We start from the raw sequence: 72,089 nt of genomic DNA, 5'->3' as shown, positions 1-72,089 counted from the left end.
CCCCGGTTTTCTGGTTTTTTTTTTTTTCCAGGGGAGCTGTCAAAGTAACTTTTTTTTAAAATTCCCGCCGGAGTGTTTTTCGCCCCTCCCTTTGTTCCGCCCTCTGCCATGTGCTTTCCTAGGGTGTGTCCTTAGTGCGCATGCCCAGGTCACACCCTGGCGTGCGCATGCTCCGGCCACACCCTGTTAGTTTGGCTCAGTTCGGCGAGGAGAGAGGCGTGGCTGGTCGGGTGCTTATCGGCTCCAGGTAGGGCCCTTCTTTTTTATTCAAAGTGCGTCGCCTTTGTTATGTGTGCTCCTGGGCGTTGCCCCCAGGATGCCCTGTTGACTTGCTTGCCACTCCCCCGTGGGCCCGGGGCGGGGGGAGGGTGCTGGCGAACGCTTGTTACTGCCTCGTGGGCCCGGGGCGGGGGGAGTGAGTCCCGGGGGGGGGGAGGTCCACCCAAGTCACGGGCTTGGGGGGGCCCTTTCCCTTGGGGCACGGTAGGCAGGGGGGGGCCCGCGGGGGAGGGGTTTTGCAGGTGACGGCTTGCTAGCCTTGGTTTTGGCTTGTCGGGGTATGCCCGGTGAAAAGCCCGGGTCAGGTCAGGCACGTTAACGTTGTGCGCCGCCACCCATTCTGGGTGGGGGAAGTATTTCCACCTGACCAAATAATGTAAAGTTCCCCATTGCCTGCGAGAGTCGAGTATGTCCCTTACGTCAAAGTGATGTTGCCCGTCGATCATCACCGGTGAGGGCTGTGGCGTGCTTGGGTGCCATCGTGAGGTGGTTGCCGGTTTCAGGAGGCTGGTGTGGAACACCGGGTGGAGTCTCCGTAGGTTGTGTGGCAGGTCCAAGCGTATTGCCACCGGGTTCACTATTTGCGTGACTCGGAACGGCCCGATGTACTTAGGCCCCAGTTTTTTCGAGGGTTGGGGTGACTTTAGAAATTTGGTGGATAGGTAGACCATATCCCCCGCCTGGAACGTCGGTTGTTGGCGCCGGTGCTTGTCGGCCTGCTCTTTGTAGGTCGCCTGTGCATCCTTCAGCGCTGCCGTGATTATTGGCCACGATTCCGCAATCTTCCGTCCCCAGTCGCTAGCGTCCACCTGGGGTTCCGGGGGTTGTGGTAGCTCCGGTATGGGGACGAAGTCGCGCCCCGAGACTACCTCGAATGGAGTTTTCCCCGTGCTCGTGTGGACGGCGTTGTTGTATGCGACTTCGGCAAACGGGAGCAGTTCGGCCCAGTCGTCTTGATGATAGTTGGTGTATGAGCGTATGAATTGCTCTAGGGTGGCATTAAGGACCTCTGTGGCTCCGTCCGTCTGGGGGTGCCAGGCAGTGGATAGGGCCTGTTGGGTCCCCGTCAGCTTTAGGAAGGCCCGCCAGAATTTAGAGGTGAACTGTCTGCCCCTGTCGGTCACCACACGTGCGGGACATCCGTGTAACCTGTACACGTGGATGAGGAAGAGTTTGGCTAGTTGTTGTGCGGACGGGACCGACGTGCAGGGGATGAAGTGGGCCTGTTTCGAGAAGTAATCCTTCACCACCCAAATGGCCGTTTTCTTCTGGCTGGGTGGGAGGTCCACTATAAAATCCATAGAGATTTCCTCCCATGGGCGGGAGGGTTCTGCCACCTGTTGTAATAGCCCCGCGGGTTTGCCTGGTGCCCGTTTGGCCCTAGCACACGTTGGGCAGGACGCTACGTATGCTTTCACGTCTCGTCTGAGCGCGGGCCACCAGAATTGACGCCTTGTTAGGTGTAGGGTCTTGAGGAACCCAAGGTGTCCCGCTTGCTTGGCATCGTGTGACCTATGCAAGATCGCTTGGCATTGCGAGTCCGGGACATAGATTCTGCCTTCCCCCCATGCCAGGTCCTGTGCCATCGTTACCTTGTCGGGGTTTGCCAGGAACCAGGGGTCGGTTTTGAGGGCGGCGGCGAGGTCCGTGCGTATTCCCCCTGGTAGTTGCGGTTGGCTTCGTCTGGTCGCAGGTTGTCCCGCCGTCGGCTGCGCCGTAGAGTCGAGCTGCCTCCGAGCGCCGCTTCGGGTGGTCACGGCCATCTCCAGTTGCGAGGCGGATAGGACCGTCCCAATGGTGTCTGGGGTGGGTTCTTCGTCCTGGGGCAGTCGGGAGGGGGCGTCGGCCAGGAAGTTCTTTTTGCCCGGCATGAACTTCAGCTGGAAATTAAAGCGGCTGAAGAATTGGGCCCATCGGACCTGTTTTGGGCTAAGGCGTCTGGGCGTTCGGAGGGCCTCGAGGTTCCGGTGGTCGGTCCAGACCTCGAATGGTTGGGTGGCTCCCTCAAGTAGATGTCGCCATGTTTCTAGCGCCAATTTTACCGCGAAGGCTTCTTTCTCCCAGACGTGCCATCGCCTTTCTGTCTCGGAAAATTTCCTCGACAGGTAGGCGCATGGTTTCAGGAGTCCCGTGGGGTCCTTTTGGAGTAGGATGGCCCCCAGGGAGAAGTCTGAGGCGTCGGCTTGGACCACGAACGGCCGTTCTGGATCCGGGTGCGCGAGGATTGGCTCCGTGGTGAACAGCGCTTTCAGCTTGTTGAATGCGGTCTGGCACGCGGGAGTCCAATTCAATACTGTGCCCGGGTTCTTGGCGCGTCGGGTGTCCCCCACCCCTTTGGTTTTGAGGAGGTCCGTTAGGGGGAGGGCTATCTCTGCGAACCCCCGGGCGAATGACCTGTAAAAATTCGCGAAGCCGAGGAAGCTCTGGAGTTGGCGTCTGTTGCGGGGGTGTTCCCAGTTCAGCACTGCCTCGACTTTTGCGGGGTCCATTTCTATGCCGTCTCCGGAGATTCGGTACCCCAGGTAGTCTAGGCGCGCTTTATGAAATTCGCACTTTGTAGGTTTGGCATAGAGCTGTGCCCTTCTGAGCTTGTCGAGGACTTGCCTGACTAGGGTCACATGTTCTTTGTGCGTTTTAGTGTAGATAAGGACGTCGTCTATGTAGACAAGGACCCCTTTGAACAGGTGTTCATGCAGTACCTCATTGATGAGCTGCATAAACACCCCGGGGGCCCCCGCGAGTCCGAACGGCAGCACTTTGTACTGGAAGGCGCCTAGGGGGCAGTTGAACGCAGTCTTCCATTTGTCCCCCTCCCTGATTCGGATGCGGTAGTACGCCTCGCGAAGGTCCAATTTGGAAAAGACTTTGCCCGTGGACAGGTGGGCGAGCATGTCTTTCACCAGGGGTAAGGGGTATTTGTTGGACAGGGAAGCCACGTTTAGGCCCCGGTAGTCGGTGCAGAGCCGTAGGGTGCCGTCTTTCTTTTCCCGGAATAAGACGGGGGCTCCGACCGGTGAGCATGCTGGCTCTATGAATCCCCTCTCTAGGTTTTTATCGATGAACTCCCGGAGGGTTGCCATCTCCTTCGGGGTCATCGAGTAGATCTTCGGTCTAGGTAAGGGGACGTCGGGCAGCAGGTCGATCCGGCAATCCGTCTTGCGGTGGGGGGGTAGTTGGTCAGCTTCCGCCTCTCTGAAGACCTCGGAGAAGTCGGCGTATTGTTCCGGTAGGTCTGCTGTGGTAGCGGCGTTGTCCTGTGTAGTCGCCTCTGCTCGTCCCACAGTGGGGTTGGTTCTGCCCGCTGGAACTGGTGCCCGATACTTGCCGTCGCCAAATGTGAAGGTGTGGGTCTCCCAGGTGATGCGCGGGTTGTTTGTCGCGAGCCATGGCATTCCCAGGACTGCAATGGGCCGTCCGATGTGGGTGACGACGAACGATGTGCGTTCGGTGTGAGTGCCCATTTGCAGGGTGACCGGCTCGGTTTGCATCGTAGCTGGTTTCCCTCCCGCTGTAGAGCCGTCCAGCTGGTGGAATGCCAGCGGTGTGGGGAGGGGGAAGCAGCGGAGGTCGAGTTTGGCGACTAAGTCGGGGTGGATGAGGTTTTTTGAGCACCCCGAGTCTACTAGTGCCGCGGCCGTGGTGGCTCCGTTGCCGGCAGAGAGTTTAATTGCCGCCATTATCATGGAGCTTTCGCCGTTCCGTCGGGGTGGTCCGCGCTGCTGTCCCACCACCTGCCTCGCAACGCGTTTCAGGGCAGGCGGGGAGCTTTTCCCGCCGGCTGGTCTGGGTCTACGTTGTCCTCTTCCCCCCAGTAGGTGTCCCAGCCTTCCTCTGGTGTCGCTGTGGCTACGGTCATTCGGCGGTGAGGGGGCGGCACCAGGTTAGGTGGTTTGGGGCTAGCTTTCGGGGTGGGTTTAGGCGCACTGGTCGGCAGTCGGTTGGCGAAGCAATCCGCCGTCTTGTGCCCAAGTTTTCCACACCTCCCGCAGGGCTCCCGATTGAATTTCTTCTTTGGGTATGTGGGACCGGCCGTCCCCACGTGTGGTGCGGGTACCTTTTTGCAGCTGTAGTTCGCGTCTTCCGTAGTTGTCATGAGGAAGGTGCGGTGCGCGTGTTCGGCTTTCCCCGCGAGGTGGATCCACCCGTGTAGAGTTTCTGGGTCGTCGCGGTAGAGGGCCCATTGCAGTACGTCGCGGTTGAGCCCCCTTTTGAACATTTCCAGCAGGGTGGTCTCGGACCAGTCGCTGACCTTCCCCGCGAGGGCTTTGAACTCAAGGGCGTAGTCTGGGACAGTGCGTGTGCCCTGTTTAAGTCTTTGGAGTGCGCTCTTCGCCCTCACTTTGGCTAGTGGGTCTTCGAAGTAGCTTCTCATCTCCTTGATGAAAGCGGGGAAGTTGGCGAGGGCGGGGGAGCTGGACTCATACAGTTGGACGTACCAGTCCGCCGCCCGGTCTTGTAATTTGATCGCCACGGCAGCGATTTTGTCTGCTTCGGAGTCGTAGGAGTGTCCGTGCCTCCCCATGAACTCCCTGGCGTTCGTGATAAAGAACGACAGTTTCGCGGGGTTCCCATCAAAGAAGATGGGGAAGTCTTTTGGGGCCTGGGCGTTTTGTGCGGCCCTTCCTCTCGCTTCCTGGCCTGTGGTGTCGTCCGCCTGGGCCGTCTGTTGACCTTCATTTGGCCCGTGGGGGTTCGGCGCTTCGCTCGGGGTGCGGACCTGTGCGGGGACGTCGTTGGGCGGCGCGGGGGGCATGAGCGACTGAAGCATGGTCCGGAGTTCCTCCAGTTGGGTCTGCATGGCCGCGAGACCAGCTCGTGCTTCCTCGTCCACGATCCGCGCCGCCGCTGGGGCCGGTTCCATCGGTGTGTCGGCGGGGGTGGGTTGCCGGTGGGGTTCAGTCTCTCTCGGCCGTTGGTCCGCTTGCTCCGCCGTCTGCTGGGTGTCTCCATCGTCCTCCTCCGTGCTTACCGCCGTTGGGCTGTCGCTCCACGCCCGTTGCTGGGGTGCGATGTGGGGCGCGGGGTTCTCCGCTGGTTTCGGAAGGTATGTTGCTCCCTCCCGTGGTCGGGTTGCCTCCGTCGCCATCTCCCCTTGGGGTTGGAGCTGAGGCTCGGGTTCGGTCGGGTGGGCGTCCATGGCTCCGGGAGTCCGCGGTGCCTCTGGCCTCGGTCGGTCCTCCTCTGCTTCTTGCCGTGCGGTTCGCCCTCCTTGTCTGCGTCGCGCCGGCCTCATCTTCCTGGTCTTCTCGCTGTCTACTCCTCCCACGGCTCGTTGTCGTCTGGTGGGGCTCGGCGAGGCTGAGTTTATGACTCTCAGCTTTATGTCATGCGCTGCCTACCTCTGAATAATTCTCAGACACTGGTTCTGTGGAACAGGCTCTGATTTATTCACAGTGTAGGTACAGTATAGGAAAAAAGCTGAGAGTGACAGGAGCGCGCCGGTGCGGGGTTTAAATACCCCGCGCCGGTCAGCGCCCCCTCACTCGCGGTTACGTCACCCCCCTTTGTCCAACTCGTTGTCCTGCCGGTAGGTGAGGGGTTGCGAGGCCCCGCTGGCGTTCCGGGATCGCCCATCATCGGTTTCTCTATTCCTCTGGTGATTGCTGTCAGCTGGGTGATCTCCGTTGCGTTAGCGCTAACAGCTTGGGTGTGCCTCGCGATCCGTTTAGCCATTGTTTCTTGTCCTTCAGTCTTTGTGAGTTGATGGCTACTTATCTTGAGCCCCTTCCCCTGTTTCCTTGCTATTGTCATGTGTGCCATTGCGCTGATGTCTTCAGCTCAACGGCACTCATGACAGTAATAAAGTATTACTGCTCCTGAAGCCTTTTCTGGATCCCAGGTGCCCATTAAATAAAGCGAAAGGTGAAATCTTTTGCAAGATGGTCAAACTAGGATGAGGTTTCAGCACAATGATTTAAGATGTGAGCATTCTGGAATGAAATCTTACGCTATTTGGCAATCTCCCAAGAATCAGCAATTGTTTTAATTTGTAACTATCATTTTACTTTGCTGGGGGAGGGGTAGATGTGGATATACAGTACATACATATATACCCATCGTATTAGTCCAGTGTTCCTCAACCTTGGCAACTTCAAGCTGTGTGGACTTCAGCTCCCAGAATTGGAGCTGAATTCCCCATGCTGGCTGGGGAATTCTGGGAGTTGAAGTTCACACAGCTTGAAGTTGCCAAGGTTGAGGAACACTGGACTAGTCCCTTTCAGGATAAGGGCAGAAGAAGAGTAAGAAATCACCAGATGATGAGCCCATTGACCAGACTGACCTCCATTGCCCATCATGACTTTGACCCACTGAGACTTGAACTTGATGCTATTTAGTAAGACAGAGAAAGTAGAAATTAAGTTACAGCCTTAGTCATACCCATGTTTCCTACAGCATTCCCTGGTAATCGTACAGATGCTATTGGTCTGTTTTGCCAGATTTTTGGCCAGTATACCATAACTGCAACTAAAACTTCATTTTACCCTGAGCATGCTTAGGCTGTTCAGTGCAGGTTAGAATCTCTAATCTAGAGATTATCTTGCAAGACAATTCACTGATGTCCACAACCTACCATCTAGGTAGTTTATGCAGTGCATTTTCTCCCATGGTAATGATTTTCCCATTGATTGATTGATTGATTGAACTTCATTTGCGCTCAGGATCCCCACATTAGGTTGCTACTGGCTAAGTTAACTGGGCTATCAGTAACATGGGAACAGCCACGACTTCTTCATCCTTGGTCTAAGGATGGACTTCTACCACCAACTGAACAGGGTAAGAAGACTGCAGATCTACAGAAAGGAGTTCTGGGAGCCAAATTCTTTATTATCAATCAGTCACTACATTCTTCAGCTACATGGAAACAGGCTTCCCCTGCATTATCACTGATTGCCATATGCCAGGGGACATTCAAACATACACAATTAATCTGTAATCCCAATGCATGTGGTTTTTAACTGTAGCATTCCTGGAAAAAGGGCCTATAAATCCAAGCCATCCAGAGTCATGTTTGAGATGGGCAGTGGAAAAATGTGCTAAATAAATAAACAAATTAGCCCTCCCAACCTGGTACTTTCCAGATGTATTAGAATATACATCATTCCCATCCAGCAAGCCTGCAGTATACTAAACAGCAAGTTCATTTACCAAATACCAAATTATTCTGTACCCATAACAAGGTATGTGAAGGTGTGGAAGAACCTTAAAATTTTGCAAATGAAGTACAATCAATCAATCAATCAATCAATCAATGGGAAAATCATTATCATGGGAGAAAGCCTACTTTTTTGTAACTGAAGACTGGCTTCATACCTCATGCTAAGACAATGTTTCTCAACCTTGGCCACTTGAAGATGTGTGGACTTCAACTCCCAGTAAAGCTGGCTGGGGAATTCTGGGAGTTGAAGTCCACACATCTTCAAGTGGCCAAGGTTGAGAAACACTGCACTAAGGCATAATGTGGTTCATTTGGTTTAGCATTAGGTATTATGCGCATCCTACCATTGTGGTTTGTAAACTAAGATTTATGGTTTAGTGCAACGTATGATTGGAGCCAATTCTGGCTTAGCCAACATTCTATGCATTACTGAAATATGAGAATCCAGAAGTAGGTATGCTCAGTGGGTGAAGTGGTCATGGACTACTGGAAGAGGTACAGAGAAATGGAGAAGAGATGTAGAGCATCTTGGAAAAGAATGTAGCATTCCACCTTACAATGGGTCAATGTGGGTCATATTTGTATAAATAGCCTGTTGTTCTCCTGATGCCTTGGATATTACTCAGTGGGGTCAATGAGCTTAAAGTCCAAAACATCTACAATGTCCTAACAGTCAGGAACCACGCTGAGACAAGGAATAGGTCACTAGTGTTTTATTACTGCTACATTAGACAGAAAATCCTAACAAACTGAAGAAGCGTGGGAAAAACCCAGACAGATAAACCCCAAAGTCAAGGCAGGTCTGATCTGTGTCTCTCTGAATGGCTGCTTAACTCCTCAGTACTATGCATGCGTTTTCCCGCCTGGATAGGGGCCTCCTCCTGCTCACCATCAGTACTCATGACATACAAGATGCCAGATTGTCTATCATGGATATTCTGAATTACTGGTCTTCACTCAAGCAACCCTATATACATTTGATAGATAAATAAATAAACAAACCCTCCTCTTGCTTTTTTGTGTTTGAATCATGAGGCATCTTGAAGAGGTACCTTTCTGCCCACACAGTTCTTCTGACCCAAGAACCTGCAGGCTGCATATAGCCCTCCAGGTTTGAAGGTGTTTCAGTGCCAAAAGGGGTTCCTTAACCTTCTCTGTGTGAGAGTTAACACCTGCTTTTGGACTGCAACCCTTGATGTGTCATGTAAGGTGGGGTGTGGTTCTTGAACCAACCGAAATTACATGCCAAGAAACTGATAATCAAAAAGGGATGTGGCCTTCAGAACCAGGGAGCTCATATCTTGTAGAAAAACATCTGTGGCTACTCCCCTCTTCTCCCCTGTATCTGCAGTCAACATGGAAAGGCTGCAGTTGGCAGATATAAAATTCATGAGAACACAGGCAATTATTTCCCTACACTACCTACATTAACCTTCCCCAATTTTTAGGTGCCCTCTAAAAATTTAGGACTTCAGCTCCCAGAAACCCTAAACAGCAAGGCCATGCTAACTAGGCATTCTGGGAGTTGAAGTCCATTCACATCTGGAGTCAGTAGTTGGGGAATGTTGTTCTACAAGTTTAAGCTAACTTTCTTTTTTTGGTGCCTTTGAGTCAGTTTTGACTCTTGGAGACTGCCTGGACTAGTCCCTGAAGATTTTTTGGCAACATTTGCAGAAGTGGTTTGCCACTGCCTTCTTCCTAGGGCTGAGAGAGAGGTACTAGCTCAAGCTCCCCAACTAGTTTCTGTGTTACCAATTGAAGTGAATATAGGTTTGCACTGAAGATGTGGCCTAGTCTGGCAATGAAACATCTGCAAGAAAACAACAAGGCTCAGAGAGCACCAAGGACTCCATAGTTTCTGTGTCTAAGCCTGGACTAGAACTCACAGTCTCCTGGTTTCTAGGCCAGTGCCCTAACCACTACACCAACCTAGCTCTCAAACTAACATTAGGTCTCATTATTACTACCAATGTTTCTTTTCCCATGTACTCATCTGTACTTTAGTATAGGTTTTTCAGGACCTAAGCTAAGCTGTCCCTTAACTATTTAAATTATCTAATTACCAACAATTAGAAAGTGATCATATTTTTGAGCAGCCAGAGGTGCTACTCCATAGATGGGTAGAATATTTGGAACCAGAAAATTCCCATTCCCAAGCTTTGGTTGACTTTACACAAACACTAAGTCATAGATCGCTCCACTGTAATGTGCAAACCATGGTTTATGACTTACAGGTTTAGAGGAACCTAGCCACCCTGAGTCATACATTGAATGGGGGGGGGGCGGCTTCATGAATTAACTAAACAAATAGCTAATTGTTTAATAAACCATGATAAAGTGAAGTGCATCACTAATTGAATTGTAAACAAATAGCTAATTGTTTAATAAACCATGATTTAGTGAAGTGCATCACTAATTGAATTGTACATCATATATACAGAGTAATACTGGACATCAAAGCATGCTCTTACAGCTTGGTCAGCCATTCTTCCAAGGATGGAATCAAAGAGCTTTTCCATTAAGAAGCATATAATATCCTTGCAGCTAGCTCATTATATTTTGAAGGAATATATAATTTAGTAAAAACCATCGTTTAGTGTGATGCATCAACCTAGTACGACATCTCACCCCTACTCTCACCAATACACATGCAATATTCCGAAATGGTAGTGATTTTTATGCTTCTCTCATTGGGGTGGGGACATGTGAAGGATCCTTGCCACAATGGGACAAAACAGGCCCATGTGGTGGGAGAAGGAGAACATATGCAAGTCAAGGGGACAGCAACCTCTTCTTGGTGACCTTCTGTATGTTCCCCACCCTACCAGCAGGCTGCGGGACCCCTGGCAGTGGTTTTCAAAGCAGCAGCTTCAACTGTATTACCCACAGGCCTGCAAACTGGAAAGACAAGTTGTTGAAGGGACTGGGTCAACACAGGAACACAAAAGGTGGCATAATCACTCTGCTAAATGCAGCCTCTCCCTGTTCCATGAACAACAGGAAAGAGAAGACTGAAGTTGAATACTTCCACAGGGAAATTCAGGGCAAAATCTATACAGTAGGAAGTTGCTCAAGGTGTGTTCACATATAACATGATCAATGAATCTAATGCATAGAGCTTCAGATTAGGTGTCTGGTAGCCTGTAATGGTCAGGCATACCCAAATATAGCTTCTTAACCTCAGTGAATCCAGATTGTTCTTCAACTGACTGACTCTAGTTTAGCTCCAGGAGCACAGTGATAATTCCAGATATGTCAATGCAAATTATTTTCACCATCAAGTTGCTTTTTGCTTACTCCCACTTCTTTGACTGGCAACATCTGTCTGTCTGTCTGTCTGTCTGTCTGTCTGTCTGTCTGTCTGTCTGTCTGTCTATCTATCTATCTATCTATCTATCTATCTATCTATCTATCTATCTATCTCCTATCTATCTATCTCCTATCTATCTATCTATCTATCTATCTATCTATCTATCTATCTATCTATCTCCATTCTATCTATCTATCTATCTATCTATCTATCTATCTATCTATCTCCATTCTATCTATCTATCTATCTATCTATCTATCTATCTATCTATCTATCATCTATCTATCTATCTTTAAAAGGCTTGTGCTTTACTAATGCTTTTTCTTTTTCTTCCCATCTTGGCATATAGTTTCTCTTTACTTTCCCTCTTTTCCAAAGTTGGCAGCAGAACTGTCATCATTATTCCTTCCTTCAGTGGGAAGAAAGTGACAAGGTATGATGCCTGCTATTATATGGGCCTGTATGTGTGTCTGTTAGGCATTGGACTTGTACCCAATTGGCCAGCCTTAACTGTAGCTGGCTAGTTCTGTAGCTACAGACAGAGCTATCATGATAGTACAACATGACGGATTGGATTGTGGAAAGTGAGATTGTCAGATGTCCTTCATTTATAGTGACTTCCAGAGCACCACTGTCCCCTAAAATAAAACAGAGCATTCCTCCACAATCCCCTTTTGGAACTACGTTGCCCATTCCACAGTCAGAATTTACTGGTTCTTTATTAACAGATACCTACAAAAGGCCCCGTTTCATTTGCCAAATGGTAGGATCATCATTCTCAAGGTACATACTTTTGCAGCAAGGTGTATGAACTCTGCTTCTCTAGTTTTCATGCATGGTACAAGAAACAGGTGATTACATTTCTAAAACATACTGCTTTTAAAAGCAAGGGTTAGAGGACGTCAGTGTCAGTGCAAAAAGAGAACAACTGTTTCCTCTCCTCAGTCCTTGGCGGTTGATATATCCTGCTAGCATTATCCCGATTCTGCTATCTTGGGTGTTTTTGTAACTGGCTAATAAAAATGGGGTCCAGGATGGTGAATATTTTAAGGGTGATGATTGGTTGAGGAGCTTCCTTCATGCTAGTGTCACCTGGGATGGTCACAAGAACACACCTCAAAAATAAGGAAGGTGGAGTACTGTGAATATGATGCATCATGATATTGTGATGCTCTAGCAACCTAAGGAAGAAGGTTGATTATATTTATGGCTGGGACTAACCATGGGACTAAGTCATCATTGATTTGAATGTTGTCTGAACCTAACTATCTAGTAATGGAGGCGGTTCTCCAAAAATTGTCCTTTGGAAGGGAACACATAGCAATTATAATAAAAATTATACACAGATCTGATGGTAATTATACTGGCCATTCCCTTTCTTTGCCTTGAAACCAACATGATATGTGATTGCATATTTCTTGCATTTGACTGAATAGTACAATGGTCCGTCCTTGATGTGGAACATTTGCTGGCCACTTGAAGATCTACCATGGCTGATGAACAAGCACGCAAGGAACTCTTTAGAAGATTCTGGAATGTAAGGGAACAATCTTCAGCCCTACCCGGAAGGAGAAACAGCTGGTCTACAATTGGTGGTCTGGGCCACAAGCCAGGTGAATTATCTTCCTTTTCTTTCTTTGCTTAAGGAATCATTTCAATGGTTTCATAAGATAATTTTAGACTCTATAGTGTCTCAGCATACACATATTTTGGCTAGGTTCACACTGTATTAAGCCAAATAATAATTTGTTGGTTGGTTGGCTTATTGTGTTTTGTGATACTGTGGTTGGTAAACCAGAGTCGCTGACTTAGTATAATTTGTGAACCCAGCCAATGGTGGCTTAATGGACAAACCATGGTTAAGTCATGATGGCTTACAGTGATGTGTGAAACAGGCTTTAAACAACAATGTAGATTATTATTTTACTTATCTGAACATGTGGAAAGGCAGCCGTGTTGTTCCTGCTCATTCTGCTGAGTGCAATCCTGGACTTGTGCTCCAAAGATTTCTGCTGATGGGACCACTGACTTCTACTTTGAAAGAAAGATGGAAATATCTTGGTGCAACTTGGTCTAATAAACCTTTCATTCTGCTTGTTAACTCTGAATTTGTTACATAACACTTGTCCATACACAAAGATGAGAGGCAACAAGATGCTAAGCCATAAGAGGGTTGGCTTGGTTTTGGCTTAGCGTGTGATGTGAACCCAACCATTGTAGCCTATTTAGCAGGAGACATTAAATTGCAGATTTTACTGAACTCAGAAGAAGAGTTGCATGATCATGTTCCATTCTGGGGGTATTGCAGGAGAGATGGCTGATGGTTGATCAGGAAAGATGAAAATGGACCATGCCCATCTCCTCTAGGGAGTGTACCTCTGTGAATCCAACTGGATCTGCAAGATAAGGAGGGCAGTTCCTATTTCCCAGAAAAAAATATCCTCCCACTGGGGTGCTTCAAACCAGCCGCATCTCTTTATCAGACCTAATACATGGCCTGCTTTAAGAACTAGCTACTCACATGTCTCCTGCCCATTTAGAAAGTAGCTTAAGATAACTTCAGCTTTATTTTTCTAATCAACTGAGAAGAAGCTGCCATTTGGGGCTGTGGGAAGCTACAAGCCCAGCGCTACACTGCTTGGGACAGAATGTTGAACAAAGGAGAGGGAAGAGGGGCTTCCACTGAGTTGGTTGGACATGTATTTTCTAGTAAAAGTGTCTAGAATTACAACCTTGCTCCTAAGAGACATTTTGTTTCCCATAACATGCCTTTCCTGATGGGATGGGTAGATGTAACCAGGGAGAGGTGGCCCCTCAAATAACCTGGTCCCAGGCCACATAGGGTTTATAGGTCAACACCAGCACCTTGAATTGAACCTGGAAGCAGACTGGCAACCAATGCAGCTTTAACATGCACTGACATAATTGCTTGTGCTGCTGCATTCTGTACCAGCTGCAACTTTTGGATTCTCTTCAAGGGCGGCCCCATGTCAATCCAACAATCCTGCAGGAAGAATTTATTCATCCTCTTCCGCCACTGCAGTTTGATTACAACTGAAGACCAAACTCACATGGATCTGGAGATCTATGACAGTTCTCCTGACAAGGGATGGGAATACAGGAATTCCACAGTTTCTTTTTATCGTGTTTTCATAATCTAAACCACTCTGCCCAGATCGTTTGTATTTCTGAGTCTACAGGTGTGTTAAGGAGGAAAGGAATGCAATTATCCGTATAATCTTATCCATATCAACTTATAGGAAGAATCTAGGCAACTTGTTTCAGAGTCAGCTAGCATGCCGAGAGCAAGGAATTGTAAGAATTTAGTCGCCCTTTGACATCTGGAAAGAATTAGGTCACTTCTCCTGCTATATGGTGTGTTCTGACTCCACGCAACCACTGGCTTCACACTGCATACTCTCTTCAGCAATATTGTCCCAAAGTGCGAGTCTTCAGAAAGCCAGCAGGCATGCCCTCCAGCTGGCTGGGAGGGTTCAAAGATGGATGCCAAGTGAAGCACCCTCACTGCACTCTTTCAGCCCTACACTGTGGTTTTTAGGGGGAAATAGTTTAAAGCCCGCTCCCCATCTTCCCACAGTGGAGGAGAAGCAGCAAAGCCAACCCTTGGATCATTTGTTGAGGATGGGGGCTTGGTAATGGTGCTCTGATAGTGGGGCTGTAGGTATCCTTCCAGGATTCAGAAAGTGGGATGAGGCAGGAGTTGGACCAGTGTGAATCCACTGCCCCCACCCTGCATCTCCAAAGGAAGACTCAGAAGCCAATCCATAGCTGATTGGCCTGACTTTTCAAGGCTCATGCAAGTCTCATGACTTCATCACGACACAGAGAAGATATATATAGAACTGATACAAATTGCACAGATCAGTGGAAGAGCCTAAGTCCTTTGTGGTCCCACCCTAATTATATAAATTTTCTCTCCAGTGAAGAGGAAGGAAGACAGGAATATTAGCTTAGGCCAAGTAGTACAAAAAACATTTTACCAGGGAAAGGATTCTGCAGGTGATGTTAGATAACTTGTGTGACCACATTCCAGAGAGCAGTAGCAATTGCATGTCCTTTTTGAGAAATTAACACATTTCTCTGGCACCCAGTATTGGCCTTGCTCCAGCTCTACTTACATTTAAGTGTGGGCAGCTGGAAAGACAGTATAGTATCAAGCTTACATTGTAGGAAGAGAACTGTGTAAATCCGAAGTCTGAGAGCACCTTTTTCAACTAACAAATTTAACTGAAAGGCCTAAGCTTCGTGGCACTGTGTACATTGGATGAAGTGAGCTGCAGTTCATGAAAGCTTATGCCTTTTAATAAAATTTGCTAGCTGGATAAAGTGCCACCAGACTTCTTCTAAGACAGTGCTTGCAGTGTTGAACCAAAACTGGAGATACCCAGCTTGAAGTTCAAGTTGACTGTCAGAAATGAATTGGGAGAAATTGGGCCAGTCACACTCCTGCTCAGCCCACCCTTCCAGGGTGTTGTTCTGGAGGTAAAATGAAAGGAGATCATTATAGTTATCCTTGACTTTATGGGGAAAAGGTAGGATATAAATCTAGCAAAAGACAGATGGAGAAGAAAATGATTTGAGGGATTTGAGAAGCATGTCGCTATATACTGTAAACGTATCTGCAGTAATTGCACATCCAGGATGCGTGTTAATAGAAATGCTCGTCTATAAAGGGGGAGTCATTGTGTGTATAATAGTGTGCATAAAAGAACATACAGTAGTTTAGCAGCAGGGTGGTTTGGTAACACCCTAACCATGGACAACAAGGTGTTCAACAGCCCACCCACCCCCATAGTGCCTAAAAATTAACTGTAGGTTCAAATTAAAATAATTGCTGAATTTCAGGTGGGCAAATCTCATAAAAGTTCATGCCAAAACACAAGCTGGCATAAGATTGCTAAAATTTACACCCTGGGACAATTCAACAAGAACTGAAATATATATGAAATAACCCCAGTGGTCATTCAACCGTTGGTCATAACGTATTTGCATTTTTGTTAAACGAGCCAACCCTGGCCATGTGACCCCGCCCCAAAAGAACACCACCAAATGCCTCCCACTCAGAATCTTACAGACAATTCAGAATCAAACACACAGAGTGAAATGAGTTCCCTTTCTTGACAGCAAGTCAAGATTCCATGCATCTAAAAAGGATTAATTGCCACTTCATGGGGCAATTGCTTTTTATTCATTCTACTTTTTAGAATGTTCTTTCTGAAGATTTTTTTTATACCTCTGCAAAGATTAGTCTTCCCACTAACATGCAATTATGCAGATTCTTCTCTCCTATGCATGCATGACATACTTTTGGCTATAGTAGGATCCATCTCAGTTTTAGCAATTAGTACCTTGTTTGTATGTATGCGCATAGCTGATATACTGTCCTTTGTAGTATTTATCCCAGAACTGCTTCTAATGAACGACAACTGCTGAACTTAATGAATCAAATGCAGGCAAAGAGCTACAGGGCCAGAACTAACAACTGCAAGCCACAAAGCCTAATTAACTCCATATCCAGCCTCTGTCTGCATCCAGAAGTCATTTAAGCCTCTCCTCAGTGCTAATGTTGTTATCCTGTGGAATGTGGTCCCACAAGTGCCATAAACACCTACTGGATATTCCCCACATGCTGTCATTAACAACACCCCTTCTGCCATCTCGAGTTCCAGCACTGAAGATTGTGAAAGTGTTTTATTTTACGTTTTTAACTCATCAGTTGCACATCTGCAGTGCCAAAGAGCGTTGGTCTAACCATGTGTAGTTATGATAAGATGTTGCACTAGGGTGCTGGAGATTTTGCCCAGACAATTTCTCTTCCTTCCCCAGCTGTTTTCCAGTCCCCCTACAAACAATTGAACAGCATCTGAGACTGCTAAGCATACTCAATTCTAATTAGGCTAGGTGAGAAGTTGCCCTTATTATTATTTTTTTCAGTTGGGTTATAGGTGGTGGCAGTAGTGGTGGCTCTTTTTCCTTACATTTTTCCACTTAGTCTTTTTCCTCCTCCCTCTCTTGAAGGTGCCCCTTCAAATCCAAATTAACGAGGGCATCTTTCTTGGGTGTAAGGGCTTTCTGTATTAAAAGCTAGCCCTTAGGAGCGCTGAATTTGCCGGCAAGATATGTGACCTTTGTAAAAAAATGTGAAAGAATAACCAGGCTTCCCTTGCTTACGACTGAATGAATCTTCATTTTGATTTCATTCTTCAAAGGCTGGTTAGGCTGCCCATTACACAAAATGATTTACTGAAATTGCAGCCTTGGAAGGAGAGGGAGATTCAGGCCCATAGCACACAAAGAATAGATTAACTTCCTTCTCTATCCCCCATCTGCCCTGCCCCAATCCTTATGAATACTCCCCTCTATATAGTAAAGTAGATGTCGTATTTCAGCTGAAATTACACTAAGGCTTTCTAAATTTACATTACTAACCTGATTATATGGAATGATGATATGTATAATTTGTGGGGGGGCAAAAAGTAGTTCGTCTTCTGAAGTCATTTTACTTAGTCCTAGGCCTAAGGTGGAGAAGCGATGGCAATAACAAGATCCTTGTTTGTTTAAACTATAGTTGCTATTTAAAATCCCCTCTTTACTGCCCTCACCATGAGAGAATGGAGAAGTGATAAGCTGAAAACCCTGCTTTGCAATAGCACCCTAATTCGCCTGGCACTTCACTGATGTTTATTCATTGGTGCCACTGAACAACTTTCTAAAACTTTTGTAAGGCATTTGAACTGTGCATTTGATCTAATAATGCTGGACTTAGTTTTGTCACATTTTAGTATTCTTGTCTTTAACCTTACATTTTTTATTGTAAGGTATTGTGAAAGTTTCTTCTTTAATGTAGTGCCCACAGTGCAGGACTTTGGAATAGAAATCCTCAAACTCTGTACAAGATCTTCCACATTCTGTACCTGCTCATTGACTAAGCCCTAGTGGAGAATGTCATCTTGAATGCACCTAACCATACGCAAACATATCCTGGATACATCTTTTTTTCTGTCATGTTCTCATGATGTTGCCTTTGCCTCATTTGCAGCCCATAAATGAGATAATCTTTATATGGTCCTTAGCTGGACTGGTGGTGGTTGTTGTTGATTTGTTCAGTCGCTTCTGACTCTTTGTGACTTCATGGACCAGCCCATGCCAGAGCTTCCTGTCAGTCGTGGCCACCCTCAGCTCCCCCAAGGTCGAGTCTGTCACCTCTAGGATATCATCCATCCACCTTGCCCTTGGTTGGCCCCTCGTCCTTTTGCTTTCCACTCTCCCTAGCATCAGCATCTTCTCCGGGGTGTCCTGTCTTCTCATTATGTGGCCAAAGTATTTCAGTTTTGCCTTCAATATCATTCCCTCAAGTGAGCAGTCTGGCTTTAGTTCCTGGAGTATGGACTGGTTTGATCTTCTTGCAGTCCAAGGCACTCTCAGAATTTTCCTCCAACACCACAGTTCAAAAGCATCGATCTTCCTTCGCTCAGCCTTCCTTATGGTCCAGCTCTCGCAGCCATATGTTACTACGGGGAACACCATTGCTTTAACTATGCGGGCCTTTGTTGTCAGTGTGATGTCTCTGCTCTTAACTATTTTATCGAGATTTGTCATTGCTCTTCTCCCAAGGATTAAACGTCTTCTGATTTCCTGACTGCAGTCAGCATCTGCAGTAATCTTTGCACCTAGAAATACAAAGTCTTTCACTGCCTCTACGTTTTCTCCCTCTATTTGCCAGTTATCAATCAAGCTGGTTGCCATAAACTTCGTTTGGTGGTAGTAATACTTTATTCTGCATAAATGTTCATGCACAAGACTCTGAACAGAACAGCGAGTAACAATATTTTGCTCCATCAACAATGTTCTGGATTGTTACCTTTGTGTCTGCCTTAAATAAATACAAGGCAACACATCTAAACTCTTGCAGAATTCTAGTGTTACTTCAGGACTGGGTTTCTTGAGTGGGGGGAAAAACGAATTTTGAGATATCAGTCGGGCCTAGATTCTGGCAACAGCTATTCAAGGGGGTGGTTGGCCCCGTGAGGGTGCCAGGATAAGATCTTATTTCCCATTTTGAATTGTATAGTTTATATTTGATATTTATATTTGTATTTATATGCTTTTATATTTATTTTTATTCTCTGTAGGCCGCCCCGAGTTGTGTACGAGATGGGCGGCAGAGAAATTTAATAAATAAATAAAATAAATAAAATAGTCACACAGTTGTTCACAGGAAGGGACGCGGTGGCGCTGCGGGTTAAACCGCTGAGCTGCCGATCGGAAGGTCGGCGGTTCGAAACCACGCGGCGGGGTGAGCTCCCGTTGCTCATCCCAGCTCCTGCTCACCTAGCAGTTCGAAAACATGCAAATGTGAGTAGATCAATAGGTACCGCTTCGGCGGGAAGGTAACGGCGTTCCGAGTCGTCATGCTGGCCACATAACCCGGAAGTGTCTATGACAACGCCGGCTCCAAGGCTTAGAAACGGAGATGAGCACCGCCCCCTAGAGTCGGACACGACTGGACTTTACGTCAAGGGAAACCTGTTCACAGAGTTCCAAAGTAATATCAGCCAAAGTTCTTATCAGTAACCAATACTTAAAGGCAGCATAATCTAAATCAGGCAATTTATTAAATGAATTATTATTTTTTCAAATCTTTTTCATTGATCATGTATTTAAAAAATAACATTCCCTGCTTTGGGATTCGTTTTTAAGGTTGAAAATTTTTAGTCCAAACTGTTGTTCAGAGAATGAGCAAGATGTCTTTCTACAATCTGTGGCCAGAAAGTAATACAGAGTTACCATCTGGCATTAAACCCAGTTTTAGAAAATACCTAACTGCTGTACTGTTCTTTCTTTTTAAAGGGCAGCATATAAATTCACAAATAAATAAATAGCATAATGGAAAGGAACAGGCTGAGCCAACCTTCAGATATATGTTGAACTATCTTTCCCATCATTCCTGAGCTGCAAGGTCAAAGAGATTTGTGGTCCAACACAGCTCAAGGTCATTAACATAAATTGCATTCAGTTAAAAACTAAATAAATTGCATTTGGTTGAAAACTAACTTGGGATCTGTTAAAAGCACAAACAGATGGAGGTCTTTTGGAGCTGTGCTGAAATATCTTGCTGGGTAGCAGCCATGCAGTCTTGGTTTTTTTGTGTGCAAATCGGATCTTGATCATTCAGCAAGTCATGCTGAGTTGCCTCTTGGCTTACCTTGGGCGGAGCATGAGTTGAACGCTAACTTCACTTCTTCTCTGGCAGCACACCACGCTGGAGAAGTGTAGATAGTTGGTGAGAGAGAACATTTTCTCAATCAATTTCTCCTAACTATAATTTGCTTGCAAAAGTAAAATTTAGAATCCAGACAATTTGAACTGGTTGCTCTTTTCAGGACTTCCTCCCCCAAATCAGTAATAGTGATGCCTTTCAGATTATCTTGACTCCCATTTCCATTAGCCCCAGTTGGCATAACAGTAAGTGGGACTTCTAGGGGCCCGATGGTACTGTACTGGGGAAGATATTATTATTATTATTATTATTATTATTATTATTATTATTATTATGGTTGATTGCACAGTCAGCCAGATGTTTAGACTGGATTTGGCATCTCTATCCACCTGAGTCCTTCCCAAGGACTTGGGATAGACAGATGTTGTTTAATAATATTAAAGGTATCGTTGCAAGATGTAAGCTGTTCCAAGTAAAGCTGCCTTTTGCAACTGACTGATAGTGATGATGATGATTATTTTGCTATAAGAATTTAATTAAGTTTAGAGTTAACATTAAGTTCCAGAAATTTATTTACAATATTAGTAAAGGAATTTTGAAGGACATTTTTAGGGCTCCAGGCAGGTGAAAATATGTAAAATAGAATGAAAGTACAAATAAATGAATTCGCACCTGTCCTGAAAGTAAGTCTGACTTAAGGGCCACAGTCTTGCTGCTGGCAATTGCCGTTAGACAATACGGCAGATGGGGATGAGCAAGTGTTCTCCTGCACTCATTTGGGTATTGGAACCTAGGGTCAGGTTTCAGTGGCCCCTTCTAACTTGGAGGTCTATACCAACAAGCCTTAAGTCTTTACTACATTTGGGTTCCTTGAAGCAAGTTCTGCAGTGACACAATCTCCATCCAATGAATCTGGAAGTCAGAAGTGATGGAGAGGGCTTTTTTCACTGCTGGAACAAGATGATGGAACTGTCTAACATGAGATTTCTCCAATTCTTCTTTTAAGATGATTATTTCTCCTTGCAAGAATCTTTTGAAATCTGGCCACTTTCCAAATGTTGTTGGAATCCATACGATGTCTGATCGTACTGGCTGAAGACTGGCCAGAGTTGGAGCAGGACATATGGGAGGGTTACAGGTGCCCCCCCCCCTTGTTAAAGTAGCCTTGCCAAGTGGGCACCATCCAGACATGTTCCCACCACTCTTGGCCAAGGTGGGTGGTGATTAAACTGACTGGGAAGTGATGGTGCTCCCAGAATTGTATTGGTTGTAGCTGCTAGCTTTTAATTGGATTCACACATCACAATCCATAGTTTGTTGAACGAACAACCACTGACTGAGTTCACACAACATGCAAAGGTATAAAACACAAAGAACAATTTGAACGTTTTAGTCCCAACCAAACAAGCCACATTATGGTATGTAAAAACCATAAATTACTGTATTCCAAAATGCTTTGGGGTCAGAAGATGGACCCAGACTGCTTTTGTAATTTTTATTGTATCGATTCCATTCCTCTGCATGCTGCCTTGAGTGGTGAAAAGCGAAAGCAGTAGAGAAATGTCGCCATACATACATAAATGGCCAGATCCTAAACAATAAGTCGTTCGGTCTTGGCTCGGTCCTTTATGAAAATCCAGCCTCTGATCTGTCAGCCATGGTTCACCGTGCCAGGCGTGATGCCAAAGCTACCCAGTTGTGGTTTGCTCAACAAATCACGATTCCACTTCCTTGACGCCGGCCTGCGACCGGGATCTCTGCGATATTATTTTAATGCTTCCATTCAATCATTCGGTTGAACCGAACCCTCTATTCGCTTTGGACCCAAACGCCTATTTCGCAAGGCGCTTTGAATACCCACGGTGGAAAAGCAGCGGACCTACTCCAGGGGTTCTCAAGCTTGGCAGCTGCAAGCTGGGTGGACTTCAACTGCCAGAATTCCCCAGCTGGCTGGGGAATTCTGGGAGTTGAAGTCCACCCAGCTTGCAGCTGCCAAGCTCGAGAAACTGCGGATCACGATCGCGAAATCGCCCAGGGAAGTTCCTAGCCCTGTAATCCAACCGGGCGTTGCAGGCCGGCAAGGCGCATGCATGCCTCAACTCCGCCCCGCCTCATTTTTCCAACGCATGAACTGACATCTCTCTCGTGCTTCTTTGACCCCAAGTCCGATGCCACCGCGTCCCCCTCGCTCGCTCGCTCTCCGGCCAGCTGCCGCTGCCGCCTTTCCCTCCCCGGCTGGCGTTTGCGCCTCGCCGCCTAGCCCGCGGGCGGCTGGAAAAGCGGGCGAGGCGCAGGCCCGGATCCCGCCTGGCGGACGCAAGCACAGCCCTCCGCCTTCCCGGGGATTTGCTGGCAGGACTGTAAGTCACCTCCACCTCCCAGCTTGAGCGCCCCGAGCGGCTGCCAAGCCGCCGCGCGGCGCAGGAGGAGGCGCGCCCGTGCCAATGGCGCACCCGGCGCTGCGCTTTTGCGCCCTGCCATTGGCCGGCCGCTGGCGAGCAGGGAGGGCGTGTCGGGGGCGGGGGGAGCGCTACTTTCCGAAGTGAACTTTCTCCGCCCGTCTCCGCCCTCCCACCCCGGTCTCTCCCCTCCCGCAGCGGCCGCTCTCCTTGTTTGCGCGCGGATGGAACTGAGCTGCGGCGTCGCGGGGAGGAACGGCGGCGGCGGCACCAGCAGCACCAGCAGCAGCGGCCCAGCGGCGGTGGCGGGGACAGCAACGCCGGGCAGCCCCGCGTCGTCCGCCACGGCGGGGCTCCTGATGGACGTCGAGGGTTCCTGCGAGGAGGACTACGAGAGCCTGCCCACTAGCGCCTCCCTCTCCACGCACATGACGGCCGGGGCGGTGGCCGGCATCCTGGAGCACACGGTCATGTATCCCGTGGACTCCGTCAAGGTGGGTCGGTGGGCTAGCGGAGGGGAGGGCCGGCAGTCCCCGTCTTCGTGCAGGAGAGCCTCCCTTTCTCCCAGACCCTGCTGGATTACAAGTCCCATCCCTCCAGCCGGAGAAGGCGACCTTACCCAGCGCAGCTGCGTTTGTCTTGGGAGAGACCCCCGTTCCTGTGCATTCCCTTCTTTGCCTCCCAGTTCTTGCACCGGTCCTGGGCTTCCCCTTTTGCATTCCTACCAGGGTGCAAGAACTAAGTTTAATAGTGTGGTTCCTATAAAATAGAACTTTAAAAAATCTGGGTCTGGGCACCGGCTTTCTTCTCTTCAAACGATTGTGAAACCACCATGGCAACTTGTTTTCTGACAACCCCTCTTTGGGTAATTAATTGCTGATCTGCTCCAGGCCTGGTCCCCGAGGAGAGACCTGCGGGGCCATGTCCCTTGCATTTGTTACTGTCAGCAAACCAGCTTCCGCCCTGGGTGTCTGCTCACAGGTGCCTCTTTCCTTGGAAAAGGTACCTAAATTGGCACTGTACCTTGGAATGCTGTGCTAGTCACACTTACGGTTAATTATGGGCTTGGGATTTGGGGTGTTTCCAGATGTGGCAAACACTCTGCAGCCGTTCAGCTTCATCGGCCGGATTTTGTGTCACATGATGCTGGCCTTTCTTGGAGCCCTTCATCTGGAAATGCACTTCGGAGATGCTGACTGGTCGCACAGCAGATCCTTGACAAGTGCATGGAAGGGGTGCATCAGCTTCAGCCTAATTAATTGGGCATTATTAATCCCTTGAATTAAGAATTAACCTCATCAGAAGGCTAGCAAATACTCCTGCTTTAACCTGCAGCTGTAGTAGATTTGTCAAGAGCTGGGATAATACCTAGAACACCTCATATAGATGCAGCTACTGCACATGTTGAACTGGGTCCAAAATCTGATCATAGATTCCTGACCCTCCTCCTCCTCTTAGTTGAAGGCGATTTCCTTTCTGGTGGCACAAATTGCTGACTCATCTTTCCTACCTTGTCATTTCCACAGGGCTGTGGCCGCATACAGATGTAAACACACGCAGGCTATTTCTAAATAGACCGTTTTACCCATCTGGCATCCAGTCTTTCTTCAAAATGTTGCTGAAGGTTGTGGGCCGCATTCTCCTGTTTCTAGACCCATACACTTAAGCGTGTGTGTTTTGGGCATTGTCAGGATAGACTTGAGCAGGTTGATTCATTGGGGTTTATTCCCAAGGAAGCATTTATGGCTCTACCTCCCACCAAGGTATTTTCTTTTTGAATAAAATGCAGATGGGCTGAAAACACAACTTCAAATTGCCGGGTGGTGAATTCTGTAAACTGCAGTCCCAACTCATCTGCAGGGCATCGGGTTGGGGAAGGGTGATCTGATGCAGTCAGATATCTTTTAGGACTTACGGCCCAAACACTTGAAAAGACACCCCACCGAGTAAGCAAGTGACTTTACTGCTACTGTTTGCAACCAGCCAACTCCAGCTGAGCAAAACTGGGTAAATTTCAGTATTGCTTAACCTAGGCTGAGTTGCTTAGCATCAAAGAAAAGGAAGCCCATATTTCCCAAAAATCCATTCTTTTTTCACTGAGTTGAATTTTTGCAACAGTGGCGGTTAGGTGTTTACATATCATAACTCCTCCAGCAAAATCTAGCATGAGAAACAGCCTGGCTTCTGCCACAGAATTGCCTTGTATTGATGGGCAATGGCTTTGAGTCTGATAATGCTGTGGGTGTGGGTCTGGTACTACAACTTTCACTCAGAAAAATGTGGCAATGCGCTGCTAAGTTGCATCAGGGAATGCCCTGAGCTTTGCAGCTGGATTTCACCTGCAGCTCAGGACAAGGATAGGAGGAGGAAATAGGTGTCTCTCTTATTTTTTTTCTTTCCCTCGACTGTGCTATGCGAGTACATGGTGAGTCCAGTGGTGTGAATTTCAACTCTGGCTTCAAGAATTCCTTCGTCGCATCACCTAATTCTGGAGTAGCTGTTAGAGCACATTGTTACTGGGGTTGTCTTCAGCAGGGTGAATTTCCTACGCCAGTGTTTCTCAACCTTGGCAACTTTAAGATGTGTGGACTTCAACTCCCAGAATTCCCCAGCCAGCCTTGGGGAATTGAAGTCCACACATCTTAAAGTCGCCAAGGTTGAGAAACACTGCCCTGCACATTAGCCACTGTGCTACAAGACATATGGATGTGTCTGAAACGGTTGCACCCTCCATATGAAAACAGGTTACATGGCTCTGGTGTGGTTGAATTCTGCACCCACAACTCTTTCCTTAGAAGCCTATCCAGATTCTTCCTGCTATTGATCCAAACTGGGGACATATTTCCAAGTGTTGGGCTCAGCTGCAAAAGTTTAGGACCCTTTAAAGGTATTTTAATCCCTGGGGTCTCCTCTTTGGCATGTTTTAGTGACATGGCACCAAATACCTGTTGTAGTTTGCTCCTAAGTAAGTAAGGGGGCTTCTTTCAGTAATTCTGAGCTCTGCTGTCCCTTCTCGATTAGGAGAAGCAGGTGGCATATTGAATGTACAAGCTTGCTTTGGAGGTCAGAGTCCTTTTGTATCCTTCCTGCAGTTTCTCCTGTTAACAGGAAGAGCCTGTTTCTCTCTTCAAGTATCAGGTTAATAACGAAGCTTGTTCAACTCGGTAGTGAAGCTGTTGGAACCCTGTTTGCAAGGTGGAATTAAGCCCGTGCAACTCCTTTGTGGTGAGAGGGACATAATGGCGAAAAAGCGAGGATTCTGCTTTGCTGTTAAAATTGCTGGCACCATTACCGTCTGTTCAGGGTGACAAGTTGAACAGGAAGTGGGAGAGCCCTGGAGTGCAACCACGAACTTGGGGCAGCAGTGTGAGTAAGAAAAAGTGACTGTGTACATAAGCTGTACTATTGAGCGTGTGTTGGGGGTCTTTTTTCCCCACCATTGAGTGGCTGAAGTCTTGTCCCTCTATGAGCTAAGTCATGCTTTATTGGTTTAGGATCATGTGTACTGTGTGAACTCACCTAGTTGTGGCTTATTGTCAGCCTTGTGAGGACATCCAAACAAGCAGGACACCCAGAAGTACTACTCTAATGTTATTGTAAGGTTACATTAAAAGAATCTTGCAAGTCTGAAAGCCAGTCTCTCCCCTCTCGTCTTTACTGTCCAAGAAACTAGGGAGGATCCCTTCAGAGATGTTTGCCATGTCTCCATGGCTTCTTTGGGCTCAGCTGCCCTGACCATTGTCTATTCTGTAACTCGTCCTGCTGTCTCCCAAGGTCATTCCCACAGACCATTACATTAATAAGCTATTAATGAACAACCCATGGTTTGCATTGTGCAAACCAGGTTGCTGCATTAGGTAAAAGGATTTCATATTAGCTGTCACAGGCAAATCTGAAAAAACAATGATCGTGCATGAGATTTGATGTCGGCATAACCTGGGAACTAGCTTAACTTACTACCTGGCCCTTTGCTGAGAGTTTGAAATTTTGCTCCTACTTTTGATTCCTTCCCAGGCCAGCATAATTTTAACTATGACTGGTTTGAAACCAGCTAACTCTAGATTATGGGTACAAGATGGGCTTATTCTGGAAAACCATTGGTAGGATTAACTACACTTTAGGGGTCAGAGGTTGTGGTAGACTAGTAAATCCAGAATGGTGAATGAAAGTCTCCCTTCTCGTGGCTGTGCAGATGAAGAAAGGTAGAGCAATGTGTGTAAGCGTGTGGGGTGGCTAGGATTTTTGCTCTCACAATAAATCATGGTGCCAACTAATTGTAGCCAATGATGGTATATGTCCTAAGGGGAGATGAGATAGGCAAATGATCCAAAATACTGTATAAAACTGGGCAACTTCCAAAGATTGACAGTATTTTTTATTCAATTTGTCCCCCCCATCTCCTCCCATCGGGGGACTCTGGGCGGTTTACAATAATCAATTAAAACAACCTCGCAATAAAATTGAATATACAAATACAAAATTATTCTAATAAATAAATATAAATAAGAGTAAAAAAGTAAAAAGTCCAAGCAGCAGGAGAAGGTAAAACAGTCCATGCGTGGGAGGAGTGGTCTATAGCAGCCATCCCCATGTAGCTCTATTCCCCTCTCCGCCCCAAGTGAGGCGGCAGAGCCAGGTCTTCCCTTTCTCCCTTGCTAACAAATTTAAATGGTTTTCTTGAAAACTAAATCCTTTGCTGAGAAGAAGCACTGCCAAGCGGCTCATGAAACAACATAAACCATTTTAAGCATACCCTTTAATTTTTCCAATATGGTGATTAGGCAGGCTTAACACATCAGAGATCTCTAAAACATAGTAAAGCAAGTTGAGGTTGGGGAAATTCTCTACTTGCATGACAGATTCCAGCTGCGTCCTTGCATAGGTATTTGCAAATGTTTGATGGCAGTTTGAGTGGATGTTTGGTAGGTAGGAAAAAAAATTGTCAGTGGAGCTGGAGCAAAAAAAATAATTGTGTAACATTAACTTTGTTACAGTGTGAAACAGTTGCAAATTTAGTTATTCAGTTTTATAATAAATAAAATTGTAAAAACAACTGTTTAACTCCGATTGCAAAACAATAATATTTAAAATTGCAACAAATTCTAACAAGCTTAAGTCAGGTTTCTGTAAACAGCTCTGGCCTTTATCTGTGGCCATCTAGAATCAATCCAAGAAAACAGTTTTTAAATAATAAACACAAGCTAATTGTCTAAAATTGATGTATCTACTAATCTGGAACACAGGAATATATCTGTCAAGAGTGGAGACATTCTTTTGAAAAAAAAAACAGTGTTGGACATGATTTTATTTGCCTTATTTTCTATATATCATTTTAAGAATATGAGGTATATTGGAATAAAGTTGGTTTACATGTTTTCTTTCCAATGTGCTGGTCTTACATCTTGTGGCTATTTAAGGAGAATGTTTTGTTTGTTCTTTCAGGTTGGACAATAATAAAATGAAAGCAAACTAATAGCTCCCTCCTTTAAAATGTTAGCATGGCCATCTTCATTTGACTGGCCTTCCAGCTGCAGTTGATGTGTTTGGGCGTTCTTTACATGCTAGTTTATATTTTTCTTCTCTTTCCTTCTCTGGACATTGCTTGTTGTACTTTTATTTACATATTTATTTATTTAAAATAAATATGTATATTTATTAATAATTGTATTAATAATTGTATTAATAATTGTATTAATAATTTATTTATAATTGTATTTATAATTGTATTATATTGCCACCCATCTCATCTAAGTGACTCTGGGCAGCTTACATAATTAAAGCAACAAGAACAATTAGAAATAAAAAGAAAATAAAGCTATTAAAACAGTTAATTAAAACAATAAAACGCGGTGGCGCTGCGGGTTAAACCACTGAGCTGCTGATCGGAAGGTCGGCGGTTCGAAACCGCGCGGCGGGGTGAGCTCCCGTTGCTCGTCCCAGCTCCTGCACACCAAGCAGTTCGAAAACATGCAAATGTGAGTAGATTAATTGGTACCGCTTCGGCGGGAAGGTAACGGCGTTCCGTGAGTCATGCCGGCCACATGACCACGGACGGGTCCTTAGGGACAACGCCGGCTCCAAGGCTTAGAAACGGAGATGAGCACCGCCCCCTAGAGTCGGACACGACTGGACTTTACGTCAAGGGAAACCTTTACCTTTACCTATAATAAATTACTAACAGTGCAACCAGTCAGCTGGTTTGATACCAAGACTGGACCCTGAGGCATGATGACAAAATCATGTCTTAAGGGCCTTCCGAATGGCCAGGGTTGGAGCTGATCTAAGCTTGGGGCAGGGGGATGATGTTCCAATGGGTGGGTGCCACAGCAGAAAAGTCTCTCCTCCTGGGTCCCGTTAGATGACATCACTTAATGGACAGCACTCTTAACATGCCTCTCCTGCCAGATCTGATGGGATGGGTAGATGTAACCTGATACAGGTAGTCCTCGCTTAGTTTTTTTTAAAATAAATTTTATTAAAAGTTTTAAAAAAGATAAAAACTAACAAACACTGATACAGAATAAAGAAAACAAAGCAAGACAAAGACAAAGACAAAAGTGCAGGGGAAAAAAGAGATAAAAAGGAATAGAAGCTTCCAATTTCCTTTGCCGCAAATTCAAGTATAATTACAAAGTTATCTCTTACTCTGTGGGTACAAAGAAAAGTTCACTTTTTTCTGTTATCTATTTTTTCTTCTAATCATCAAAACCACAAATTGTAAGTGCATTTTTTTCGGTTTCATGCAAAAAGTCTGTAAGGGGTTTCTAGTCAGTCATAAATGTAGATACTGTCTTTTCTCTAATCAAGGAGGTCAGTTTTCCCCTGGCTGGGGAATTCTGGGAGTTGAAGTCCACACATTTTAAAGTAGCCAAGGTTGAGAAACACTGGCTTAGAGCAATGTAAGAAGCCCACCAAACTTGTGGTCCACTCAGCTTGCTAAGCCATAACATGCATTTCCACCATGTCTTACTGTGATGTGATCCCCATGTTGGCTGGGGAATTCTGGGAGTTGAAGTCCACACAACTTAAAGTTGCCAAGGTTGAGAAACACTGGGCTAAATTCTGATCAAAAGACTATGAGAGGTGACAGTGACAAAAATTTAGGAAGTGTAGTGAAGTTTTGACCTGATCACAGGTATACAGACTAGATTTCTCCTCTTCAGTAGGTCATTGAGAAAGGCATGTGAAATGTGAAAAGTATACTGTTTTTTGATTTAGAAAAACGTGTGGTAAACTGAATTGGTTTGTACGGTAGTCTAAAATGTTTTCACATGGATATGGATAAAATGTTTTCACATGGATAATACTCCATATTAGCACGTTTGCTTGCTAAGTGTGGTAAGAATTATATCTGATGGATGTAAAGAATGTATGAGAATACTGTAAATGGAACGTTTAGCAAATGGTTCCTGTTGAATAAGGAATAAGACCAGGCTGTGTGCTATCCCTATAGCTGTTTAAGTATTTTTGCATAAATTTATAGGAATGCTTGTGGTGACGTTAGAAATGTTGATTGGGGAAGGGAGTCTGTGCACATTTTTGTATGCAAATAATTCCCTGTTGTTGAATGTTTTGTGGGAAATGTTAGTTAGATTGTATGATACAGTGAGCAGTATGAATTTGAAAACTAACATATCAAAGACCAAGGTGGTTGTGCTTGACAGGGACACGAAATGAATGGATTAAGTTAAATGGCAGAAACTGGAGGCAAGTGGATGAATTTGTATACTTGTTCTGGTTTGGTTTAGTTTAGATGGGAAAAAAAGATGGAGAACTTTTAAGGCATGCCAGTGCTGGTAGAAAGGTTGTGAGAAGTAAGTGGTCTGTTGTCAGGAATTAATACTTGTTGAAATAAGTGAAAATGGTTTTAGCTCATGTTACTTTGCTTTTTCTTTAATTAATTTGACATACTGATTTTTCCTCCTGTGCACTTTGTATAATATTGCTTATTCCAAAAGGAAATACCTTGAGGCATCCGTATGTATTTTAAAATTTTACCGTATATGCCAGTGTATATGTTGCTCATACTTAAATGAATCTGGGAGGGTTACAAGAGATACTTCTCTCTTGGCACCTGAACCCCCAAATCTGTGAGAGATGAAGTGCTATGTTGGTGTGTCTGGCTGAGTACCTTCTGTGCCTGTCCTCAGCTTGGGATGTGGTTTGGCCCTACAATGATCTAGAGGTTTTCTGGAGAGTAGCTGGGTAGAAATATTTTCAGATAATTAAATGTGGTTGGGCATGTTTGCAAGATGAGACAAGTAGAAATGGTTGGGCAGTGTACAATAGCATGCTTGCTTACTCCTGTGTGTTAATGTTTGAATAGAACTACACTATTGGCATGAATTGCTGAGGGATCAGCCCGTTGAGGTAGGACAGGTCAGGAAACAGACAATGCAAGGACTACTGGAACTCTACTTTATTAATGCAGTTTATGATAACACAACCTTGAAACCCTGTCAGAATTCCCCTTTGAACTCTCTTATAAGCAACAGAATCAAGGTGGGGCAGAAAAATTACAAAACAGGGCAGGGTTATCTTGAGGTTCTTTCTCACCTGCTCTTCTTTCCCGGGGTTAAGTTAACATTTAATTAACTGTTCTAGCTTTCCTGCTTCAAGGCTATCTCCATACTCCTTTATGAGAGGTAAGAACGCTTGGTTCTCCAGATGTTGCTGAAGTACAACCCCTAGCCACCTTAGGCAGTATGACCAATATTGAGTGATACTGGGAGGGAGTTCAGGAAATATTTGTTCCTGCACACGTTACTTTTACATAAGGATACGTTGAATCAACCTTTCTTCTCTGTCCTCCTCTCTACCCGTAAGAAGCTGTGTCTTTTGTTTTATTCAGCCAGAGGTCCTTGATTTGAGATGGTGAACTGGGGCCTTGTCTCTCCTGTTTTTATCACTGATAACCTACCCTGCCATTTAGTTAAAATGATAAAGCTGCTTGCGTGGTTTTAAAATCAGTTTCCACCACAGAATTGTTCTGTGATCAAATAAGTGTAATTGGCAATTTGTATTTTCTATATGGTACATCTTCTAAACAACATTTTAACACAATATTCTGTAGGCATTTGGTATGCATGTATATATCTTCAGTGTACCATCACCCTTGACCTCTGCCTTTTCTGTAATGTTTGTACATAACACTTTCTACCTGAACGTACTTTCTAGCTGAAATTTCTGATCTTTGTGCTTTTTGCTTTGGCAACTGATTTGCTTATATTGTAAAAAACAACAACAGTATACTAGATCAGCTTTCTCCAACTTAGTTCATTCTGGGTGAGTAGGGCTTCAGTTCCCATTATCCCCAGCCAGCATGGTGAAGTATTGGAGTTGAAGTAGAACTTATTTGGATGATACCTAGTGTGGGAAGGTTCAATTAATGGAATTTGCTCAGAGGCAATGACAATTATAGCTCAGTGTTGAAACAGTATTGTTCCTTCTAAGGAGCTTGGAGATATATATTAAATTAACTCCCATTTTAACTTTATGGTTAACCCACAAAGCTGATTAGGCTGGATCTACACAGACAATGCTCAGCTATAATGGGATGTGTTTGGTTTTGATTTCGGAGCCCAGCCACTGTGTTTTGTAAGCCATGGTTTACAGCTTAGCATGTCAATGATCCAACTTTTATGACTCATTAAAAAAAAATATCCAAAGCATGGATCCAGTCATAGTTATTTTATAATAACTATTATAATATTTATGATAACTGCAATATTTTGTAACAACTATTGGCATTTCAGCCTGGTTTTAGGTCTGAGGCTAGATGACCAACCTCCAGGGTGCACGTCAATGATTTTTACTAAACCTTGCAATGTTCTTACTCAGACTGGGTATAGACTAATATTTTGAGAACAGTGTATTTAAAGTGAATTTCCAGCTTCTAAGCTCATGCTCCATACATTTTTGTTTACCAGAATTCGAAATTGCTACTCTGTCCAACAGGCATCCATGGGTTTTCTTTTAAGATCTTAAAATGTCAGCTATCCAACTTTGGAAACATTCTTTTTTTAACAATAGCAAACTATTTTGTTGCTGTTCAACCCTTGGTTAGCAGAGTCCTGTGGAATTAATTGCAAATCGCCCCAAGTAGACCAGTGTACCTACCCATCTTGGCATCTCCTGAAAAGCTAAGCAGGGTCAGATCTAGTGTTGGGATAAGAAACCACCAGATGAATTCTAGTGCTGAAGACCAGACTAGAAAGTTTTGAAAAAAGCTTCAAGGAATGATGAACCAGTTCTGTCTTAGAACTAAAGTAAATGGACGGGACATTGAGCTGGACTTGGAGATTTTACTTTATTAAGATCCCTTGTGATTTATTGTACCCAACTCCAAGTAGACCAGGAATTCTAATAAATGATTAGTTTGTTTGGCATTGGGAGTAGCCCAGATTTCCTGTGCTATCAGTGTTAGCATGCCGTGCATCTGTGACTTAGGCAAGAGATGTGCTAATCTAAGCATGGTGCCTGAAGGCTTGGCTTAAATGACACCCTTGCACCTGGAATGCACCTGGTGAGTTTTGCTTTGTTTCCTTGGTTATGCTTAAAGTGGAGCTTAATGTATTCCTTGGCTATTTAATAGAGACCACTAAAACACACACAGTGTGAAATTTACCAGTGCCGTCTCTGCTGCAGGATGCACGTGGTTGTCTGTTATATCACCAAAGCGGGGAAGTGTTCTTTGGTTTCAAGCCTTGCTCATTTTCCAGCAAAGTTTGCTTCACCATGACTTGCTAAAGAGTCTGGATGCTTTAATACAGCAGAGTTGTTCAAAGGCGACTTAAAATGCTTTTTCACAATGTGGAGAGGTCAAATGTGTACAGATTGCATAAATTATTAGCATTTTTATTTCAGTGGAAACAGGGTCCTTATGTTGAATATTGCAGAAAAAGAGCTGGTCATATGCAGTAAATATTGATTATAGTGTTTGGAATCTCCTCCTGAAAGACAGTTGGGAAAACTATATTCTATATAATAATGCTTTTTAGATAGTTTTCCTAAGATTGAAGTAGTAATTGTCTATGCCAGCCTTTCTCAACCTTTTGACCCTGGAGGAGCCCTTGAAATATTTTTCAGGTCTTGGGAAACCCCTGCACATTTAGGCTCAAAGATAGGCCAGAAGTTACAGAATTATTATATTTGTTTCATGGAGAGGCCTGTATGTATCCATTAACAGTGTTCTTAAACTAAACATAAAGAATGAAACTTACCTCTTTAATGTGAAGTTGCCTGAATTTGAAATAATTTTTTAAATAAATTGTGATCTCTCAGGGAATCCCTTGTGACTTCTCGTGGAACACTGGTTGAGAAAACCTGGTCTATACTATGAATCAGGAAATCTCTGCAGCCTATCTTTATTTTGCTATAAATTTGTTAAACCAGCTCTCCTCCTACATTAAGAGAGTAATGCTGGTGTATATTACATCACAGTATATAATGTGTGTCAGGAATCATCAACCATTTAGGAGTGGTGGGCACATTTGGAATTTTGAGAACTTACTTATGATGAAAAATGGCTTTGTTTTGCAGTATGCTAACTTCCCAATTTTTAAAAATATTATATATATATATATATATATATATATATATAGAGAGAGAGAGAGAGAGAGAGATGTGAAAAGCCTGGTGGGGCAGGAACTCTGATAGGCACTGGAGGAGGTATCTGAAGAGTGTTTTAATACCCCTGGGAATGGTTCAGAAGACTCTTGGTATATGGCCAGGGCTTTGAACACTTGGGCATGCAATGCACATGCTTAGTGATGTGTCCTGAACACACTCTGGATGCATCTGCTAAAGTATTGCTTTTTTTGAAACTCTGTTCTGTGATTGGGGTCATTGTTTTAGATGAGGTGAGCTCCTGGTCAGTTTTCCCCCAAAGTAAAGTACACACCATTACCATTTTCCCTTGGCAATGCAGAACTATGGGGTAGAATTTGGTATATTCCTTCTATTTCTGATTTCCAAGTATGGATGCTGATACTTAGGCAGCCTGATCAATAGCATCCATGCCTAAAGAGATATCAGCAGAGCTCCAGATTTGCTAAAGCTCTCAAAATTGGGGGAAATGAGAAATAACATGGTGAATCTTCAGCACCTGGCTGACTTTAAGTTCTTAAGGTAAGTAGGGTTGGCCTAGCTTAGTACTTGGATGGGGGTCCACAGCGAATCCCAGAACTATAAAGCTGGACAGATAAGAAGGCATTGACAAAACATCTCTGTATTGTTGCCTAGAATCTACATGTGTCTGTAGAGTTACCATTCAGCTTGAAGGAGACTTTTTATCCTAAAGGAGTGATTAATTGGTTGGTTTGAATATAGAACATGCTATTGTACTTTGACCCCTGTTGGCCAGGTTCACACTTCATGCTAAGCCACAGTTAAGTAGGATGTATGCAGGACTTCCATACAAGGTGGATCCTGGCTGCTATTTTTTAAAGAAATCTATAGGCTTTGGGGAAAAAAAATGAAACACCGCATATTTGTAAACCTGATATTCTTTCATTTATTCTCTGTGATTCATTGGTAATACTGTGCAAACAGTGGAATACAAGCCTGATCCTTGTTATGAAACACAAAGTTTGAACTGGATAGCTTGGCTTGAAACTTCCCAAGGGTATGGAGAGGTCTTCCCTATCTTCAGGATCCAGGATGAGAAAGGAAAGTAGCAGATCCTGTCTCATCTCTCTGTTGTCTTCCCTCCCCCTCCCTTTCTGAAATTAAATAAACTGTAAGAGGAAAAAGTCCTGAGTTGCATCAGAAGCCTGCCTTGGCAGTCACCAGCTTCCCAGTAAAAATGCTTTAAAATCAGTGTAGCGAAGAAGGGCATTCATTTGAGGCCACAACAGCTGTAATTGAGGGTGGTGTTGTATAACTAGAATACCTGAAGTGGAATTTAACATCCACTGCCTTTGTGTCTGTCTCTATCACTTGGTATGATGGATTCTTTTTCCCATCTCGATGTATCCAGCCTTTGGGGGAAATCCAACTTGGTTGCGCTCTTCAGTTGAATCTTTTTTCCCCTCCCTTTGAAGATTAGGCAAACATGTCTCCACTCTACCACCACTCCAGGATGGATGGTTGAGGTCTACAAAGAAAAGCCAAGAAGGAATAAAAAGTGCAAACCAACAGCTACAGCACTCTCAATAGTTTTTATTAAAAGATTTTACATGCATAGTAAGAAATGCATTCAAAGGGAAAAAAAATAGTAAAGTAAATGTGAAAAAGAAAAAAGAAAAGAGAAGAAGAAACAAAGAAGAAAGGAGAAAGAAAAAAGAGAAAGAAAATAAAAGAACAGAAGACATGGAAAATAGATCTTAGACAGACAGACAGACAGGGATTCTGATCTTCCTCTCAGCAGTTATGCATATGATCCTAATCAAACCTCTCCAAGATTACATCATAATTCCCTTCTTTCTATAGTCTATTTTTTCAAATCATAAAAACCATAAGTCACAAAATCAGTTTCTTTTTTATGCAAAAAGCCCATAAGGGTTTCCTGTCATAACAGCTACAGCACTCTAGACGTGCACCAATTCAAAATACATTCAGTAGCATTCAGAAGTATCATTCGGCAGAGGGAGTAATGAGGGTGGGAGCAGATTGGATTTATTTCATTAAGGAGAACATTCACTTTTGGTTGCATGAGTTGCCAGCGGCTTGCACAATTTGTGGCGTGTGTGTGTATGTGAGTGGATGCAGAATTGCTGAGTATGTGCACTGACTAATGTTTTCTGGCAAGCCTCTTAGGAATGACTGTGTGCATTTCCCATCACTGTTTGCGGGGAAACATTTGGGACTAGGAATTCAAAGCAAAGCCCAGCTATAGGATTACTCCAAACTCATTGTCAGTTCTGGGTTTTTGCTTCTGATTGTTGGCTGTGGTGGGGTTGTTTTGTTTCCCTGATTTGACTTCCTATCATGGAGTGTTTCGTGAAGTCTCCCACTTTTGAGTCTTTTTGAGGTGCGTGTGTGGGGCAGCATCTTGTGTCCTGGCCATCAAGAGAAAGTGAGAAAGATGATGTGGTCTGAAATAAAGCAGCGGATAAAATCCAGACAAGTATGAAATCAGATGGTAGTAGAGCTCCCAGCTTGATCTTTATTTAGAAGACCGAGAAGCAAATGAAAAAGAGATGAGCGGTAAATAGTCTTGGTTGGGTTGAGGGTTGCAGCTAAGCCTCTTGACCTCCCATGATGACAAGATGTCAGCAGAAGGATTGTATTTCCCATTTTTCCAGAGTTGGAGTGGGAGACCTTTCAGAGGCAAACTGTTTCCACGCACAACTGTAAAATCGTTGCAAAATTGCACAACCAGAATTTAGCCAGTGTGCTAAATTTAGATACTGGAGGAACCACAAATGAGGTGTTGGGGCACCTGTGGTCAGCAGGTTACCCATCTGTGTAACAGTTTGCTTTGGGCAGCGGAGAAGAAAATTTCTTTGCCCCCCCCCCCAAATATTGCATGTCTGTATGGGACTGAAAGCACCTGTCGTCTTTCCATGTAAATGTTTTGGGGAGATGGGGCACCCTTTTTTTTTCCAGGGGCACTCTTGTTCTATGGTTCTATCAACACTGCAATATGTTGGTGTAAAAATTAATATAACTTTCGGAATCCTCTTCTGAATTTTTCCCCCCTTTATTTGGAATTACTCTCTTGGGGTAATCAGAGGTGTGTGATTTCCATTTGTCTTTGGCTCCGCCAAATGTTAGGCAGCCCGCATTTTCAAACCATATGACTTTTCTTGTAGGAAGGTGTAAAAATGATCTCGATTCTCCTTACCTGCTCACCAGTTTTGGACTTCTCCACCTGTTGGAGGCTTCTCTGATTTAACGCTTGAGATGAGGTGTGTTGTCTTTTTTGGGAACAATACCATCATAGCCACCCATCATAGCTGGGTTTTAGTTATAAAAGCAGGAGCCATTTTAGAGAGAAACATGGTGGGGGAAGAGGGAAGATGAAACATCCTGCATCGCTAGGCCATTATGTACTCTTTAATATAGGTGCTGCTATCAAGAAGAGCGTGAGTCTGGGGTTGTCATCCCCAGGTGGTACCAACATGGTTATGAGTAGGCATCATAGATGGAGCGGAGATGTTATGAATAAACCCAGAGCGGTGGATAGCAGCTATTTAGGGCAGTTCTTCTCTGAAATGGCAGTACTGTTCAGATAAAAATGGCAACAAAACAAATATAGTTGGTAAAGTCACAAGAAAAGTGATATAAAATAATTGCTCCATGAGAAAAATAATCTAACAAGTAGTATTGCTCTTCTGAATACCCTCTAAAGTATGTTTTTTAAACCTTGGCAACTTGAAGATGTGTGGACTTCAACTCCCAGGATCCCCCAGCCAGCAATGCTGGCTGGGGGATTCTGGGAGTTGAAGTCCACACATCTTCAAGTTGTGAAGGCTGACAAACCCTGCTTTGAAGGGAAGGGCCTTCAGCAGACAGATTGACCCTTTAGCTGTACGTCCTGACACTGTCCATCAGCAGTTCTCAGTCTTTCAAATCTTAAGTCCCAACAATCACTCTGTTCACGAACTGGGGTCCCTCGATGATTAAAATAAAATGCCCACTTTTTAGAACAAGGACATTTATATGATTATGGGCATTTTCACTGCAGTCCATAGCAGACTGCAATTAGGTCAGAACGTTGACCCACCGCAGTGACACCATCTTGCAAATGCTGCTAGTGTGTATTTATAACCCAAAATCTGATGCAAATATATAAGTCATGGCCTTTGCATGACAATGTCATGTCATTCCACACACACACACACACCCCTCCCAGCAGTTTTGTTACATTTTTCATTTATGGTAAGCTTTAAAGCATAAATTAACATTTCAGTGGCTTTCTCTGTGTCCCACTTAGTCTACTTCTGAATCCCACTTGTGGTATGCATCACATCAGTTAAGAATCACTGCTTTATAGGTCAGAATCCAGACCATAAGCTTGTTACTCCAGAGTCTGTAATGTTGGCTTAAATATACATGGTACCTAATTGTTTTTTCTTTAATCTTCCTGCAAGATACACCTCAGCCATGATGTCTTGCAGCCTGATTTTTAAAAGTTTTGTGTGGGTGGTGTCTGCAGTGTTTCAAATTTGAACCCTCTTGCATATAAAACACCCCTTGTTTTCATTTTGAAACAGCGGTGTCAAGCGTGAAACACATGTCTTGCATTTGAAATGGCCTGGATCATTTTGGGAGAGTTTCAAGCTCAAAATGGATCTTATAGAGCTGTTCCAACTTTGAAATAAGTGATGAGAGTTGGCAGATAATAATAGTGCAAAAGATTTTTTTTTAAATGCAGATTGACTTCTTTCGGATGGAAATTATCCTTTGCACATTTGCACAACGAAACATTCCAATCGAATTTTTTCTGGATATCTCCCATCAATACTTTGTGAGTATTTTTTCTACCTTGTTAATATCAGAAATCTCTCAGTTTTGTCAAATGCTCTTTTGAGATTTTTTGAGCCCTAAATCAGCTATTAATTCCACACGGTGTTTAGTTCGGAACAGAACAATTTAATTTATTCAATTTAGGCACTGCCCGACTCCACACTGACTCTGGGCAGTGTACAATAGAACCAAACAAAATAGAAAACACAGTACTGTATCATAATTATAAAAAAGGAATGCTAGAAGAAAGTCCAATAGACTTTGCCAGGATTCTATAAATCTACTCACCAGTTGTGTTTCTTAAAACATGAGCAACAGATTTTAGTGCATTATAGCATCACTGTATTTTATTGACAAACTGCTACGTGATTTTTGTTGATGTAAATTAAGAAATAGGTGTGTTGCTTATGTTTAAACACAGAACTAATTTGTGGCCTTTAGACACTGCATTTATCTCTCTATGAGGGTAGCAATGTGAGGGTTTTTGCTTCATTTTAAACAGTGAATTCATATTCATGAAGAGATGTTTATCTCTTGGTTGAACAAGATCTTCTTGCTTTGCCTTAACCTTTGAAATGTCCCTTTGAGGTAGCAGCAAACAAAAAGCAAAAGCAAAACTCGAAACCCCAGTTGAAAACTCCCCAGCCAGATGAATAGAATCTACAGTTGTGTAAAAAATGGGATTAAGAGCATGTAACTTGAATAGGCTGAGTGGTCTATTTGCATAAACTGGCACCTTGGAATCAGCTTTCATAAGTACCCCCAGTTATATATGTTTTGCTTATGTAATGTGGATTGTTGATTTTGCCTTGGTTAAATAATCTTTCTCGTTGGGCTTAATGCCAGATGAGCTATTTGAAAACTGGATGGCCTCTACCCAGAGACATTTTTGAACTTATCCAATGTCTTTTGAAAATATAAAAAAGCCTTGGCCCCTAGAATTTATTGTGGTGTTATCTGGACATAGTATAGAATTGCAGAGCAGCTGTTTTGAATTGTATGGCTACCACTTCTGATGTGTCCAGTGAATAACTTCCTGCTAAGGAGTTTATAGCTAATGTGCTAGAACTAAATATGTGAGGAAGCCATTGGATGCCTTGGAGCAAGAGTAGGGAGTGTAGTGTGCGTGTGGATGTTCAGAGGACCTGCCATTTATTTTAGCAAAGGTGAACAAATCTATGGACCTCTGGATATTGCTAAACGACAACTTTCAGTAACTCTAGCCAGCATGGCCACTGGGAGGTATAGTTCAGTAATATCTGGAGGGTTGCAGGATCTTCACAGGAACCAAGAATTCTTCTCCAAACAAAACAGGATCATACACACAACAAAAGACTATGGCTTCTGACTAGCTTGTGCAGAGGGAAACAAACTAAAGTTCCTGGATAGTAAATAGCCCATTTTTTATCGTTGCTTCATCCACTGTAACTTTCACCCCTTTTCTGCAAAAAAGGTTATCAAGAAGGGCTTAAAAACCTAACATACACACACACACACAATGCCATTTTTCTGGAGGGTCAGATACTGCTAATATGTGCAGATGTTAAGATGTTGGTGGAGAGGTTGTAGATAACTGCTTAAGCTTGGCTGCAAAGCTTATCATCACTGGGCAGATGCAGAGCAGACAGCAACAACCAAGTGTGTTATGTGAGATGATTGGGTTTTCCTCATCCACCCACAATTTGAGAAGCAGGTTATTTTGCTGAGGCTTAGGTACTACATTCTTTATTCCCCTTGCTGTTTCCCTCAAAGCCAATTCATTAGCTAACACCGCCATGCAAAGGTGACTCTGTTTCCAGGGGCAGACTGTTGCAGGGATGAAAATGAAGAGGAAATGGATCAGGGTGTTTTTGAAATATTTGAGCACCACGCTTAGTTTAGTCACAAGGAGCTTTACGTAAGAAAGAAAAAAAAACTCTTCTGTTTGTTTACGCTGTTAGGAAAAACTATTGTGTCTGACTTCAGCAAAGGATCGTTACCTTGTCGTGGTGCTGGAGCTTGAGCACCTCAATGATGCCATGAGCTAAACCGTGAAGGGCCACCCAAAACGGGAAGGTCATGACAGAGAGGTCAGACTAAATGCGATCCCTGGGGAAGGTAATGGCAACCCACCTCAGTATTCTTGCCGTGAAAACTAAATGGATCAGTACAACCAGAGATATGTCGGTATACCATCGGAAGATGAGACCCCCAGGTCGGAAGATGGTCAAAATGCTACTGGGGAGGAACAGAGGATGAGCTCAACTAGCCCCAGACGTGATGACGCAGCTAGCTCAAAGCCGAAAGGACGGCTAGCGGCCGACGGTGCTGGTGGTGAACGGCGAATCCGATGTTCTAAGGATCAACACACCATCGGAACCTGGAATGTAAGATCTATGAGCCAGGGCAAATTGGATGTGGTTATTGGTGAGATGTCAAGATTAAAGATAGACATTCTGGGCGTCAGTGAACTGAAATGGACTGGAATGGGCCACTTCACATCAAATGACCACCAGATCTACTACTGCGGACAAGAGGACCACAGAAGAAATGGAGTAGCCTTCATAATTAATAGTAAAGTGGCTAAAGCAGTGCTTGGATACAACCCAAAAAACGACAGAATGATCTCAATTCGAATTCAGGGCAAGCCATCTAACATCACAGTGATCCAAATATACGCCCCAACCACAAATGCTGAAGAAGCTGAAGTAGAGCAGTTCTATGAGGATCTGCAGCACCTACTGGACAACACGCCTAAAAGAGATGTTATTTTCATCACAGGAGACTGGAATGCTAAGGTGGGCAGTCAAATGACACCTCGAATTACAGGTAAGTATGGCCTGGGAGAACAAAACGAAGCAGGACACAGGCTGATAGAATTTTGCCAAGACAATTCACTCTGCATAACAAACACTCTCTTCCAACAACCTAAGAGACGGCTTTATACATGGACTTCACCAGATGGACAACACCGAAATCAGATTGATTACATCCTTTGCAGCCAAAGGTGGCGGACATCTGTACAGTCGGTAAAAACAAGGCCTGGAGCTGACTGTAGTTCAGATCACGAACTTCTTCTTGCACAATTTAGGATCAGACTAAAGAGATTAGGGAAGACCCACAGATCAGCTAGATATGAGCTCACTAATATTCCTAAGGAATATGCAGTGGAGGTGAAGAATAGATTTAAGGGACTGGACTTAGTAGATAGGGTCCCGGAAGAACTCTGGACAGAAGTTGGCATCATTGTTCAGGAGGCGGCAACAAAATACATCCCAAAGAAAGAGAAAAGCAAGAAGGCAAAATGGCTGTCTGCTGAGACACTAGAAGTAGCCCAAGAAAGAAGGAAAGCAAAAGGCAACAGTGATAGGGGGAGATATGCCCAATTAAATGCAAAATTCCAGAGGTTAGCCAGAAGAGATAAGGAATTATTTTTAAACAAGCAATGCGCGGAAGTGGAAGAAGACAATAGAATAGGAAGGACAAGAGACCTCTTCCAGAAAATTAGAAACATTGGAGGTAAATTCCAGGCAAAAATGGGTATGATCAAAAACAAAGATGGCAAGGACCTAACAGAAGAAGAAGAGATCAAGAAAAGGTGGCAAGAATATACAGAAGACCTGTATAGGAAGGATAACAATATCGGGGATAGCTTTGACGGTGTGGTCAGTGAGCTAGAGCCAGACATCCTGAAGAGTGAGGTTGAGTGGGCCTTAAGAAGCATTGCTAATAACAAGGCAACAGGAGACGACGGCATCCCAGCTGAACTGTTCAAAATCTTGCAAGATGATGCTGTCAAGGTAATGCATGCTATATGCCAGCAAATTTGGAAAACACAAGAATGGCCATCAGACTGGAAAAAATCAACTTATATCCCCATACCAAAAAAGGGAAACACTAAAGAATGTTCAAACTATCGAACAGTGGCACTCATTTCACATGCCAGTAAGGTAATGCTCAAGATCCTGCAAGGTAGACTTCAGCACTTCATGGAGCGAGAATTGCCAGATGTACAAGCTGGGTTTAGAAAAGGCAGAGCAACTAGAGACCAAATTGCCAATATCCGCTGGATAATGGAAAAAGCCAGGGAGTTTCAGAAAAACATCTATTTCTGTTTTATTGACTATTCTAAAGCCTTTGACTGTGTGGACCATAACAAATTGTGGCAAGTTCTTAGTGGTATGGGGATACCAAGTCATCTTGTCTGCCTCCTGAAGAATCTGTATAACGACCAAGTAGCAACAGTAAGAACAGACCACGGAACAACAGACTGGTTTAAGATTGGGAAAGGAGTACGGCAGGGCTGTATACTCTCACCCTTCCTATTCAACTTGTATGCAGAACACATCATGCGACAAGCTGGTCTTGAGGAATCCAAGGCTGGAGTTAAAATCTCTGGAAGAAACATTAACAATCTCAGATATGCAGATGATACCACTTTGATGGCTGAAAGTGAAGAGGAACTGAGGAGCCTTATGATGAAGGTGAAAGAAGAAAGTGCAAAAGCTGGTTTGCAGCTAAACCTCAAAAAAACCAAGATTATGGCAACCAGCTTGATTGATAACTGGCAAATAGAGGGAGAAAATGTAGAAGCAGTGAAAGACTTTGTATTCCTAGGTGCAAAGATTACTGCAGATGCTGACTGCAGTCAGGAAATCAGAAGACGCTTAATCCTTGGAAGAAGAGCAATGACAAATCTCGATAAAATAGTTAAGAGCAGAGACATCACACTGACAACAAAGGCCCGCATAGTTAAAGCAATGGTGTTCCCTATAGTAACATATGGCTGCGAGAGCTGGACCATAAGGAAGGCTGAGCGAAGGAAGATCGATGCTTTTGAACTGTGGTGTTGGAGGAAAATTCTGAGAGTGCCTTGGACTGCAAGAAGATCCAACCAGTCCATCCTCCAGGAAATAAAGCCAGACTGCTCACTTGAGGGAATGATATTAAAGGCAAAACTGAAATACTTTGGCCACATAATGAGAAGACAGGACACCCTGGAGAAGATGCTGATGCTAGGGAGAGTGGAAGGCAAAAGGAAGAGGGGCCGACCAAGGGCAAGATGGATGGATGATATTCTAGAGGTGACAGACTCGTCCCTGGGGGAGCTGGGGGTGTTGACGACCGACAGGAAGGTCTGGCATGGGCTGGTCCATGAAGTCACGAAGAGTCGGAAGCGACTAAACGAATAAACAACAACAACAATTGTGTCTGAACAGAGGTGTAAAGTTCTACTAGCATCAAGAGCTAATAAAGAAATTTTTCCTCCCTCCTTCCCTCCCTCCCTTCCGCATAGTGGTGGACCTACCCACACACAATGCTACTACTAAGATTACACATCTCCAGCATTTTGTTTTATTTTATTACAAGTCATATATTGCAATCTGGAACAAAGTTATTCACAAGGAGGGAGAGAAGGGGGGTTTAAAAGAAAAAGGAAAAAGAATGGCTAGCTGTCTGCTGCTAAAAAGTGGATGGGTGGGTCATATGTTAATCCTGAGATTAGTAACTGCCATCTTCCAATCTGTTGGATGGCCACTCCCATAATTCTCAGTACTGGTTATAGCCATGCTTGCTTGGAATTTTGAGAGCAAGCAAAAAGGTGCCTCTGGAGGGCTTTAGGTGGCAACTGCTTATGAGGTTGACCTTGCTGTAATCCAGCATCCTGTCCTGTCCTGTCCTGACAGAAGTCCTGGATTAGACCTTTACAAGTTGGCATAGTGTTAAATGGAGATAGATAATATTAGTTAAATTTTGAAAGCCACCATTTGGAAGTTCTTGGTTTCACATTCTAGCTCAGACATGACTTTGATTAATTAGGGCAACTGGTTGGTCTCTGTAAGGGGAATAGAAGGCATACCTGAATTATATATGAAATACTGCATTAATGACATATTTAGTTTTACCAGCAAACATCTTCAGTTCTCTCTTCCTCATCTTTACTATCCCATTTTTGTGATCCAGTAATACCAAGCCATGTCCTCCTTCATAGGATCAGAAAGCTCCTGCTGGGCTTCTGGTAAAGTGGTGCTCATCCAACATCAGTATCAATTCTTACTGAGCAAGTAGATTGCCCCTTAACTTTTTACATTCCAGGATGCTCCCAAATCATAAGGACTAGAAATTTAAGGAAGTGAGGTTTATCTTAAGTGTGTCTATTAAGTTATTTACAGGGTTGCTCATCTTTCATTATAATAAATTATACAGGAAATCTTTAAAAACTAGACTGTATACCACCCTTAATAGAGTTCTTTAATTTGCTTTACAGTAATGATTTAAATCTTACATTATCTCCCACTCAATTGTAGGTTTGTGTGTGTGTGTGTTTGTGTGTGTTTGATGGGATTTGCCAAGCCAAGAATTTTGGCAGCTGGCAAATTGGTATTTATTCGCTGTAATTCCTCCACTGCATTTTCTGAGGATTTAGCTCCGACAAAATGATTTTTGGGATTAGATTTGCATGTTTTTTAGGCTTTTGAAATAGATGGTTACGTTGAAGTGGGATTTGCTAGACTTGGGTAAGTGAGAAGCCTGGGATTTATGCCTGGCTGGTTCACTTAGCAAAGCATTATGAGACACGAGGAAGAACTTTTCTTTCACGAGCAGAGAGCTTGAAATTGCAGAGGGAGGATGCCTGGCTCTTAGGGTGTGTGGGCTGTAAACCGGAGGGCACTCCATCCACAGAGAGGCTGAAGGAATTCCACTTGAGTAGACCTGCTGGACTTCACTTGGATTTTCAAGTTCAGCAGTCCAAGCCCAACTCAGTAGATAAATAACTGACATGATTATTTAACAGCCATCTAAGGAAGGGTTAGGATTAGTGACTTGAAACTAGCTAAGAAGCTATTTCTTTCTCACACTGTTACCTAAGAACTGCGATACCCAGGATAATGGGACATCTTGGCTCTAGCTTATGGTCCAAGAATTAGGTTGGAACTTTGGTTAATGCTTGGAGAGTGGAAAACTTTCAGAGCTGTACATTTTCAGACATGTATAATGAGCAGAGAAGTAGCAATTAGTTCATTTTTTTTTTTACAGAATTACAGTCCTCCTGCATTAGTCAGATTGATATTAGGCTGTTTGGGACATGTCCAGTCAGACATCTGGAGTTTTTCAGGCATCCAGCTTGGATTTAAATCACGCCAGTCGTTAGTCCTGTGTCATCCCATGCTCTGATGTTTTTGAATCAACAAGAGGTGGAGAAAGGATTGCCTTAAATCTGGTAGGCCAATCCCTGCTTGATGCAGGAAGCTTAGGGCAACAGCATCTGTCATGGATGATAGTTCTGTCTGTGCTTGAAAAAATATTAGTCATTGTGTTCCTATTAAAACAACTATTAAACTCTCTCCTGACATCCTGCTGAAATCTACACTTTCTGTTTAAACCGTTTAGAATGCATCTTCCATTTGGGGGCAGCAGAAGACACGTCTAGGTTGTATTGTAAAGGATAACCCTTGTCTGAATTTGTGTTGCTCCCCACCCCCATTCCTGTGCCCCAGGATAAATATATCCAACTCCATCAAGTCCTTGAAATACTTGTTTCCTATATATTCCACACTCTTTGTTGGCACTTTCTGCATTTGTTCTGCAGCATAGACTTTACGACCAAGGCACAGGAACCTAAGAATAGCCAGATTGGATCAGGCAAGACCTATCTTAGTCTTAATTTGCAAGCAGGGGATGGGGGCATGTTCTCCTCCTTCTCCCACCGTTGTTCCCTTGGAGACATACTGTCTCCAACTTATAGGCACCATTGATTCTCAGGACTAAGGGTGTTTGATATACTTGTCCTCTGTAAATTATGCAGTCCAGTTTTAAAGACGTTCACATGAGTATGTCCGTTACCATGTCTTGTGGTAAGGACTTCCATGGATTAATTATATCCTGTGTGAAGCATTTTCTTTTGCCTTGTCTTAAATCTCCTTCCTTTCCAAGTTTGGTACTCTGAATTGAACAGAGCGCATCAGAGATCATCATGTGTATTAACAAACCATGAAATCTTGGAGGCCAGTTACATTAGAGATGGATTTTTCTAGGCTGTTGGCTGGGTTCATACACAAAGTTGGCTTGCTTTGCCCAGTGTGACAGGAGTCTTTAGGGAGTGTAACAGTCTGATAATATATGACATAAATAAACAACTGTCATCACCATGATTTATAAGCCACCGTGGCTGCATGCCCACATCATACAAAGCCATGTTTTTAACTATAGTTTATGTGCAATGTACAACTGAATTAGCAGAATTGAATTAATACATAAACCATGGTCTATATACTGTATCCTCACATAACACGCTAAGCCAAAAGTAAGTTTAGTGCAAACTTACTGTAATAAACATTTGTTCCTCCCCTCCCCTCCCCTCTTTTCTGGCACTAAGCGATTTTTAAAAAATAATTCAGATATTTTAAGGCTTTTTAATAGCTTGTAATTCTATACTTCAATTTATATTACTGAAACATTGGGAAAAAAAAGTATACTCTTTATAATAGGGGATCTGGTTTTTGTGCGGTATTAACTGAAATTAATATATACTTGCTTTTAATTATTTTTATATCTATTGGCAAAATATGGCCATTGGTTTGTGTTTTGATTGTTTTCACTGTTTGCTCTGAATATCTTTTTCTCACAGAGTGACTCATAAATAAACACTTCCTGTGGCTTGTAAACTGTGGTTCTTGTAATGTAGCCTAGCATTGCTGTAGCCTACTTTTACTGCTACATTGCACTGCTTACTCATGGTAGACTAACCTGTTCATTCCATTTCTTTTTCTGCGTAAACAAACAAAAATCCGTTTGATTCTCAATTGCATTTTGTTTCAGTCCAGATGTCAAAGAGATTTTGTATGTTCTTCTTGACTTCTGTGTGGTTTAAGTGTCCCTTCCAATTTTAGATTACCTATAGGCTTGGTATAGGTGCCCTTCATCCTCATCCTTGACCTCAACAGTGATATATATACTAGACCAGGACCAGGCTCCATGGCCTCCTGTTTGGAATCTTTCTCCATTTTGAGGAGCAGCTGTTAATGAACATGTCTTGAATAGTTGGTTGCCTGGCACCACATTTGTCCAATCATTTCAGTCATCCTTGTGAGTTTTTCTTGGCTACAATATAGAAGTGGTTTGCTGCTGTCTTCTAGATTTGACTTTGGAGTTTGTTCTCCCTAGTAGATAGGTTTCCATCATGCTTATAGGGCCTTACCCGCCCTCCCCCTGCAATGGATTAGGTTCCCCCCTCCCTTTTCAACCTTAGCAGCAAAAGTGGCCCTATCAGGAGCTCATGCTCCTTTTAATGTTGGGTCTCAGGATCTCTGAAGCTGCTGAGCTCTTCCACCAAGTCAAGGTGGTAATCCTTTGCTGTGACAAAAAGAAGTTGTCCCATTCATAACTTGTGGTGACACAGCTCAGTGAAGGTTTGCTGTTTATTTTAATGTAGGACTAAATTCTTGGATATAAAGATTTGTTTTTACTGTACCAGAAGATACCTTTTTCTGGTTAGCGAGTGCCAGTTTGTGTAAATACATGGGCCTGGGTCTGGAATCTCCAAAGGCCATCATTTTATATTTTAATTTTAAGCTGATTTTCTTTTATCTCCTTCCAAGCTGAGTGGCATTTTGGAATGACTTGGGTATGATTACTGTGAAGTATTTACTAACCTTATATCTCCACTCTGATTGTACAGTAGGTAACTTTCTTCATCCAATGGGTAATTCAGTAATTGCTGGACAAAACAATTATCCCAAAGTAGAGCTCATGTTGACCGGGGAGGATGAATGCTATGGTTGAATACATCTGGACAGCCTTTCTCAACCTTTTGACCCTGGAGGAATCCTTGAAATATTTTTCATGCCTCAGGGAACCCCTGCACATTCAGGCTCAAATAGAGGCCAGAAGTTACAAAGTTATTCTATTCGTTTCATGGGTAGGCCTATATTAGAGGCATTAACAGTGTTCTTAAAAATAAAGAATGAAACTTACCTCTTTAATGTGAAGTTTCCTGAATTTGAAATAATTTTTTAAATAAATCATGATCTCCCAGGGAACCTCTAGTGACCTCTTGTGGAACCCTAGGGTTCCATGGAACCCTGGTTGAGAAACCCTGCATCTGGATGATTCCACGTTTGGGTTATTTATCAAATGATGTGTGTCTCAACCCTGTAGGACTGTTTGTGTTCCTCCATTTTGAACAGTGTCTGCTCTCCCACTTGGCTTCCTCTTTTTTAGCAGAGGTTGCTCCTGTTTCTTCAAAAGCTGTTGGTAATGAATTCTGGGGAAAGCTCTTTGTGTTTATCAGTGTATGCTTTGACGTCCTTAAAGAATAAAAACATTGGTAAAGTACAACTTTCCTTGCAAAACCCAAACTGATTCTTCCTCAGCATGGCTTCTTTCTCAGTATGATGGATGAATACACATTCTACTTATTTGTTGAGATGGAATTTAAATTCATAGGCCAATAACTTCTGGTCACCCGTCCCAATTTCTAGATTTAAATTTTTCATCTGTTGGAAAAGTGGCTGATTTGAGTAAAAGTTGCCTTTTATTTTTTTGTTAAAAAAGTAATAATTGCACATCCCTTTTTGTTAACCATTCTGAGTTCCACTTCCTTGCTTAATTTATGGTTTGACACTTAGTTCTCTCTCTATCTTACTACTTCTGGGATACAGGTCCCTAGATATACTTCCTATCTAAGAAGTATGGGTAGTACTTCATGTGTTGCACTAGGACCAGGGAGAGTCAGGTTCAGCTCCATCTTTAACCATGGAAACTCATTGGTGGGTTTTGGCCAATGGCTGTCTCTCAACTCAACCTTCCTCATATGATGGTGGTTGGGGGAAAATGTTGGAGGAGAGAATGCTTGTGAAGGAGTTCCTGGTGGAAAGGCACAATGTAAATCATAACTGCAACTTGTAGTAACCAGTGGCTGTCTAACAGACCTTCTCATGTTACAGGTTTGCATTAGAGGTATAACAACTTCTGGCCATTGTATTTTGGCTTAAAGTGGGTATCCACTGTTGAGATCTGCCCCAAAAGCATGCACTGTTCTCCGTGGTTTCCGGTGAAGTAGGTACATATTGACATAAAGGGTCTTGAACCATTTTGCTGTAGAGGGCACTGCCATGTTGGGCAGGCTTGTAGCACCCCCTTCTGGCATGTTGTGGAAGTATGTGCTTAAACGCTTGGCTTTTAGGAGCTTTCCCCCCATTGCATTGTGGGAAATAATCATAGGCCCTGTATGTAATTCATGATTTTTTGATGTTCCGCTTAACTGTAACTTCAGCTAAATGACTTTTAGCTTTGTCTGGACTCCACCCACCTTTTCCCCCTCTCCCTGCCTACTTTTTCAGTGCCAGTGGGCTCTTCCAAAAATTGTGCTCCCCCAGCACAGAGCTTTTCTTTTCTCCTGTACATCATCCCTCTTTTTTTTTCCTTGCAGACTCGGATGCAGAGCTTGCAGCCTGATCCCAAAGCTCAGTATCGAAGTGTCTTTGAGGCCTTGAGGAAGATTGTCCGCACAGAAGGGATCTGGCGGCCTCTGCGAGGAATCAACGTCACTGTCTTTGGAGCCGGCCCAGCCCACGCGTTGTATTTTGCCTGCTACGAAAAAATGAAACGCACTTTAAGTGACATTATTCAACATGGAGGGAACAGCCACCTGGCCAACGGTATATTGACATAACCCAATGGGTGCCATCTTGGTCCCTTGACTCAACTTGCGTACTTTTTCATTTGGTCTGGCATCTTCAGCATGCAATTTCTGCTTCTGGAGAGAAAAAAACAAGACGCTTGGAAGACTCCATGCTTGGCAACCTAGGCGTTCTTGCTACTTCAACCTCTTGTCTATTTCCTACAGGCACCTGCTCTGTGTTAGAGGCACATGTATGAAGAATACCGAAGATATGTAGCGCTCCAGTTCCTCTAAAAGTTAGATGTTAAAGTGTTTTGATCATAAGCACCTCTGATGGGGCTCTGGGAAGGAGATGTTCGAAACAGCTTGTCAGTCTAACATGGGCAGCTTTCTAGGAAAATTTGATTTTTAGATTTTGGGTTTCCTTCTCCCCAGAAAATCTATTCTATCACTACTAAATCTTACCAATTTGGCTGTGCTCTAAAGAACGTAAGTACAAGCTGGCTGGGTCACTCCAATCTCCATCTCTAGTCCAACATTTTTATTTCCTATAATAATCAGCCAGCTGTCTCTAAAAACTTACCCGTCTTTCTCTCCAGCATATGACACTCCAAGGCATACTGGTTCTTTAATTGGAATTTCTGCTTTTAGGATCCATGTTGACGCTTATGTGCTTTATGGCAAACTACGTGCTAGGATAAATTCTACAATCTCTTGATCAGCAATTCACAAATTTGCATCTAACTGCATTTCTTTTATCTGCCAATGACTGCAAATAGCTTTCCACTGGGTTTTTGTTTGTTCATTTTGTTTTACTTAGATCTTCTTGGCAACGGATGAAATAAGTATGTAGCATGGGGCTAACCTTTAAATGTATGCCTCTAAACTGTTGTTTGCTCAGTGGACACTGAAATCAAAAATGGCACACCTATCTTGGTATAAGAAATACAGATTTGTAATCTCTTTAAATATGCAGTTAAAGAGATAATTTGTGGCAGTTTCAGAGAAACATTGGCATTTTCCCACTGCATGGCCTGTCTAAAACTAGATTTGTAATGCAAACCTTCAAAGCTGATGATTTGCATTCCAGCTTCTCAAGGCATACTAATTTCTCTTTCTGCTTTTTCAACTATTAATACTTATTTAGGCCCTTTTCATTCCCTATAAGGGTTGTTGGAAGAAAAGTGTGGGTACCCAGTGGGTTGCGTGGTTCCCTGGTGGCTTTGCCATAAACCATGGTGTTCCATGCTATGATTGTCTCACCAAATTATTATAGCAAGTTTGTTCCCCTTTCCCTTCAAAATCCAGCAATAAAATAGGAGGGTTAAGGCTTAACACACTTCCATGAAAGTGGGGGGAGAAAACTCTCAAACCACCTCAAACCTGAATTCTGTCCCTGCTCCCTGGACTGGCATTGCAAAGTGCTTTACAAACTCTGGACCTCAAAAACTCTGAATCTGACTTTCCTGGTGGGAGAAAGTGTTTCCCCTCCTCCATTGTAAGGGGACAATAGCTGGCATATTTATTCACAACTGCTAGACTGAGTAGTGTTTATGCCACTGTGAGGTTCGATTTGAATGATTTTTTTCCGTTTATGTCTGCAGTCAGATTTTACGAGTACATGTTGAAGCATTGCTTTTAAATGTTGGATGTAGTTTTTGATTCAGAGTGGTACAAGGTAGTCCTTGACTTATTGCCATTCATTTGGAGACCATTCGAAGTTACAACAGTGCTGAAAAAAGTGACTTACAGCGGTCCTCACACTTACGACCACCACAGTGTCCTTGCAGTCACATCATCAAAATTCAGGCACTTGGCAACCAGCATGTATTTATGATGGTTGCAGCATCCTGGGGTCATGTGATTACCATTTGCGACCTTCCCAGCCAGCTTCCAACAAGCAAAGTCAATGGGGGAAGCCAGATTCGCTTAACAACCACATGGTTCACTTAACAACTGTGTTGATTCACCTAATGACCATAGCAAAAAGGTTGTAAAACTGGGCATGACTCACTTAATGACCACCTCACTTAGTGATGGGAGTTCCACTCCCAGTTGTGGTCATAAGTCGAGGACTACCTGTACTTAATGGAAGAAAGTGATATGGGAAAGGTCTTTGGAATTTTGCTTTTACTACCATCTCAGCCCATGGGAGTAGCAAGGAAAATCACTAATTCATACTGACTTCTGAGGGTCTCTCATAAATTAAAATGGTTCAGTGAGGTACGCTGGAGTGAAGGGAGACTTGATGATAGTTGCTCCCCTATCCTTTTGGATCCTGCTTCCTGCATTTTCTGTGAAGAAAAATAGCTCTGCTGGTCCCAGAAGGGTTATTCAGCATTCAGCCCTTTGTGTTAGAAGGGCTCCAGTTTGGCAGGGCTTTTGGAATTTTGAGAACATGTTGATGGCCCTCTCACCAGAGGGCGTCTGAGGGGGCTTGCCCATTCACAAAACGGCTGGCAAAGGGGCTTAACCCGTTACAAAGCATCCATTTGCCAGAATGGTCCTTGCCATCCCCTCTAGCTGTACCGTGCTCATGGCTTTCTTTTATAATGCACAGATGAAGATCCTTCCAAAGGAAGTGGTGTGCTGCCACTTTGTCCCAGCTTTGTGCCAAGAGTCTTTTTGGGACTTAAGTATAGCGGTGGCGCTGCAGGTTAAACTGCTGAGCTGCTGAGCTTGCCGATCGGAAGGTCGGCGGTTCGAATCCGTGTGACGGGGTGAGCTCCCGTTGCTAGTCCCAGCTCCTGCCAACCTAGCAGTTCGAAAACATGCAAATGTGAGTAGATCAATAGGTACCGCTTCGGCGGGCAGGTAATGGCGTTCCGTGTAGTCATACTGGCCACGTGACCACAGAAGTGTCTACGGACAAATGCCGGCTCTTCGGCTTTGAAACGGAGATGAGCACCGCCCCCTAGAGTCGGACGCGACTGGACTTAATGTCAAGGGAAACCTTTACCTTTACTTTATACTTTACTGTTACTTTGATTTGCAACATGCTGACTGCCCAAATTTGTCATTAAGCAAGATGGGATGAAGAGACTGGTGGCATCCAGATGTCCATGAATATACCTGTAGTGTCTGGGCATCATGTTGGATAGCTCAGTGGTAACATGTTAAGGTCTAATATTTGAATTATGTATCTGGAGCAGGTTACGTGTGAAGTGTTAGGCATATTAAGAAATTGGAGTGCTTGCAAAGCATCATCTTCAGTTTAGGGGGAATCACTCCCATTTTTTGAAGGTGCTCTTGGGGTGCTGATCTTCAGAACAGTTGCCTCACTGGCAGAGACCCTTGGAGGTCAGCATGGATTATTGATTTTTCTGCAGATTATTTCAGGCTGAGATGGTTGTAAACAAGACATGCATTAAGACACTCCTTGCCTCACACTAAGTTTTCTTCAGTGTTACTGGTTTAATCTGGAATTACAATTATGGTTTAAACTTGCATAGTTATAACAAGTTGTTTATGTTAATCATGTGTATTTTTCAAGATGTTGCCTGTTTCTCGTTGTTTAAGAACAATGAATACCACACAATGACGTGATATTCCTGAAGCTTTCGTTGCCTAATGACTTGACTTAAAAGTCTCTAGCTGTCAAGTAGTCTGAATGCATCTTTTGCAGTGTTTGTGTATGGCGAAGAAAGAACACATTCCAACCAATTAGAACAGAGATTTGGATTGGCAATCTTTTTTGATTTTGTCCTCCAAGAAGTAGGTCAAGGTAGGACTAATCAGTGGTGATCTGAGACTGTGAAAAGGGCAGGCCCAAGACAAAAAGATAAGTTTGATTTAAGCTGACATTAACTTTAAATTTAATTACAATTGATATGATTAGCCCCCTTGTATTTAACCATTTGCCCCTTCTGCAACATCAAGAATAGCAGCAAGTTTTATATGGTTCATCCATAAGGGGGATCAAAAAAAAAAAAGAAATCAAGATGGGAGCTGGAACCATACAATTCAGCTGCCATCTTGACGTTTTTTGAGCCCCCTCCCCAATGGACACCCTTGGCTACACCTGTGGTTTTGGGGAACCACATGTGACCCTGGGGGCTCAGGGTTCACTCCCCTATATAAAGTTCACACATCTGTTGGTTCCATACATGAGGTCACAGCTTGTGGCACTCCAACTAAAGGGTCTAACATCATTAAGAACCATGGCTGACAGTGAGGGATGCAGAGAGATGATGATGATGATGATGATGATGATGATGATGATGATGATGATTATATTTATTTATTTATTTATTTATTTATTTATTTTTATTGAAGAATTGTGTAGAATACTAAAACCAATACAAATTTAAGAAACAGGGAAAAGTGTAAAGAAGAGTATATAGATAAAGAAAAGGAAAAAAGATAGAAAGAAGCAGCTTCCAATCTTTTTTACAGCAGTTACAAATTTATCTTCTGTCCTCCCTTTTTAAGGTTCCATCATGTTTCCCTTCTTCCCATATTTTAACCTCTCTAATCATCAGATCCATAAATCACTAGCTCATTTTTTTCCATTTTCAGCAAAAAAGTCCATAAAGGGTTTCCAGTTACTAATAAATGTACCTATTGCCTTTTCCCATATCAAACAAGTCAATTTTGCCATTTCTGCAAATCCTGTCATCTTCACCAGCCAATCCTCTGTTGCAGGGAGTTCTTGTTTGAGGTTGAGGTTGTTTGAGGTTGTCCTATGGATAGTCCAGAACCATTTTCACTGATGGTTCTGGATTATCCATCAGTGAGAATAGGAATTACAGACTAAATTGTTTGGAGGGGACAAGATTGCAGGAGGCTGGCATAAGTTAATTTATATGGTCATTGAAACTACTGGAAGAATGCTGTTTAGGTCTTCCGAAAGACCACAGAGCTGACTACTTGGGACCTGCTTTTTTTTTTTTTCAAGGATGAGTTTGGAGTTACTTTTGTCAAGTCTGTTATAGGCTGCTGTATTTGAGATTTAACTAGCTGAGGTGAAATAGCCACTGAAAGTTTAATTGCTGGAGATTTTCCAAAGCAGATTAGGTGACTGTAGGTCTTCAAGGCAAGAATGGATGTCTGGATAATCATTTTGGTGGCCAGTTCAATTTTGGTTGCCCAAGCAATGGCATCACTTGGAATTTTGGAAAGAGAGGGAAGGAGATTATTGTTTTATTTCCCAATAGAAATAATTTCAGGTACAGTTTTTTTCTGGCTGAAGTAGAAAAATTTTAGATTTGTCATCTGCCCTTCCCATCAGTGCAGTAATGCAGGATTTGGGGTTATGCAAGATTAATAATTTGAAGTTGAGTACAATTTTAATGATGGGGACTGAGTACTGTTCTCATGCTCAGTATGATTTAAAGGTACATTAGTCAGATTATGTGTTTTAAAAGACATGGATAGTTGACATTTTGATTGAATGATCACTCAGTTTTTTCCACGTATAGGGTATTAGTTGTATAAAAAAAGAAAAGAGAGCACACTTAAATTATTTTCCATTAATTAAGATTATATTAGTATTTGTTAATTATTTCTCAGTGCATTAATCTGACAGTTATGGATTAGAGAATTTAAGATCTCACTTCCAATATGGTTTTGCTATCATTGCTAAAGCAACTCTGAATGCTCTTTGCAGCCCTAAAGGAATTATTTTGTCATCCATTACGATTAGACATTGAGTTCAAACGGTTGTACAGTATTTCTGGTAATATATAGTGAACTTTTCCTAGCTGCTGTGTCCTTTGAATAACATGTTGAGGGCTTCTCTCCTGGCTGAAAAGTTGGTGAGGTTAGGACAAAAAAATAGTTTCATTTAATGCCAGCTAACATTCTTCCTTTCTATAACACTGGAGGTTCTAATTTGATGGCAACTTTTGAAGGAATTCTGAATGGCCACCAGCAATAATGAAGCTCCAGGTTGTATATCTAGCATCTGTAAATCTAGGCAGAATATTCCTTTTAAAAAATTAGAAATAAAACCTTTCATTCTTCCCAGCCATGCTGTTGGTAAGTTCATGGAAGTTTTAGATTTTTAAAAAATCTGTTATTGTAGAGTGTTTCATTTGGTACTTTCAGATTAACAGGTTTTGTTTTTTTTTAAAAAAATTGTTTCATGATTGTTAAACCCAATTTATATTCCTTTTGTATGTGACTCTTGGTATGTGCATATTTGTGATGCTGTATGTTCTTTTGCAACACATTAGGTTGGTTTCCAAGATGTATAATGGGTCCGGAGGCTGGTGTGTTGCATGCTGTCCATTAAGGGTGTGCCGTTTTGTGCACAGAACCAAGGATGGCTTGTCAAAGCTTGCTTTGTGAAAGGGGTCTGTCTCCATTTCTTCTTTTGCAGGCATGGCTGGCAGTATGGCTACGCTTCTTCATGATGGTGTCATGAATCCAGCAGAAGGTAATGCTGTTTGGGGCAAGTGGTCCAGTGAGGCTGAGAAGAGGGAAGGGTAATTAAAAATGATCTGAGATGTGAATTATATCGCTCATCAAGGCTCCATATCAGATGTCAGAAGATACAAAGATAATAGATGGACAGAATGTATCTTAAGACCATAGGATTATAAGCAGTGTATAGCAAAAGAGGTCTAGAGATCTCTGATGTAATTATGAAGACAACATTTTAGCCAAATTTCCTCCTCTTCCTTTCCAAGGACCACTCTTTGTTCCATGAAAGGAGGTCTATAATGCCCTTGCAGCATGGCAGTGGGAAAAACATTCCTGCTAATCAGGCTGCAGCCCTAAAAATAAGCAATATTTGTCTTCTGCTCGGAAAGAACTTGAATGGGTGCAGAGGGAGTAGGCAAGTGATAAATCATGTTGCTGCAACTTACTTGCCTGCCTTGTTCCCAGTTGCCATTGATGATTGGGTACCTTTCCACTCAAGTGTGTGGCCTTGATCTAACTTGGATTTCTTTTGTTGTCTCTTTGTGGTTCCTTTGCTCTGCTTTCCTTTTCCACCCGGGAACGTGTCCAATGTCTGACCCACCTGGTGCCAGTGGTGAAGCAGCGCATGCAGATGTACAATTCTCCATACAAGACAGTCATGGAGTGCATCAGGACAGTGCACCGGACTGAAGGCCTGGGTGCCTTTTACCGTAGCTACACCACCCAGCTCACCATGAATGTCCCTTTCCAAGCCATCCACTTTATCACCTATGAGTTCACGCAGGAGCAGATTAATCCCCAGCGACAATACAACCCTCTCTCGCACATCGTTTCTGGTGCCGTGGCAGGAGCAGTGGCAGCAGCCGCTACCACCCCCTTAGACGTCTGCAAGACCTTGCTCAACACTCAGGAGAACATGGTGTTGAGTTCGGTGAACATTAGTGGGCACCTCTCTGGCATGGCCAACGCCTTCAGAACAGTGTATCAACTGGGAGGTGTCAGTGGGTATTTCAAGGGAGTCCAAGCCCGTGTGATATACCAGATGCCTTCAACTGCCATCGCATGGTCTGTCTATGAATTTTTCAAGTACATCCTCACCAAGCGCCAGTTGGAGAAAGGAGCTCCTTGTTGATGGATCCTCTGGAGCAACTGCAGCCCAGAGTCTCTGAGAAAGTTGTTGGCCTCTCTCTGTATAAACATCACCAGATTCCTTCTGAGAATTTGTAAAAATGGCTGGTGGATCCCTGACTGGATTGTGTGTATGTGTGTGTTTGTGTGTGCGTGCAAAAGTGGGGGCTTTTGAGATACTAGGGGAGGGGGTTCTCTCCCCTTTCTCCCCCTGCTTTTGCTAAATGGAAATGTTTATTCTTTCAGACATGTATTTATAGTTTTCTAGGGTGTTGATAACTGGTCAGATTTGTACACATTTGTACTTACTTCCTCACTGGAATGCTTAGGGGGTCTAACCTGGAGCGGGGTGGGTTGCGTAGGGGGAAGACGAATGCATGTGGCTTGGACTGCTGATCCTTTTATAAACAAAAGGCAATGCCTTCGAACCGAACAGAGTTCTATATAAACATTATGTGGTGGAGAAAATAGATGGATAATGTTTATCCTTTATTTTTCTATTTTGTTTTAAGAAAGAAATTGTGCCAGGATGAATGCTTTGTGAGTTTTAAAGGGGTTTACTGTTTTGTTCTGTTGTTAGAAGCTTATTTTCTTCCTGAACTAGAAGGGCTCCAAGCACACCTGGTCTGGTCTGGTATTACAGTGGCTAATAATATATATATTTTTTTCTTCCCAGCGTACTTGAAGGGATTTTAGACCAGGGGTGTCTGTGTGGGGTGGGGAGTGAGATGGGGGTCAAAAAAAAAAAAAAGATTGTGGCTCTGTGATCAAAGCCCTGTCTCTTTGTGTATGCATGTGATATTGAGATCCAAAAAAGGAGCTTGGTTTTGTTTGTGTGGCCACAGCTATGGATGTCACCTTAACTTTTGTGACACACACACACACCTCTCCCGATGCCCCTGTTTCAGACTATGGAAAGATTTGTCTTACGTCTTTTCCTTCTTAAGCATGTCTGAATCAGGGGCTGCTTCTATTAACAACCAAATTTCCCTACTACCCAATAACCTATTTCTCTGGCCATATTTTAGCAAAAGTTTAAACTTCCGAAGGTACTTCAACAGATTGCATCTCACTTTTGGATTGCCATTGTGGTCTTTAATTTATTCTTCTCCCAAAGCTCTGCTTCCCTTCAGCCTCTACTCTCTCCACCCCTAGACCAGACTTACTATTGTATATTGCACTCGTTTGTATAAATGAACACTCACAAATGTGCTCAGGAATGGGGGCATCACGTTTACATTTCTGTAATAAAGCTTGCCTCAAATTGTTTATACAAAAAAAAAAAAACAGAGGAAGGCAGCCATTCACTGGTGTTCAATTTTGGCACTGAGAAGCCTTGGTAAAGAAGGGTTTGAAGTCCAACTTAACTCCAAAGTTAAGGAAAAGAAAATGAGGGTGAAATGTTGCCTATGTGAGCATTGCTTTCAGGTACTTGGTCTATTAAAATGAAGATGCATAGAGTCATTTTAGCACTTGGGACAGATTTGGGTTTACCACTGTGAACACTTGTGGGGTCCTAAAAGCATTTTTTTCTTATCTAAAGAGTACTTTTTTGGGATGAGAGATTGCAGCTGGACATCATGTTCCCAGTTTACTAGCTACACCTTGGTCTTGGTAACCTTCACATTCTAAGACAAAGGCCTCTACAAATCATCTGCTCTTGCAGACCCCATATATTTAATGGGAGTGCTGGGGAGGGTTATTTATGGTGAGTTGCTGATCTCTGTTTGTGTATAGAGCTGAAACTTGGCCCTAAAGCTTTAATTATAAATGTTGACTACTATATCAGGATGCTTCCAGATAATGTGCTTTCCCAGCCATGGTGGAAATGAAACAGGAGATAACTCAAGAAATATTTCTTTGGTGACTTGGGGAAATACTGCTGGTTTTCCAACAATCTTTCCCAACCGGGTTCTTTCTACATGTGCCCAGATTGCACTGGAGAATTCCCAGCCAGCCTTGAGAGGAAAAAGAAGTCTGAAAATATCTGAAAAGAGTTTTTTTTTTTTAAGATTTGTTGGAGTAGCTTTGGGGAAAAAACAACAACCGAGTGGGTTCTCTTTGGAGTTGTCTTCAGGAAACTTTATGTAGTGTCTCCCCACTGTGCCTCCTTTCCAGGTTGTCCAGAGCTGCCCTCCACAAAGTAGTGCCCTTCTAAAGGGTTTAGGCTGTTCCCAGAATGTGGAGGTGTTGAAGCCCATTTCATCAGGAGTAACTGGCTGAAGGAGACCAGTCTGCAATATAGTCCTCCAAGAAAGCTCCTGTTCTCGATAAATAGCAATGTTGGCAAAGGTTGATTTGAATGCACAAAATGCCTTTTGAATTGCCACTCAAACCAGTCTAAATTCATCAGTGTCTTGCCAGCTGATTGTTGTTCTGTTGAAAGCTTGTAGTAACAATGAAAGGCAGTTGCATTGTACTTCTCCATGATTTTCATGACACTCAAGAGTTTGCTTGTGACCACCGTTAGATGTTCAGCTGCAAAAGACTTACAGGTTGGCTTTCCTATAACTATTTATTTATTTATCAAATTTTGTCACCACCCATCTCCCTCAAAAGAGGGACTCTGGGCAGTTTACAGTAAAGCTGAAAAGAGATTAAAATACAATAAAAACAAGATACCTTAAATTTAAATGTTAAATAGGATGGCAATATTAAAAGTTCTGATTTAAATTCATAAGTACACAGGAACCATTTTAAGGCACTAGCCACCCCCACGGTTGATTACCTGGCCTTTGGGCTGGGATGCTGATTTTTGGTAGTTATAAATGCAGAGTGTAGCCTCAGGCAAAACAACTCCAGTATTTTTGCAATGCCTTGCCCTGATACATACCATTTGTGTATGAAAGGTCCCCTGTGCAAGCACCAAGTCATGTCTGACCCTTTGGGGGGATGCCGCTTTTGCGATGTTTTCTTGGCAGACTATAGTGGGGTGGTTTGCCATTGCCTCCCCCAGTCGCCACCTTCCCCAGCAAGCTGGGTACTCATTTTACTGACCTTGGGAGGATGGAAGGCTGAGTCAACCTGAGCCGGCTACCCGAGAATCCAGCTTCCACTGGGATCGAACTCGGGTTGTGGGGAGAGTTTCGGTTGCAATACTGCCGCCTACCACTCTGCACCACACGAGGCTGTCACTTACCATTTAATAACTCCCTATTTATGGGGAGTAACCCTTACTGTTCTCTTTGGATATATGCAAGGGGACCAAAGACATATTGGCTAAAAGGAAGTTTAAAGAATGGCATTCCAGTTTTAAAAATTAGCTCACTTGGCTGGAGGAACAAAAATAATATAGCATTTTCTGTGTGAAGAGCATGTCTATGTGATATAGGCAGCTATTTTTGTTCCAAATAAGTAACTTACAGTGCCAACAGATTATTTTTCATTTTTCAGTCATTACATAATATTTGCAGGCTTTGAACAGTTAAAAAAAAAGCATTGTATGAACCAGGCTAGAGTTTAAACCCGTGTTTTCAAACTTGGCAACTTCAAGATGGGTGGACTTCAAGTCCACACATTTTGAAGTTGCCAAGTTCGAAAAACACAGGTTTAAATGTATGTTGTACTTAAGGACTGCATTCCAATTTGTTCAAGAAAAACAAAAGTAGGTTTAACTGCTGGCTGATTTTTTCTGAAGGCTACACAGGACTATAGCAAACCTGGGTTGTTAAATAGAATTCCTCAACCGTATCCAATTGGAGGGCCTAACTTTAAAATGCAGAATTGTTATGGAGGTGGGCTTCTAGATCAATTCCTTTTCCCCCTCCATGCTGGTTTTTGGCTTTATCAATACTCCCCCAAATAATGTTTCCACCAAGATTCTTGTCTGGAGTTCTAATCCTAGAAGTGGGCCTGATTGAAGGAGAATTGGGTATATATGGTGGTATGTATGAGAGCGAATGTTAGTGATGGAAGGGACGGGACAGTTCAACCACCTTCCATCTACATGACCCATTTTTATCTTCTAAATCTTTCTCATTGCTTCCTGCCTCGTTGGGACAAAACTTTAAAGTCAGATTTAGCACAGTTGTCCGACCTGCTGAGAATGCAACCTTTCAGCGTGTTCCTTGCTGAAGAAGAACCTTAATTTGGAATCACTGTCTTGAAACAAATTTCCTGTATTTGGGGAAAAAAAACAACTTACTTTTAAGCTTAATCTGAACGTGCAAGAGTGACCATCAAATAACTTTGACCTGAAGTATTTGGGGAGAAAATTCCCAGTGGGTGACAGCAAGCTCTGGCTGAATTCTGAGTGGGTTGATTATTTCTTTTTAAGAAAAAATTGCAAAGCTGAATACACAATAATGCTTAAAATGGCTGGATCGCCAGTCTGAATCACCCTCTTATGCTGTGTTGAGTCCCATTGTGTGCTGAGCTAGAATTCTCTACTTATACTCTACTAAGACATGGAAGTACGCTAGCAGCTCAGACAAAAGGTCTTTTAAGAAATGAAGCAAAACTGCAAATGTGGAAGTAGAAACATTGCTGCTTGGTATGCTACAGACGCACAATTTTTTAAAGCTGATATTTGCTGTTGGAAAATTGCCTTTTTATGAATTTACCAATGTAGACTTTTACGAGATATGTTTGTATGTGTATGTATACTCATGCTCATGTGCGCACACACACACACATATATATACACACCAGGCAAAAGAAAATGTGTTCTGAAATGCTGCTACAGTTAAAACACTGGGGCTCAAGTAATAAAAAAATAAGTCTTTTGATTTATTAGCAAGATCTTTTTTTTCAAAGCTGGTTTAGTTGGTGCTAAAACGCTCCAAACTAAAGCTGTTTCTAGGGGCAATTATTGTGGTGGCTCTAGCTGTTCCTTTCTCCCAGTAGCTGATGGCGTTTGCATAATTTTCTGCATTTAATTCACAAAACAGCCCCCCGAGGAATGACTGAACATACGTAAGGTCTTGTAGGGAATAAGGAAGATGACCTTGATGGAGATAGACAAGGGAGCCTGCATATCTGTGAAGGTCATCTTCCTTACTCTCTCATGCCTTTACCAGGGCTTAGGTCTCAAATGACATTGTTAGATTAGAAAAACACAAGAAGCCCATCTTCCCTTTGACTTGGCAGAGCCTTTCATACTTTTTGGTAGGATTGGGGGATCTAACTCGTTTGGAGCCACCATTTTTAGAGGGTCCAAGAGCCACTGTAAGGAGACATGGAGGAGAGTCTAAGATGTTCCATTTTCTCCTGCATGTTTTTGGAAGTTCTCCAGAAGATTGCTTGTGCCTGTTTCATTGTATTCACAACGTTGTGTATTCTCTGCCTTAGAATGGCAATAACTGGTACCATCAATTTTTAGCTATCTCAGTTAGAGGGGGCTCCAGGATTTGCAAAAGAGGTTGTAGCTGAGTCACATTTCCTGTCTCATTGAAGGAATGATAATACTCTAGATTCCAATAGAAAATATTTGTAGCTCAGGGCTGAACTGTGGAGTTCTTGGTGCTCTCTGAGCTTGGTTGTTGGCTTGCAGATGTTTCATTACCCAACAAGGTACATCATTACCCAGCTAGGTCATCATGCTACCTAGTTGGGTAATGATGTACCTAGTTGGGAAATGAAATGTCTGCAAGCCAACAACCAAGCTTCACACCAAGAACTCCACTCTAGATCATTATATCACCAAGCATTGGAAGCTCACAATGGTTATCTACCTATATCCTGCAAGGGCTTGTCCTGGTGGCAGGATTGCTCTTTTAACATTATGGGGCAATAGGAATTGAATCTGGGGTGATAGGACCTGTTTCTTTACTGCAGAGGGAGATTCATTCAGTTATTCAGTTTCTGTATCAGCAAATAGTGGAGAACTTCAGATGGTTGGCTCATGCAGGTTAATAAAACATCCATGGTAAGAATTTCCCTGAAACACAGTAAAGATAAATTTTGAAGTTAAGTAGCAGACTCTATTAAAAGACACCTCAACAATACAACTTAGAAGCATCCCATCAATCTGCAAATGCTCTGCTGAAAAGCTGTGTTCTGTGCATATCCTCAAATGGAATCAAGATGGGGTCAGCCTGATTTCAACCGGGAGGCTATTCCAAAGGGCGGGCACTGCCATTGAGAAGCATGTACTCACCTTGGTCCCTTTCACAAGCAGCAGTTTTTCCCAGGACAACCAGGTTGGTTGTGATGGAAAGGGCCATCCCGCAAGTCAGCAGTTGCCAAGCTACATAGGTTTTCTTAGCTGAAAACCACCACTTGGAATTTTTAAAATTTTCATTAAAGAATTGTTTAAAAAATAAAAGCAATGCAAATTTAAAGAAAAAGGAAAGTAAAAGTAAAAAGTAAATGAATAGAAGAGAGAAGAGAAAATATGTAAAGAAGTGGCTTCTGATCAGCAGCAGTTATAGATGCATTTATATTTTATCCTTTCTAAGGTTACATCATGACTTCCTTCTTTCCATATTCTGGCCTTTCTAATGGTCAAACTCATAAAACACCAGTTCATTTTTTTTTCTTTTCCAGCCAAAAGTCCATAAACGGTTTCCAGCCACTGACAAATATATGGTATTTAATCAAACAAGTCAATTTTGCCATCTCTGCAAATTCTGTCATCTTCAGCAACCATTCCTCCATGGTGGGAATTTCAGAGTCAGTCCACCTTCGTGCATTTAATCATCCATGTACAAAATCAGTCTTCGATAAGTTTTTTCTAGTTGTCCATTAATCCCAGCAAGAAAAGTTCTGGTTTCAAAAACCGTCACTTTGAATTGTGCCCAGAAGCGTATTTTTGCACAGGTGTAATGCTGCAGAGTGCCAGTGAATAAATGGGCCACTGCATTTTGCACCCCTGCAGCTTCTGGGCGGCCTTCAGAGGCAGCTCCCTATAGAAATCTGGAAAGATGGATGGACTATGAATTGATGCAAGAGGAACAAGGCACAGAGTATGGGACTCAATATAATTCCAGCATGTCTGGAGCAGGGAGAGGAATAGTCGTGGGGATGGCTAGCACCTTAGAATGGTCCTTTATACTCACTAACTGAGATACAATCTTAGCCATCTGGATCCTATCATATTTTATGTTTTTTACTTATATATATTTATATTTATTGTTTTATAATGGTACTGAATTTTAAATTTTGTTTTTTGTAAACCGCCCAGAGTCCCTCCTTTGGGGGGGAGATGGGTGGTGATAGAATGTGATAAATAAATGAATGAATAAATAAATACTTGGCTTTCAGTAATTTTTGAAGCAAGCTTCCAGTCTTAAAGGTCCAGCCCTCCAAAGTAGATTTGGAAGTGGCTCTGGAGCAGCCTGGAAGTGTGGTTCTGAAGGCAAAAATTCTGCTCAAAATTGGGTGAAGATTTCTTGGATCTTTCCTTCCTGTGTACACACATGTGCATACAAATACAGTATGCACACAGATAGAGAAGCAGGCTGGCTTTAAGATGGAGTTTCTCTTTCTTCATTTTGCCAAAAGGTGGCAGGGTGTGATCATGGTTTCAATTATGTTTACTTTTCGTTGTTCACTATGATCAGAAGCCCAGCATTTTGCCATCAAAATAACAGGCTGAAGAATGATGTTTGTTTTTTTAAAAAAAGGAAATAAATGACTGGCACATTTTGCAGTTTCAGACCTAGTATCTATGGTGCAGAATTTTCAGACGACACCCCTCTGGAGCAAAACCAGAGACTGGCATTTTCTAACAGGTGTATTATTTAAGCCGGAAGTGAAGTGGCCACATGCATGAAGCCCCTCTCATGCATGTACGTCTTATGGTTGAATTATTTTAACAATTGTGGTTTGGGAACAATGGTTTAGTACTGTTGTGTGCATCTAGCACATTGTGGGTTTTTCAGTGGACCTTGGTTTAGCACATTGTGGCTTAGTGTGATGTATGAAGCCAGCCAAAGAGAAACAAATGGTTTAATGTAACAGCTATAGTTCAAACCTTTCAGACTCTGGATTTGCTTTTAGTCTTAATTTGCCACATGGGAAACCAGTTTTGGGAGATAAAAAGAAATCTTGAAATTTTAATATTTGAGTGTCCAGGTGTATGAGCAATTTTTCATGGCTAATAATAATTCATTGCATAGGCAGTGGATTGCCTGATTCCAAACTCTTGGAAAACTAGCATGCTGAAAAAAATGTAGACTATCTCTGAAATGTCACTTTACTATGTGCAGAGAAAACAAAACCTTGGTTTTTTTCAAGGAAACAGCCCACCTCCACACTCTGGAATTGTGCAGCCCAGAAAAATGTTCACCGCTTTATTATTTTTGAAAAAGTTATAGGAGAGAAGATGTAGAATTAGTGAAATGCAATTGGGTTTACTAGCCATTTTTTTCCCCTCCATCCTTAATATACTTTGGAGTTTTGCTTATTTTGTATTGTTTTATAACAATTGAGAGGAGGCACAGTAGGGATGCTGCTCATGAACATCTTGTGCTGATAAATATTTGTATATGTGAAGGTTAAGGGCAGATGATGGCAACAAAGGGAATATAGAGAGTCTATTTTGTTAACTCCACTGGCATATACAAATAGAACAATATCTCTTCTCAAACATAGCATTTGCTTTTCTAATTGCAATGTAGCTTGGAAGGTATGAAAGTGGAACACTATGATTATCTTAAGGACATAACTGCTTAGGAAGAGCCCTGCTAGGTTCATGCAAAGCCTACACTTCTAGCATTCTGTGTCAGAGACACACACTCCAGGCTCCCAAACTGGGCAGGGACACCCCTCTTCCAGAAATGCTTCTTTGCAACTGGAAAATGGGCAAGGTGGCTTGAATGCTGGAGATGGTTTGCAGCAGTTCATAGGTCTGTAAAGCAAAGCAAAGCTGAAGAAAGATCACAAACACAAAATCCCCAGGCAGGCTTGTCAATTTTATGTCCTTGTGTTCTGAAGTCTGCAGACAACTTAATTGAAATATACATAGGTTTGCAAGTGGTGTCTAACACTAGTGTTTCTCAAACATGGCTGGCTGGGGAGTTCTGGGAGTTGAAGTCCACATGTCTAAAGTTGCCAAGTTTGAGAAACACTGGTTCACTCTAACCTAAGCAAGTCCCAATTAATAAGTATTTTAACACTGGCAATTCGTGACATACTAGGGAACTTCTGTAGAGCATGTGGAAGCATCTTTAACTTCCTTTTGCAGGGAAGGGGTATCCATTAGGAAGCACTTGCAGTGACAATCTCAGATGCTATCTGTATTAAAAAGTTAAACAAGATAGGGAAAACATACAGAGCATGGCTTCCAGAATGCTTTCCAACTTTTTAATACGAGCCCTGTCCAGAGTCATATGACTGGGAGGGGTTAAGAATAGAGCCATCAGCAGCATTCTCAGCCCCCGTCCAATTGCCTTCCCATGGGGATGCATGAAGGACGTTTCTCTGGATGTTTTTTTTTTTAAACCTCCCCAATTCCTGCCTGGATCCAGCCCATTTTCAAACTTTTGGCCAGCTCTTCCCTCCACACCAAATCTGGTTCCATTCTGTTCTGTTCGTTGGAAAGTTACGCTGATGATGGAAAGGCAGACTGTGGGAGTCCCTTTGCATGATTTCATTTTTTCCAACTTTCCCTTGGGTTGGAAAGAATTAAAAGAAAAGCAAATCTGCTCCTCTTCCCAGGCTCCTTCATTTGCTTTCCCTCCCCACTTTATTTTCTTCCCTAGAGAGTCCCCTCTTGGAATGGCGATTGGTTCAACCCACCCATTCATCCCCCTTTCCCCATTATGAACTTTGTTTTGGGTCCTAACGATTCTCCAGAATTAAACATGAACTTTGCAGGAAATGAGGAAACAGTTCTTGTGCACATATCATACTCATTTCAACAAGCATTGTGAAGGAAATCTTTCTTCTAGTTTGTGCCTTTTGTCTTCAACCGCTTGTCAACAGTCCCTGACAGGTCAAATAATTCTCTGTTATGCCAGTTTCCGAAAACACCCTATCGGACAGTCTTTTGTGTACAACAATTACTGCCAAAGTTCTAGCGCTTGAATTTTTGATTACTTTTGTCACGTCGCTTTAATCCAGGATCCGGACATTAATTGTTCACTGTGTGTGATTATCATCTAGTTTATTTAATTCTTTGTTTCTTGTCAAATACTAATGCTTCGGAGAGAATGAAATATAAAGACCTCACTCTCTTTCCCTCGTAATGCCACGGAAGCTTCTGTTGGCTTTGGATGGTAAGATACTTGATAAAAGTAGGAGGATTTTCTGGTCCCAACTGTAGAAAAAAATGGAGTGTAACAATATGCTTATTTTTCTGAAAATCTCTGCAGTTCATGGCTAGAAAACCCTAATCAAAATAACAGAAATGTGGTGGGAATAATCCCGGTTAAGAAGTTATATTCATGCCTTGACCTTGTGGTCAGTTGTCTTGGCTATTTTATTATTGTAATGCTTGACATTTCTTGCTTTGTTATATATTGCTCAGAGTCAGTAGGATTTGAGATGTTTACAAATTTTGTAATAAAGAAAATAAGCATTCCCAATTAGATGATATTTATTAGACTACAGATAGCTAGCTAGCCTGAGCCTGTTCTTTGCAGATATACTGCATGTTTAATTGTAGGATAGCGTACAGTTTGATAGAGTCACTGTAAATAAGTGTTAAGCCATTTCAATCAATCAATTGTATGATTTGATCAGTTAACCAATTGTTTAAGGCAACTTATGAAGAAAAGTAGTTTTTGGGGAGGTTAGATCCATGATTAGTCATGCTTACATAGGGTTCTTGATGGTTTTGGATTACTTCACTGATTTTGGCAACTCTCTCTCCAAGGGTTGCTGACCTCTAATTTAATAATACATATAAGGAGAGATGCTTAGCTCTTATTATTATGTCTTCTAAGACGTTGGGCAAAACAAATCATTTGGGGAACCTCATTGGTACCTCTCATTCTATATCAGTGTTTCTCAACCTCAGCAACTTTAAGATGTGTGGACTTCGACTCCCAGAATTCCCCAGCCAGCATGGGAATTCTGGGAGTTGAAGTCCACACATCTTAAAGTTGCTGAGGTTGAGAAACACTCTTCTATATGACATACACCAGTCTACTCTGCAGATACAAATTGACCAAGATCTGAGACAGAGTGGATTGTCAATACCAGCCCTACTTACTTATTGATTTATTGTTTACATTTATATCACTTCCCATGTCCCGCAATGGGGGACTTGCTTTAGGCCTAGAAAAAACCCTGGTAGAACTTTAACCAAGGGTATGGGACACAGACATTCACGTGGACAGAGCCAAACACTTCCACCTCTCAAATAGAGGAATTACGTTTTCCCCTTGGACACTCCCCAATTACCTTTCTAAGATTCCGCCTGTCCCATACAGAAGACTCTTCTCCCTATCCCATATAGATGCTCTCCCCACTGGGTAATAGCTTGTCGATATGCCAACCTCCCATATGAAGACTGAGTATGTCTCTGCTCAAATACAAAGGTTGAATCTGTTTCGCACATCCTTTTAAAGTACTCACTGTACACACACTGGCAATTGGAGCTAATACATCCACTCTTTAGTTTGATAAACTCCACTCATGATGAGGAGATTGAGGTATTCTTATTAAATGACTAATACCCAGGTGTTTCAAAGGCAGTAGCGAAATTTTTATTTATAGCTTTAGCTTATAGGAACAGGGCTAGAGTTCTAATCCCACCTTAGGCACAAAACCAGCTAGGTGACCTTGGGCTGGTCACTTCCTCTCAGCCCTAGAAAGGAGGCAATGGCAAACCACTTCTGAAAAACCTTGCCAAGAAAACTGCAGGGACTTGTCCAGGCAGTCTCCGAGAATTGGACATGATTGAAAGGATTAAAAGAAAAAAAAAAGGGGGGGGGGACAGGTTGGTCCCTTTTATGTAATGTTAATTTTATAGGGCTTCTCAGGGAGAGGGAGAGAGACTTGGTCTGCAGTAAATGACCAGAATTTCAGTAACAAAAGTCTATCTCATATGAACTTTGTTGTGTACAAATTATTCTTTAAGGAGCTCTCCTTGTTTTAATTCTATCATTTTGTGCTCCCCCCTTCTTTCTGCCAGTGTGTATTTTAATTTAATTATTTATTTTTGGAATGACTATGTTGCCCTTCAAAACCATGGTTTTGGTTGCAGTTTAAAGTGCTGGTTGTAACCTATAAAGCCTGAGTTCCCTGCAAGACTGTGTTTCCCCAATAGATTTGGCCTGGCCAAGTGTGCCAGGAGAAGCAGCTGGTTGTCTCCCACTTCTGAGAGGTCTGGGGGGCCAAAGCCCAAAAGTATTGTTCTTCAGTGATGGGGCCAGACCTCTGAAATGAGCTCCTGTTGGAGTTTCATTTGTTTCCAACATTATCCGCTTTCTGGGAAAAGTTGAAGCCAGAGTTTTTCAGCAGGGCTTCTGGGACCTGATACCATGTATTGTGTTGAGATGTTTAGTTGTCTTATGATCTTATATTTTCATCAGGTTATTGTATGCTTATTTTTGGGGGCCACTGATTAATAAATAAAATAAATTGAAGACATTGAAGATGGTACTATAATAATAAAATCAATAAAAGATAAAAGATAAAGATACTGTTGAGAAAGTATTCCCAGATCTGGAGTTTTCCATTGGAAAAAGTGTGCTTTGTGCATCTATTTCTGCATGTAGCTTAGGAAGGCAGGGCCTCTGAAGCCTATATTAGGAAATGGAAAGACCCAACCAGGGAGAGATGTTCCTTCAGATACCTTGGTACCACCACACACCTGGAAATTGAGGGGAACAGCAGCTCTTATTCTTCTGATGAACAGTTCTTCCATTGGGCTTAGAAGATGCTCATTCAATCTGATCTGCAAAAGACTTCCTTCTACACCTTAAGCCACATGGCCAAACATCCTAAGTACTTTTTCCAACAAGTCTGCTATTCACTACTTGCATGCACCCTTGCAGAACTTTAATCTCCTTTGATTAAAGGTCCAGCTGATACTTCCTTATCTATGTATCATTTTTAATGAGGTGTGTGTACAGGACCTAGGGCGGATCTGCACCTCCAAGCCTGCTTTGCAAATAAGGAGAAACAATCACCTGATGAGAGAGGATTTTACTAGACAAATGTTTCTGGTAATTCTTTTCACCCACATGAATACGGGACAAGAAAGGTTTGACATTCTCATGTCAATACTCAGCCGAAGGCCATTTGAAAGGGAGGGGAAGAATCCTGTTAGCAGATTAAACAAAGACAGAAGTTCTACAGTGATGTGTAGGAATGGGAGCAGAATCTGGCCACAGCTCAGGGATTTCAACATGCAGGCTGCAATGGAAGACTCTGGCAGGGCATAAGCTGGATAGTCACTTTTTCTTTCAGACAAGGCTACAAAATAGGATGGAGGTCTGGCATATTTCAGCAACTGCTGAAATGCAGATGCCCCAGCATAGGCCACAAGCACTGATACCCCCCTTCCACTCTGCCATGGCTCATTTCTCATAATGCCCTGGGGCATTCAATATGGCATTGCAGGAAATTTAAGAAAAGAGGCTTCCTAGCCATTTCTTGCTGCTGCTATCATCAAGTAAAGTTGCTGTTGGAATGGAAAGGATGCCTGACCAGGAAGAGCTTCTTCACTTTGTGAACATCCCCAGTGTGAAAACGGGAAAAAGGAAAGGCTGGATGGGATTGGTACAGATGAGAGAGGGCCCAAGCAGTTAATGCTAAATCTCATTTCATTTCATTTGAGCAGCTGACAGAAGCTGAGGGCTGCCCCATACTCACGCTGCTGTCTGGCTGATGTGCTTTGGATCATGGTGTCAATTTAACATGGAGAACATTGCAATAATCCAGACTAGAAATGACAGTTGTGTTCAGCAACGGACACCTGTCATAGCAACTGGATCAGAGGGTTAGCTGCAGCTTTGTAAGACTGTTGAACAAAGATAGTCCTGGAAGGGCCATTCTTCTAGCTGATAGATCCTCTTAGGCTTATCTGACAATAGTGATGGAAGCTGTTTTGATGGCTAGCTGGGAGTTGCATTTTGTTTTTCCTAGAATGTCCTGTATGGTGTTGCTCCAGGGCATTCTAGGAAATTTACATGGAAGTTCAGTCATCTGACCTACTTAAGGATGGAGGAGGTGCATTAATAACAAACTATGGCAAAAGGTAGGTCTTTTCTCTGATTAATTTACTAGTTGGATTTATGCAGAGGAGACATGTAACTGATATGACCCACTGTGGAAGTACATAAATTATTGACAGTGAAGAC

The 72,089-nt window shown here is 43.0% G+C and overlaps 1 protein-coding gene across 3 annotated transcripts; it reads left to right on the top strand.

The window, feature by feature from the left end:
* The first annotated feature begins 22,566 nt into the window (after positions 1-22,566).
* SLC25A37 (solute carrier family 25 member 37) lies at positions 22,567-58,460 on the top strand. Of its 3 annotated transcripts, XM_063311270.1 has the most exons (4): positions 22,567-22,879; positions 50,209-50,437; positions 56,723-56,779; positions 57,378-58,460. In XM_063311270.1, the coding sequence occupies exons 1-4, from the start codon at positions 22,610-22,612 to the stop codon at positions 57,896-57,898; spliced, it is 1,077 nt and encodes a 358-aa protein (XP_063167340.1). In that variant the 5' UTR covers positions 22,567-22,609; the 3' UTR covers positions 57,899-58,460. The 3 variants fall into 3 exon arrangements, with proteins under 3 accessions (XP_063167340.1, XP_063167342.1, XP_063167341.1); XM_063311272.1 differs by lacking the exons at positions 22,567-22,879; positions 50,209-50,437 and adding an exon at positions 50,468-50,696; XM_063311271.1 differs by lacking the exons at positions 22,567-22,879; positions 50,209-50,437 and adding an exon at positions 50,468-51,245.
* The last annotated feature ends 13,629 nt before the right edge of the window (positions 58,461-72,089 follow it).

Source organism: Candoia aspera, chromosome 9 (assembly GCF_035149785.1).
Source record: "Candoia aspera isolate rCanAsp1 chromosome 9, rCanAsp1.hap2, whole genome shotgun sequence".
Taxonomy (NCBI): domain Eukaryota; kingdom Metazoa; phylum Chordata; class Lepidosauria; order Squamata; family Boidae; genus Candoia; species Candoia aspera.
Note: the sequence above shows the minus strand (reverse complement) of the source record. Positions and strands in the feature narration are given on the sequence as shown.

Bases quoted from the DNA above. Each gene is read 5' to 3' on its own strand.
- SLC25A37 (XM_063311270.1), top strand. From the start codon at position 22,610: ATGGAACTGAGCTGCGGCGTCGCGGGGAGGAACGGCGGCGGCGGCACC. The intron at 22,880-50,208 runs GTGGGTCGGTGG...TTTTCCTTGCAG, and splicing joins ATCCCGTGGACTCCGTCAAG to ACTCGGATGCAGAGCTTGCA. The intron at 50,438-56,722 runs GTATATTGACAT...CTTCTTTTGCAG, and splicing joins GAACAGCCACCTGGCCAACG to GCATGGCTGGCAGTATGGCT.